Source organism: Pinus tabuliformis, chromosome 4_1 (genome assembly GCF_031772625.1).
Source record: "Pinus tabuliformis cultivar Carrire ecotype Pingquan chromosome 4_1, CPIR1, whole genome shotgun sequence".
NCBI classification, from domain to species: Eukaryota; Viridiplantae; Streptophyta; class Pinopsida; order Pinales; family Pinaceae; genus Pinus; species Pinus tabuliformis.
In genome coordinates this window covers 61,879,540-61,951,628 of record NC_142303.1, presented here as the reverse complement: position 1 = coordinate 61,951,628, position 72,089 = coordinate 61,879,540, and positions in this window count along the sequence as shown.

Here is a 72,089-nt window from a genome sequence, read left to right as displayed (position 1 = left end):
AATGGTGCAGTTAGGATCAAAACTATTGATGAAGAAAGGACCACTTTTCTTGTGAATGGTCATTGACTGAGAATCTATCATAAGCCATTGACCAAGGAAGAATTTATCAAATATTTGCAAGATAATACTAATTTAAAGTTGGTGAAGAAGGATTTTCCTTCTTCCCCAACTTGATCTCCAAAATTCTTTTTCTTTCTAAGAATTTTTTTATTTTATATATATATATATATATATATATATATATATATAAACTTGAAAACCAACAATGGTTGGCATGTTTATATAGAAAATCTAAGGTGAAAATCAATTTTTGACACCTTAAATTTTCCTCATACCTATTCTAAACCCATTTTCTTTATATCCCACTCTTTTCTTTTCAAAAATAAAATAGCTACAGAATAACAAGAAATCTGCAACTTTTACAGAATTATGCAATTGATGTTTAGCAAGAACCACCAATTGGGAAATTGAAGCAGTGATCAAATTCATTATTGAAAGCACCTAAAGAAAATGAAGAAAGGAGAGAAAAAAGGTAAAAAATATCAATGTAAAGGTATTCAAAGGTATGCAAACATTTAATTTAGTAATAAGGATAAAAAACATTTAGTAAATGAATTTTATGATGAGTGTACCACCGGTTAAAACCATCATTGCCTAAGGTTGAAGAATATTTTTTTCATATTACCATAACATCGCCATTATCTCAAATAATTTCACAACACCCCCAACTCAATTTTGAATTCATTGAAGATATCGCTGAAATCGACAACTCACATTCATTAAATTCTCCAGAATGGTCATTTCATTCATTCCTCTCTCCTCCTCATTTTCGTTTATACCCTTGTTGAAACTGCTCATTTTGAAACCATGATCCATTTTCTGTCAAGAAGAAAGTCAGAGGAAAAACTTTCTGATCATGGGGATCATTGTGAGGTCTGAGCCGAATGGAAGAAAGTTCATGGAAGGTTACCCGCAAGTAAAAGAGATGTTGCAGAAAGTGTAGTGGCTACATTTCGTGGATAAATTTGATGGTTTCAATAAATATGTGACCAAATCCTTTGCCGGAGCTTTTGATGGAGTAGAATTTGAGATTGGAGATATCAAATTTGTAGTGATAAAGTCCCTTATTGATGAAGCTCTGGGCCTATCTAGAGGAGGAGAAGGATGGTTTAAAAATAGAGACATAGAAAATGAAGATTGGAGAATTTTCTTAAAGAATCCAGGTATGGATGTATCCATTTTCAAGAAAGGAATCCTAAGCACTTCACTTAAAAGTAAATGGAGAAATCTATTATTGGTTTTCAAAAATTTATTTCTTGTGAAGTAAGGTTTGGCTGCATGTTCTTTTATCACATTCACCTAATGACACATTTTCTGGAAGGGAATAATATCAATATCCCATACTTTTTATTGAATAACTTAAGAAAAATGTCAGGAAATGTACATAAAAAGATTCAATTTATAGAAACCACTAGATATCATCATGGCCTCATCAAAATGCTTATTGAATTCCACCTTAAGGGTTTAGGAGATAACTGGGAAAGATTCTTGCTTAGAAACCATTTTAAGGAAGAAGAAGAGGAACATGCCAATAATAGTAAAGGAAAAAGAGGGAGAAAAATAGTATCTGAAAGCCATATTCAAAAGTTACCTCAACAACAGTCCCAAGAACAATCAGAGGATGAAATCCCTATTGCAGAAATTTTAGGAAGCATAAAAAAGAAAACTTTATGAAGAAAGAAAGTCAGTAAATAAGAAGAGAAGACATCCAAGGAGATAGAAGAGGTCAAAATAGGAAAGAAACGAATTCAAATCAAAATCCATCCTCCATCCTCTGTGAAAGGAAGTTTCAGGCTTAATCCATCACTGGAAGAACCATCTCTAAAAGACATGGAATATGATTCAGAGGAAACAGAGAAATAGAGGACTCCCTCACCCACTGTCATTTCACCCATTCAAAGCCTAGGCCGAAAAATGCCGAAGATAGATCTAGTACAATAAGAGATAGAAGATTATATCGAATCTCTAGAAAATAAAGCTGCAAAAAAGACATCTGATTCAAGAGTGCATGAAAAAGAAGATCAATCTAGTAGCCCACAAGAACCTCCTGTCATAAAAATTTTAAAACAAGAAATCTTTAAACTCGAGATGCTAAATAGACATATACAAAGGGAACATGAAGCCTTGAAGATGCATAACGAAATCCAAAGGACTTAAAACGACAATATTCTCTTACATTTGAGTCTGTGGTATAAGAAAAATAAGAAGTTGAAATAAAAGAATAAGGTCCTTAAAAGAAAAGTGATAAATCTGAAATACAAAATTTTGATGAAGAAGCCAAGGATGGTAGTGGCAAGGAAAAAGGTGAAAAAGACAAATTTGGACGTGCTAGCTCGAGTTTCAAAGGGAATGCAATAACTAACAAGGGTACTAATTTTTGCATTTTTGCATGAGGACATGCAATGACCTCCGTGTGGGGGAATGTAGAACCTCGTGAATGCTTCATCTTAATACTCTTCTTCACTCATTTTCCTTCTCCTTGACCATTTATTTTAACTTGATATACATAAAATTGTAGGTTTTTGACATAGGTAAGGTAATAATTATCCTATTTTTCATATTTTCTAAATGTTCCTTATTATTAATTTAGATTCTGCATTGGCTACCAGATTTGTGCAATTCTGCAGCCAACTCCATTGTTGAACAGGGTCCGAGGCACCATTCTAGGAAAGAGAGATATGGGCAGAAAGAGCTTGATCCCCTCAACAATCTCCTCCTATTCACCTGCACCAAATCATTAGAAGAAAGCTTGAATCATGTGGTCAAAGGCAACGATCAACACATAGCTGGAGCAAGCAAGCGAGAGTCCGAGATGAAACCGCCTCACAATTTGCTTTGCTGAATAGAAAACCATGAGAAAATCGTTATCTACTTCATAGTTTAATAGTTAAATTAGAACTTTGTTTGCTGAAAGTAGGCATGAAAGCGTCAAACAATTATTAAATGGATTTTATAAATACTGTAAGGCAGGAAAAAATAGGGGACAATGTGAATGAATTTCTGGTGACTGTAATCATTTTAAAACTCTGAGTTTTTATTTAATGGAAGCACCTTTGAAGACTTGATGCACAGTTATTTGTTTAATAGGAGCTTGTGACCCCTTGTTTGTGGAGGGCCCCTGCAAACAATGAGGTTTTTAACTTATAGATTTCCTTGTTTATTAATTGCTATAGTATTTTCGTACATGTTTTATTTGATAATTCTTAGTTTGATTTCAGAATTGGATAGCAATATTGATATTTCCTTTGGCTAGAAAAGCGGTAGCGGAGTTCTTCATTAGCAATTTTTTTATCATCGAATACTAATCATGGCCATTCATAGTTTCAATTTTCTTATGATAACATTACAACCCTTTTTACAGTTTATACAGTTGATTTGACTCATTAAAATACCAGTGGTTTCCTTATGATTTCTTTGGAATTTCATCGAAAAACATTTCAAGTTAATAGCATAATATGTTTCTCTCTATAGACTTAGGTATATAGATTCCTCTTAGCTTTATATTTAGAGCATTTAATTCAAAAGTTTTCTTAGTTTAATTTCAAAAAGAAGTGTGGTTTGATTGTAGTTACTTTATTGAACTTTAAATTTTGAAGCAAGTGTGAGTTAGTTTAGTTTTCATTCAGCAAGTGTGAGTTAATATAGTTTTCATTTAGCAAAGTGTGAGTTAGTTTAGTTTTCATTCAGCAAGTGTGAGTTAATATAGTTTTCATTCAGCAAGTGTGAGTTAATATAGTTTTCATTCAACAAGTGTGAGTTAATCTAGTTTTCATTATGCAAGTGTGAGTTCTTTATAGTTTCATTTTTCAAGAAAGGAATATTGATTTAGATTCATAATCATTTTATTTTCACTAGATAGCAATGTTAATTTCATTTTTAAAATAAGAATACAAAACTTAAAAACACATTTCCAATAACTCAATCAATTAATAAATCCAACTTAATAGATAGGCTTCTAGCATATATTGTGCACTTGCACTTCACAAGTTTACCAACTCCGGTCGATAATTTATGTAATCAATTTAAGAAAATTAAATTGACAAACACCATATATTCCATCCCTTCCACTAGATTATGAGATCTCACTCGCACGATATACCTAGTTGATGAGAAATGTTAAAATATCAAGATGGTTAATCCGCTCATAGCGTGTGTATGCAAGTGCATTCCAACTTATGATTCTAGTTCATGGACCAGAAACTGCTGCTTGTCCAGATGCTTTAGGCATTGGGTTGGTCCCCCCACTTGAGGGAGGAAGAGGCAAGCCCGAGCCCAGGTCCACTTGTTATATGATGGTGGACAAGCCACTTCTAATTTTTTTTTACATTAACATCTTGTTTTAGTCACATAAACTATTGCAACATAATGGGACTTTAACTGGGAAACTCCTTTCATTATCTCAAAATGGGTAAAGTATTTTAGATTTGATCTTGATATTTTACTCTCCTCCATAAGATAATAGATTGGAGACAATAGGTTCCCTTCCCAATGCAAATGGATTTTTTCAATGTCTTCATTGAATTGGTGGAGAGGTGCTCTGGGCAGGGGCGATAAGGGATTCAAAAGCGGGTTAATTCCATCTTCCGTAACTAATAACAAGCTCAATTTCTATGAATAAGGAAACCACCCACTGATCTGCTTGCCCCTTAAACACTTAAACCCCCTTTTCCCATGAGTCTTGTTACCAATCACCACCTTCTAAGTTATCTTCCTTTGCAGCGCTCATGTTGGGGATATGCCCTTCTCAAGTATACAATTTAGATAAAGGGACAGGTGGAGATTGAATAGTTGAAGATTCATTCTCAGAGGCGTGGTTCATTGGTTCCTTTTGACTTGACCCACTTGTGTGGGGTGTCATGTGAGCACTTTATCAATGAATCAGAGCACACAAAGTTACCTCCTCGGTCCCATATGTCACTCTCATAAATTGATCAATGTGGCTCTGCAAGGCTCTTCTTCTACCCATCTATGTAGACTTGGTTTTCAACACCCATTTAAGCAGAAGCATGAGGATCTCTCTTCACAAGTTTATCCAATCACTAATATCAAAGAATTCCAATATCTCATTAATCGTCTAGAAAGGTTCGATAAACTAATATATTGTTCAGACTAAATGAAATAATTTCCATTCGCATTACTCTATGGAGGAGAGAATCAATGCAGAGGAGAGCTATGGGGAGGAGAATAATGCAGAGGAGATATCTCGTTCGAGTTCTCCTTTTCACTTCGAGATCAAATGAAACATATTGATTTTGAAAATGGACCTCCTACTACAGATCTAATGTTTTTATCTTATCTAAATATAATATTTAATTAATCATTAACTCTTCAAACTAGTTATGTTGGCTGTGAAATGACGAAAATGTCTATCGATACCACGATCTCTTTGGCGAGAACAAAATTTGGTGTTGGTCACAAGCCCTATTATACCTTTAAAAAGAAAAACTCAGTCACAAAGGGATGCAATTACTCACCAGCCCTGTGATAGCTCAATGACTTTGGCCCTTGCACAAAAATATTGAGTTCTATGGAGTGCAAAGAATGGTGATTTCTCTGCACTTCTTCACACTCCCACACTCGGTCAACAAATTGAAGTATTTCACAGGTACCCTTTTCTAAAAAAGGGCATAGTTTTTCTTACTATTTTAATAAATTTTAATAGATTTTAAACCTATTATTAGATTCTACTTTATGGAAAGGATATTTGCACTAAAACTATACCATCATGTGAAAGAAAACTTGGTTTGAAAGAGAAATTTATTTGTCATTCCAAGGGTTGAGATAAAGTTATTATAATAAATAAACAACCATCATGATGTTTTCCTAATGGAATGCATATTGTAAATAATCTAAAAGGACTTGGTCGATGAGGTCATGAGTTGCATTGACCTGAAACGGGTTGTAGTTGCTTCATCTCTCCTCTTTTTTTTCATATTTTAATTCCTTGACTTTTTATACTCAACTGGAGACAAGGGACTTGGGTCCATATTTGGCAAGGAATTGAAATTTGCTTCTATATGTGACGATGAGAGCAACCATTAAACGCCAGTGTTTGAAGCTTCACATATTTATATACACAAAGCCTATTCAACAACCTCAAGTTTTCAAAACCTTGTAATTCTTCCAAGTCAGAACAATAAAAAAATATTATTCAAATCTTCGTAAGCTCCATCGATCCTCATATGTTCTTCAGTTTCACACAATTTTCTACTAATTTTCTACTAGGAATAACTCCAATAATGCCAATGTTTCAAAACCTATCAACTCCTCCACTTCTATGCAACTATTAATGTCCATCGCATGAATTTTTGTAAGCCCTTCTATTTTCCTCAATTGGTTACAATTAGTCAATTACAATATTACCAATGGATGAAATTATCCAAAACTTATTTGAAAAACCATAATCCAAGCTTTGAAAACAATAAATTGTTAAGAAAAAAATCTATCAAACTTTGAGAATTAATAAATTTTTGAACATGGCAGTGGCAATTAAAAAATCAAATAATTCGTTGTGGTAATGAAGAGTTTAATCTGTTTTCACACATCATATGATGTCATATCTCGTGTTGAAATGATATTGTTTGAGGCATAGAAGCATGTTTGGTTGATGAGTTCATGGTGGTTTATTACCATCAGTACAATTTTTTATTTTATTATCCATTTAATTCCTTCATACAATTATAAATCTAGTAATACCAAATAGCGTTCGAGTATAGTTTATTGTATATGACAAGTGTGCACTTCAATGCGTGATTATCAATTATAAATCTAGTAATACCAAAGAACTCTCAAGGATAAACTATAGTTTATTGTATATGACAAGTATGCAATTCAATGCATGATTATCATTTTATTTATATCAATTTTTCCATGGTCACATGTGGTTCATATCGGGGCTTGTGAAATGGCTAATGTAGAGAATGGTTATGAAATGGTAATGCAAAGTTCAACCAATGCACATGAGAGAAATGCGGAGCCATCCTCCGCAAGCTCTCCTCTGCATTGCTCTCCTCCGCAATGTAGAGGAGAGCACTCCTCCGCAGGATCTTCTTTGCATTGCAATTTCGTAAGCATTCTATTTGAATATTAAGAAAGGATACCTCTCCTCTTGTTTTTGTTGAGAAAAAATTGCAGGTTTATCATGAATTTCAATGATTAATAAGAGTAATGCTCATAGGAAATTTCATTGAGTATGATTAAGTGAGAGAAATGTGGAGGAGAGAAATCTTCCACAAGCTCTCCTCCGCATTACAATTTCGTAATCATTCTATTTGAATATTAAGAAAGATTGTCTCTCCTCTTGTTTTTGCTAGGAAGAAATTGCAGGTTTATCTTGGATTTCATTATTAATCAGAGTAATGCTCATATGCAATTGAATTAAGTATGATTAAGTTTTATCACTCAATCATCTAGCACAACTAGTTTACCTACTTTCAATAGGCGTTTAAACAATTAAACGCCTATTGAAACTCATCTTAAACTTGCTCCATCGTTCCATTAACAATGTCTTTGTATAATCTTCATTGCAGCTATTAATAGTGTGTTTATTCAACTTTCCCCCTCTAATTGTTATTGTTAGAAACACATCACAGACGACTACCGCACATTAATAAGAGGGTTCACAGACCATTGATGCTCAAAGTTTTGAACAACCAATGAATGTGCTGACATGGAAGCCATTCTCTTGTCATTTCTGCATGCATGGATAGATTCCTATTAGAGAAAAGAAAAATAATAGTATGAAGAGGAGGAGAAGGTATTATTGAATTTCAGTGGCTTGGCCAATCCAATACAGTGCGGAGATGCGAAGCCTAACTTTGTGAGTTCGGAGGTGTGAAGCTATGTTTAACCATAAAAGCTACCTCTCATCCGCACAATTGTTGTAACACATAAATTGAAGTCCTTGATTGGTAGTTCTTATCCAAGGTTTCAAGAATATTGAGGTTGCGACTATGACCGGGTGGAAGGCACACATGTTTCTTTACACAATGCACAACGCAGAGGTGTGGAGAAGTGCGATTATCAATACCTTTGCGGATGGGTTTCATTGTGTGGAGGAAACGTGTGTGGAGGTGGGAATAATGAGAGATTGCAGAAAGAGAGCATTCTCGAATGATAACAAAACGCAAACCTCACACAGTCTTAATCAATTAATTAGTGGTAGAAGCAAAAACTACACTGTGTTGCAACTATTAATTTTATCTTAATATACCATCTTCCTTACTACTATAATATTATGCTAATTTGACTTGACTCGGAAAATATAAGAAATCTAAATACTAATGTATGTAATTGGTTCTAGTTTTCAAAAATGTTGCAAAGAGGTTATAAGAAAGTTTAAGTAAAAATATAAAGAATACCTGGTGCTTATACCCAAGTATTAAGTATATATTAAATTTTATTAAAATATATTTATTATAATAAAAAACTTCAGAAATATATAAATTTAATTTTTTAGTTATTGATATAAAATTTTAAAATAAAATAATAAAACTTCACCAACACGTTAATAATAATTAAGAATCTATGTACCATTAAAACATTCTAAACATAAAATTATATCATAAAAGTTTAAAAATTTATAAAAATAAAAAATACTCCTTTTAAAAATATTTTTTTATTAAGTGACCCGTAAAGGAAACAAAAGCGTACTCCTCCTGGGATTTTTATTCATATAAAGGTGAGTCATCCTCCATTACGCTGAATATCCTTTGATTGGCCAAGCTAGTAAAGTGCCATAAAACTCAGTTTGGATATTAGTTTCTTTACAAGCTACTTAATTTGGTTTATTTCCTTACATTAAAAATTAGTTGTCCTACCAGTTTAATTACATTGTTTTATTTTTTCTTTCCTTTTCACGTTTTTGTTTGCCGTATATTTTTCACACAAAGCATGCTATGAATTTTTTAAATGATATCGATAGATTTAAAAAAAATTGTGATGTATATGAGCTTGAATAGATTTTGGTCAAATCTCATATATATATATATATATTTATTACTTATTTTGTATTTTTGATCATTTTGTCGTAATATAAAAATATCTATTTAAAAACTTATAAAAATATAATATAAATTAGTAAAAAATACTAATTTAAATTATATAACTTATTTATAAAAATAAAATTTACTAAAAATATTTTTAGTTTTAATTTATTTAAATTTGAATTAGATTAGGGTTTTCTATTCTAAATATAAATTTATTATTAAATATATTTTCACTCATATAAAGAACCATTGCTTTTTGAGTTATAGAATTAATTTTTACAAAATGGGAAGTAGGATTAAGTGCCTTACCTAGAAGGCTTGTGTTACATATCTTTTATAAAAAATATAATCAATATAACTACAAGTTTGTTATTGAATATATTGTTTCTCTGTATGGGGTGAATAGGGATGCATCATATTATGAGGGTGGTGAGTATGTCGCCACCTCATTCGATGAATGAAGCTTGCCACCCCTGTCATGATGTGTAAACATAGTTTCAAATCTATGAGGGGATTTAAGTTATGCATGATATTACTACCTTCTCTATGTTGGGCCATATCCCTTCTAGGATCTCCACATGCTTTGGGAACACATTCAATGGGTTTCAGTGAAAAATCATAATGTTGTATGGTTCCTCAAGTATGGATCTATTCATTTTCATTATTTGAGTTTGTTTTAAGTTATTCTATGTGGTTTTTTTGGTGCATTATTTTATTGTTTTTTCCTTCTTTTTTGTGTCTCCTTGCAAGCCTTGCTACAACACTCCTCTAGCACTCTTGTGATTTCAGGTTCTTTGCATGCATGCCCTTTATCAACTTTTGACTCCTTGTTGTGTATCTCTCTCTTGTTATTTGTTCTACTCCCCTTCTCTTTGGTTGTAGTAGTGATGCATCAACATGCCTGATGTAGGAGGGGAAGTTGTACCAGAGGCTTCCCTAGGGGCATTTGGGCTTGGCTATGGGCCAAGTCTTCATTTCAATCACGTTAGGAACAAATTTTGTAAGACAAAGGATGAGATGCAAGAGGTGGAATATGATGTGGCGGGTGAAAGAAATTGTTTGTCATACTTGGGGGTCACTGTGGCAGTTACAACTTGGGTGCAAGACACGAGGCATACCCATGGCCAAAAAAACCAATGTTTATATGCTATTGATCTATATTGGCTTATGAAGTCACTCCTTGGTTAGGTTATGCTATATAGGAATGCTGCTAAATATGATATTTTTTTTATACTTATATGATAATGTGTTGCAATTGAAGGAGATGAACAACAAGTTTGTGTGGATTGAAGCAAGTTTGGCTCCATGCCTAAGGCTAAGCAACCATTGCCCAGTGGAACTTGTGCCTGTTGAGGTGGATGCCTCAAATTCCTTTTTTCTTTTAGTTTATGTTATGTTTGCACGCTCTCTATTAATTTTGTCTACAATCTTCAATAAACCCACTAAGGCTTTGACGAGATATATAGGTAGTTACTTTCTAGTAACATGGTATAGGCAACATACTTCGGTCAAGTTTGTTATTTTTTTAAGATATATTTTCATGGAATTATAGTCTCTTGTTCTGTCAATGGTTTGGTTTCCCAAAAGTGGTAGATTATTGATAGGAAAATACCAAGGATATATCTCACTTGCAATTGATAATAGAAGTTTTTAGCTTAAAAAATAGAGATTGTCCTAATTAAAGCACAAAATGGAATTACTTCTAAAATGGGAATTATTTAAAGATCCCAAGTGTATTATTATTGCTTCTATGCAAAGTTTCTTTCTCTTATAATATTAGTAAGCATCAAGCAAACTCTATATAATCAAGGGTTTATTTTGTTTTGTTTTTTTTTTTCTTTATACTCTGAGTTGGATTTTCTTCCACTTAATAATGGGGGTGAATTGTAGAGTTCTAATCTCTTCTTTCTCACTATTTTAGCATATGGGATGTTGGGAGGAATGGGCGTTCTTTCATTTTTGAGTGCTTCTATTGTTTTGAACTACATGAGGCTCTTAGGGTTCCCTCCATCTTTTGAGCTAGGCTTTGAATATGTTCTTTACTTCACCAATCTATGGGGCTTTGAGAATTTTTTCCTCTACTAGAACAACCTATTATTATCTTTTTTTCCTTTCTGGATGGGGTTCAAATCCATACCTAAGATCTTCCTGTGTTAATGTCTCATTTCCTCCTTTTCCTCTTAAAGTACTTCTAAATTTAATAAATCCTCATAGAAATTGTTATTTTCTCTAAAAACTCCCTCTATTTCATATTTATTTGTTGAGGAAACTTATTCAACTTTTATCTACACTTATTTCTTGTTGTCTTAAATAGGTTTTGTTCCTCCTAACTAGGGGGTGTGGACTCTTTAAGGAGAGGTATCTCCTACTATCCTTTTTAATATATTTAAGAAATATGTTCATACTCATGAGAAGAGATTCATTTGATGGGAATATATTCATAATATGGAATTCTTGCAAGTGATTCTAGCCATCCATATTTATTTGTAACACCTCAATGAATCCCTTGTCTAAAATCATTTTTATATATATTCTTACAAAGACAAAAATACTACCTTTTGGTTTAACTCTGTATTGTATCTACCAAACTTCTCCTTGAATATTAATGGCAGATGGGGCATCTTAACACATATAAGTAATATTGTGATATTCTCTTTAGGGTTAAAGTCTAAGGACCATAAAATTCAAAACATGCTCTAGGATTCCATGAAGTAAGATTTAGAGTTCAAATTCAGGTTTCTATCCTCATTTCAGAATTAAGAAGTGAAATACCCTCTTATCATAGGTAAATTAAGTTATCTATGAGTATTGAGCTTGGGAAAAATTTGATTATATATCAACATCTTTGTAACATAACCGACATCGTATTTATCATTGAGATTGGTCAAAATATCAAAGATAACATTTGAAGGTTTCACCCTTGTTTTTATAGGGGTTGCACTCCTCTTAATAAAGAAAAATATAATTAAATGTGAACAATAAATGCCTAATAGAGGACTAGGATTTCATATGAAATGATTATTCTCAATAATATGATACAACAACTACTTTACCGTGAATAAAACTAAATATTCTTTGACATCAATTTCTAGCATAGTAGAAATTAAAGAGCCACACATTCTGATAGACAAAATAAAATGGAATACACTTGCAAATAAATTTAAAGAATTAATTGCAGTTAAAATCATATGGATGAAAGGAATTAGGTGCTTGCATTGTTAAGATTAAAACACAAAACCAAATTATCACACTAGCTATGAATTCCTACAAGTTATTTATGGAACATATTTAAAAAATATATAAATTTTTAAATACATCTTGTAAGATCCCATAAATTAAAATGAATTTTCCATTTAAGGATAGGGATGGGGCTCCTACAAACCATATAAATAAGATAAATATCTAGAACAAAAATGAAATTGTGATTAGGAATTGAACTTGGTATTCATAGTAATGTAACTTCCCCTAACTGGTTTTCCATGTAAATAAAATAAGACCAAGTTCACGGGACATGTATTCCAAGCTAAATGTTGGGAAAAAATCATAATGGGAATCACTTATGGTTTATTAATGGCTATGGAAATTGGCAAAGGCATTGACAATGGAAAAGAGGCAATAATTAGCATTTAATTATGAAAATAAAGAATAATAGGAGAAAACGGAGGTGAAAAGACACAAATTTGCATGCAAGGGAAACTAGAGGAAAAATTAAGGAAAATGAATAAAAATGAGACATCAATGATAAAAAAGCATTAAAGAAACAATTCACAAGTTTTTGGTTAGATTTTTGTGATTACAACTTTTGTTAGTTCAGTTTTGGTTCTCTCCTTCCCCACTCTCATTCTCTCATACTATTGCACGCTTAAGTATTCTCGGAGCACTCTAGTAATCACTTGGAATTGGAAGAAGACAAACAAGAAAATAGAGGGAAAGCAAAGGAAACCAAGGGAGTTCAAGGAGACAACTGGATCAAGAACTACAACAAACTTACTTTACAGGTAATAACTTGCATGTTTGATCTCCTTGCTAATTTTTGGAAGCATGGTATATGCATGTGGTTACTTAGTTATGTATTGTCATTGGCATGGAGATTTGATTAGATTAACAATGGTTTTAGTGTTTCCTTGCCATTTCTTGGATAGCCATGATGTAATTTTTTTTCTCATTTGGTTCCTTGGTTGGTTCTCAAGTTCCTTATGGTGATGGGTTGGAAGAAATTATCTAGAGCCTTGAAACAATTTGGTTTTCCTGGAGGCTGTGGTTTGAGTTACTAGTTCCTAGAGCTTGTAGGTTGAGACAAATTCTTTGGAGCTCTGAAACAACTCAGGTTCCCTCGAGGATGTGGGTTGAGTTACTAGTTCCTAGAGCCCTAAACAACTTGGGTAGAGATAGATCTGGTTGATGTTAGTGATTTATGGATCGTATAGGTGAGATCATTATGCTTGAGGGTTGAGGTAGTTTTGCCTATGGAAGACCTGTTGGGTTCTATTTTAGTTTAACCCTTATGATTCCACATTCATGCTTATAATATGGCATGAGGGTGAATGGGTGAAAGAGAGATTTGGTTTAGCCCAATCTATGGTCGGGTGGTATGTGGAAGTCCTTGACTTGGTTGACATTTTCATATGTTAATACAAGATATTTTTTTATTGTGATTTATGAGCACTTGCACTGGTTATCATGGTGATCATATGGTTGATTTGTCATAGTTTCTATTCTCGTAATATGTTGGTTATATGGTTGGTTTTAAGATGTGCTCTAGCTATGGCTCTTGTTCATGATTTGATAAGTTACTAGATGGTTGATGAATGCATGGGCTAACAAGTGTTGTTGTAGTTGAATTGAGAGGAAATTGAGCCTTCTTGGTGATTTCCAGATGAAGTTCAGAAGTTTATGATCAGATATGCATTCATGACCTGTAGCTTATATATTTAATATATGTTTGACGAAATATATATATGGTATTAGGCATGTCTAGGTCAATGTCTTGCTCAAACCTTGACTTTTTAGTATTATCATCATTGCCATGATTCTGGAAAGTTATAGGCAGTTTTGGGTAGTGTTCTGGAGGCTAGCCTGAAAAATTGACATAGATCTCACAACCACATGCACACAACATAAGAAATTGGGTCATAACTGCATGTAATCAGGCTTATGGGTGTGGTTGGAGCTTCATAACTACATTCACAATGTCAAGGGTAAGGTTGGGGTGTAAACCTAGTGAAATTGAGTTCCAACTTAGGGATTGACCACCTGGGGTGGCTATCAGGCTCTTGAGTGGTCTGTAGTCTCTGAGGGATGTCAATATGTGTTCCATATTGTAGGCCCCACTTCCATAATTGGAACTTGGAGGCCAGGTGATATCATAGTGACACTCAACTCATGTTTATCGTGGAGAGTTTATAAAAGTGGGTAAATGTGGGAGGAGGCATTATAGGGTGGTATCAAAGCAAGGTTGCAACACTGTACCTCAAGCTAAAAGAAGATCATAATACATGTTTATAGGCTTGGAATGCATGTATGATGGTTAATGGTTATTATATGCATAATGGTTATATGCATACCATCATTTTATTCTTGTTATGGTTACGTGTGTAATGCCCCACCTCACATTTACCCAATTTCATTAGCCTGCTAGGGTATACATGAGATGAAGAGTTACTATGACATGAATTGACCTCCTAGATCTAGTTGAGGAAGTGGGGTATACAAATGAGACTTACTGACCACAAATTGACATTGTACGGGAACTATAGATCACCCAGGAGCTGAAGAAACAACCCAAGTGGTCAACCCATGAATTGAAACTTTGTTTCAGTGACCTAGACTCCCAACCACACCCATGAAACTGTCTTCATGTAGTTTAAGGCCTCCAACTACACTCACAAGCCTTGCTCAATGCGGTTGTGACCTAAATTGCTTAGTTTAGTGTCCGTGGTCCCCAAATTTGAGCCACAATTCCAGGACAACCTCCAGACCCCTACCCAAACTGTCTAAGACTTCTCAGATTGATAAATGATATAATGATAATGTTAAACATACAAAACTTGAACAATAACTTGGTCTAACCAAGCCTAACCATGACAATCATTTCGTCAAACATATGGTGAACATGTAAACTGCATATTATCAATGCAGATTTGAACATAGGAGTCTAAAACATATCTGAAAATCACCAAGAAGGTCTAATGCCCTCTCATAATAGCTGCAATAACACTTCTTGCCACATGCATTCATCAACCATCAAATACTTATCAAATATTGAACAAGACATAGCTAGAATGCATTACAAATCCATGCTTATAACCAACATATAATCAGATTATTAACCATGAAATAGAAACCATCAAACCATCATAATAACAAGTACAAGTGCTCATAGATTACAATAATAAAATAAATCTTATCAACTAATGAGAAATCCAACCAAGTTAGGGACTTCCACGTACCACCCGACCATAGATTGGGCTAAACCATGTTTTTCTTTCAGCTAATCACCCCTATGCCATATTCCAAGCATGAATGTGGGATCACAAGACATAAACAACCAATGATTCTCAGAGATTAAACCACATCCACCCTAAGGCTACCATGATCTCGCCAAAATCGTTTAAGAGATCACATAAGCTAACCAAGACATAAATAACTAGAGCTTCCCAGGTATTAAACCACCTCCACTCTCAGCCTATTGTAATCTCGCTAAAACCGATCAAGAGATAACTAAGCCCAAAAAAAACTTGGATGCCTCAGAGTTTCTTCACCATTACGTTGAGGAATTTTCCTATCTCCACCCACTTGTCGAAGGCTTCCAGGAGATTAAACCACCTCCACCCCCAATCCTTGGGAATTTTCCTGAGACTACCTCACTTGGTTCCAAAACCTTCCGGCAAGCCAAAACTCAACTAGAAAAGAATCCCATCACACCATGGCTATCCAGAAATGGTAAGGCAATGCTAAATCCACTCTAAACCCATGCCAAACCCACGCCAATGACAACAAATGAACCAAATACACAAGTGCATGTACCATGCATTCACAAACCAACTAGGAAATCAGACATGCAAACTGATACGTGCAAATCCTCCTCCTAAAGTTACTTGATGAAACCTTTGTTGCTTTTCCTTTTATTTCCTTATCCTTCCTTTACCTTCTTTTTCTTTCTTTCTTTCTTTCTCCTCTTGGTGATAGTCTCTCTCTGAAACTAATTCCAAAACCAAACTCACAAAAGTTGTGAACTGATCCTTAGAAGCTTTTTTATCATTGAGGCCTTATTGTAGCAGCTACAACCACCCTCCAAAATTTTTCCTATGCTTCATTTTGGAGTCTCCCTTCTAAATCACAATAGCTCATCTTGCACTGATCCAAGTAATTGTGCTTTCATTGAGCCTCATCCTTTTCATCATGGCTTGTGTTTTCTTACTTTATTTATTGTTTAATCTACAAGTCGATCTCTTGACTTGGTTTCCATCCTCTTTGGGCTTTCCTTAGGGAGCTGTGCAATCCTGGAGTGCAACTAGCCTTGCTCTTGAGAATTTAGCAATCCAAGCTGACAGTGAGCCTTCAACTCTAAAATTGCGCAGAGCTAGTTGACAACTAGCCTTTGGTTGGGAAATTGCGTAGAGCATGAGAGGCAACCTAGAGCCACTTAGCCCATAAATTGCATAGAATCCTCTTGCGCAGAGGCTGCTTAGTGCATGAGCCAATGAGATGCCTAGTCCTTCCCAGAACTACGCAATCTCTCTAGGTAATGCATGTACAAATTTCCTGAAAAATTAAAAAGAAAAAAGTGAAAAAACACCCCTAGAAAATAGGGATCTATTTTTAGCAGTCCGAGGGAGGCACTTGAGTTATTTTGGAAACTGCCACCAAGTGTCGCTTTTTCCTTGATTTTTTTCCTTCACATCATAAACCCTAAATCAACCCAAACTATTTAATTGACACTACAAGAGCTCATTTTCACATTCGATCTTGGAGCTCTGGAATTCCTGAGGAGATCAAGGAACATTCGGTGTGATCGTCATCGCTTTTCCAAGTAAGTTTTTCTTTTCTAGTCTTTTTCTGCTTTTTCTGTCGCTTTTGCTTGTTTAGCTTGTGAGAATGTTGTTTCACTAATTTTGTTGAACAAATTCTAGTTTTTTAACTTGTTTTATCTTTTAGAAGTGTTGTTTCAAGTTTCTCATTGCCTTTCCCATGTGTCGCATCCATTACCCCCTTTTTGCACTAAAGGTCATCGTTGCGGCGACTCTCCCCACATGCTTTATTTTCCTTCAGTTTGATTGACTCCTGCAATTATTTTACTTGCATGCATCATCACTGAGTCATATATGCACTCATCATCACACTATCCTTCAGATTTGCTCGATCTCACACTCCCCTTGGCTATATCTGGGTTCCCCTTGCCCAGATCTCGCTTTCCCTTGTATGCACTACACATTATGGGAGCTCAAGTCCTCTACCTTGTCTTCTGGAACTATGCAAAGGTTTCCCTATCCTGGCTCCAACTACGCATTGCATAGTTCCAGGAGCCAACTTGCCAGTCCTAGCCACTGATACTATGCAAAGCATAGTCTCTCTTGGCCTGTGCCCAGGCTAAATTGCACATTGCACAATTCCAGTCAGAAAGCATCCCTCACTGACTAAACAGTAGGCATCCAGTCACCTTTGTGAACTAAAATTGCTCAATATATCCCAACATTAGCCTGGATTGTTTCTTGATCTTGTCTTGAAGTGCTTTTGGTTTTAAGCTAACATTTGCATGCCATGAGAGTCCTCTCTGTCTCCAGGTATAGTAGTTGTTGAGCATCTCTCTAGCAATTACATTTAACATGGCCTCCCAGACAGATGCATCAAAGGAAACTATCGAGAGTAGTAATGGGGAAGTAGTTGAGAATATGCTAGTTAACTTACCAGTTTATGCAGCCACGTAGTTGTTCATTGAGAAGGGCGCAAAGTTGACATGACAAAAAATCAAGGATACTTTTGTAGAGGACTTCAAGGAATACTTAGAGGACCAACATGTTTATATCAGTATCTAATGGTCATGATTGTACAAGATTACATGCAGGTACCCCGCCTTCCCATGTGCGGACATTATTAGCTGGATTGTCTCACGCACAAATCCAGAGACTATGACGTTGATCAGTGCCAATGGGATAGATATTGCCACCTTCAAGACATATAACTTTCATCAGATGTATCATTTACCTCAGTCAGTGAGGTGCATGGACACAATTTTCTATGCCACCCATAACCAGGTGAACACGAGAGATATAGTCAAGTGTTGGGTGAAAGAGCCATAAAAAGTTCATACAAACACCCAATAATGTTTACAAGACAAAGTCTATCAAGAAGGCCTACCAGTTCTTGATTATCTTTTCATGCCGAATACACAGTTAAGAGAGCACAGAGACCTTTCCTAAAGGTTGGGTAGTTGTATTGTACTAGTTGGTGAGTGATGGTAGGCCATTTAATAGGTCAGACTTGTTGGCTCATAAGTTGAAAATCCGTGTGACTAACGCTTGGAATCCGCCCAAGGATGAGCAAGTGATATTCTACATGTATGCATACTTACTGGATGCAATATGTGTTAGGATATTCCGACACATAGGAAATAGTTAAGTACAACTTGGTCTAGTATAGAGTTAGGTATAGAGTTAGGTAAGTGTGTTTCTTTACTATGTACATTTTGTAACTTACAATCCGACGGTCACGATATGTAGTGATCCGACGGTTCATTCTCTCCTTGGTATTACCGACACTTGATCCGTGGCTTAACACCCGATTGGTCCATGATTTCTATTTAAAGCGCATGGAGGGTCATTTGTAGGGTAATCCGTCTATGAGAGAAGCATATGTAAATTTTCATTCTTTTATTAATAAATTGCCTGAAGTGGCCGCGTTGGCTCAGGCCGTGGACTGTTTCCCTCTTTGAGGGTTTTACCCACGTCAAAATACTGGTGTATTGATCTGTGATCTGTTTGTGAGCGGTGTCCTTTGGTGTTCTGTCTGAGGAACTTACCCTGTAAATTCCTACATGGTATCAGAGCTATTTGAGGGCCGCGTCCGTTGTTGATCCAAATCTGAAGCCGGTAGAACTGCATCCGACTACTGTTTCCTAGATCTACTGTTTCTGACTGCTTTCGGGCCGAGAGGACTGCTCTGCTATGTTGGGAGCATCTGTTCTAGTGAGGAACCCCTTTCGTTTCACGCGAAAAGGTTTCCGGTAGCCCTAGCTGCGTCATTTTTAAGATCTCGAGGTATACAATGTTTATTTGCACTTTACAGTTATTTTCTCTCTGTTTATTTCAGTTTTGGATTATTTAGCTTTTTTTATTACCTGATCTATACCTTTCATTTATGCGTATGCTTTTTGCCCTGCGACTCTGTGCAATATGGGCAAATCAGAAACAAAAAGGAAGAATTTTTCTCATGCGTATGCTCTTTTCCGCTGCGCCTTAGTGTGATCTCGGAAAATCAGAAACATTGAAGAAAATATTTAGTTTCCGGATAAAGCTAACTTCGAGCTGCAAGGTTCGTTTTTGAAAATATTTAGTTTCCGGCTAAAGCTAACTTCAAGCTGCAAGGTTCATTTTTTTTGTATGTCTGTGTTGGGTTTTGTGTTTTTTGTTTTGTAGGGAAAAGGAGCTTTCTCAAAGCAAGCACGCAACCCAAAGCATCAACACCCCCCCCCCTCTCTCTCTCAAACTTTTTGTATAGCTCACTTGGTGCAAAGCTAATTTATAAGGGTAGAGGTCTTGGGTTCAAGTCTCCATTTTGTGGGGGCGGATTTTTTCATTTCCGCACATTCCCGCACTTCGTCGGCGACTTCGTCAATTTGTTTTAAAAAGCTATAACTTCTTCATCCGGAAGCCATTTTCAGAACCGTTTTTTTTGAAACGGCCTAATTTTTCGAGATCTTTCCATTGGTACACTTAGTTTCAGCATATACAGCTTTAGTTTCTGTTAAAAATGGAAAGTCCATGCCAAGTCATTCCTGATAGCACTAACTACTTCCAATGGTGGTCCTACATTGTGGATTTACTTAGAAGTAAAGGTCTTTACAGAATAGCCACAGACCAAGAGACCAAACCAAAAGATGAAGATAAGGCAGCTAAATGGGAAAATAGCCAAGACCAAGCATGTGGGTTGATAGGGATGTCTATTTCTCCAGATCTTAGATTCCATATTGAAGAACTTGATACTCCTGATGAAGCACTGCAACAGATTACTAAAGTCTTTGGAATTAAAAATGAACTTAAAGCCCATCAACTTGAAAATGAATTGCTTACATTGGACCCCAATAATTTTTCTTGCATTGAAGATTTTTTGTCCAAATTCAAGACCCTTAGACTTCTCTTGGAAGGTGTTAAGGTTAAGAAGAAGATAGTAGCCTTATCTACTCCATTCTTACTAAGTTGGGACTAGCCTATTCTGTGTTTGTTTCCACCTTCCATTCTACAAGAGAAGCCTTCATTTCTCAAGACAAACCTACAAGTCCCCTTCCTTTGATTCCTTTTGTGATTCTTTAATAAGAGAACAAGAAAAACTCTTACACCTTGGTCTTCTTCATCTTGGAAACTCTTCTAAGAAAGCATTAGTTGCCTAGTAGCAACGAAATCCAAAGAATCCTAAGAAGTTGTATCCCAAAAGGAATGGTCCTAAACCAAACAAGGGTCCTAAGCAATTTCAACCTCAAAATGAAAAATCATTTCAACAAAATGATAAGACAAATAAAAACAAAGGGAAGAAGACTGATAGACATTGCAATTTTTGTAATCGAGATGGCCACTTAGAACCCAAATGCTTTAAGAAGATGGAAGCCTTGGAAGCAGCAATGAAGAAGCATAACATCCATTTGGAGAAATCTTCAACTTCAACTTCATCTTCAGGAATGGCACTTTCTGCATGTGGTTGTCAAGCATCTCGATCTGGCCATGCACTAAATGTATCTTCTTCTTCTCATTCTCATGAGTGGCTCATTGATTCTGGAGCTTCTTATCGCATGGCCAAAAACAAAGCCATGTTTTCTTCTTTAAATGATTGTAACACCAAAAATATATATGTTGGTGATGATAGATCTCTTAGTGTTGTAGGGACTGGAACTGTTCATCTAGACAATGGTCAATTTAATGATGTATTATGTGTTCCAACCTTATCCTGCAACCTTCTATCTGTATATCAGATAACCCATTCAGGTGAAGGTAAAATCGTTGAATTTTCACCTCACGATGTTGTAATTAAGGACCTAAGAGATCCTAGACAGATTTTAGCTACTGGCATTGCTGATGATTCTACAAGGTTGTATAAGTTTCACAACTTTGGGTCATCAAATATTCCCTCAGTATTTGTTGCTCATAATGATGAAGTGAGCAAACTTTGGCATGAGCGATTTGGTCACTTAAACTATCACTCTCTTCAGAATCTATGTAAAGAAAATATGGTCACAGGTCTTCCAATGGTATCTTGCAGAGATGGTGTTTGTTCCGGATGTGTACTCGGAAAACATCATCGGGACAGTTTTGAAAAACGTGCCTCTTGGCACGCCTCAGCCCCTTTACAGCTCGTGCATAGTGATTTATGTGGTCCACTTCCAGTTGCTTCATTCTCTGGCTACAAGTATTTCTTAACTTTCATTGATGATTTCTCCAGACGCACTTGGGTATACTTCTTAAAACTCAAGAGTGAAGTATTTAACATGTTCTTGGCCTTTAAGGCCTTTGTTGAAAAACAATCTGGACATCAAATTCTTAAGCTAAGATCTGATAATGGCGGAGAATATGTTAAAAACACATTCATCAACTTTTTCACTGAGAATGGAATTCAAATGCAACATACTGTTCCATATACTCCACAACAAAATGGTGTAGCTAAAAGGAAGAATCACACCTTAAAGGAAATGGCTAGTTGTATGCTTCAATCTAAAGGACTTAGTCTTAATTATTTGGCAGAAGCAATTAACTGTGCAAATTACATAATAAATCGCACTCCTACTAAGGTCTTAAATAATATCACTCTAGAAAAAGCATGGAGCTCAATCAAACCAGATGTAAGTCACTTTCATGTTTTTGGAAGTGAAGCATGGGCCCATATTCCAGATGAGAAACATAAAGCTTTAGAACCAAAGAGTGAAAAATGTATTTTTGTTGGATATTCTGAAGATGTCAAAGGATATAGACTTATTCCACTTAAGTCCAAAAATGTTATCATTAGAAAAGATGTAAATTTTGATGAAAATATATCGGCCTGCGAGCCTAGTTCGGCGGATGTGCCACCTCTCCCTATCTCTTCTACCTTTGAAAATATTTCTTCTTCAGATGATGAAAGCGAGGATGAAACTCCTCCCCCCACCTTCTCAGGATCCTCCTTCAGCTCCTTAGCTTCCAAAATGGGTCCGTGCTACTCGAGATGCAGCAGGTGATCTTGTCGGTGATCCTACAGATCATCGACGTACAAGTTCTCAGTTCGAGAGAGCCTCTTCTTTACTGGCTCAAGCTTCAGTGAATTATGATCTTGACACCTTTGCAAAAGCGTCAGGCCATCCAGATTGGGAAGCAACTATGAATGAAGAATATCATTCATTATTGGCAAATGATACATGGAATCTTGTTCCTCTACCAAAGGGACGAAAACTTGTTAGATGCAAATGGGTTTATAGAACCAAGTATGGACCAGATGGGAAAGTTGATAAACATAAAGATCGTCTTGTTGCTAAGGGTTTTTCACAAGTTGAAGGCATTGACTATACTGAAACCTTCTCCCATGTTGCCAAAATGAACTCTATCCGCCTTGTTCTTTCCCTTGCTGCTTCTTTCAAATGGGAAGTCCATCAGATGGATGTTAAATCCACCTTCTTGCATGGGGACTTGCATGAAGAAATCTATATGGAACAACCTATTGGCTTTATACAAAAAGACTCCAGCCTTGTATGTCAGCTTAAGAAATCCCTTTATGGTCTCAAGCAAGCTCCTCGAGCTTGGTATGCCAAAATGGATAACTTTCTTTTAGAAAATGGCTTTTCTAGGTGTCATTCTGACAATACTGTCTACACCAAGAAAGTGGGCGAGTCTCTTATCATTCTTGTTCTTTATGTTGATGATCTTATCCTGACTGGTAGTGATCCCAACCTTATAAACCATGTGAAGTCTAGCCTTAAAAAGAAGTTTGAAATGACAGACTTAGGACACTTACATTATTTTCTCGGTCTTCAAGTCTTGCAATCCAAGGAAGGTATTTCCCTTTCTCAGTCCAAGTATGCCTGTGATATTCTATGCCATTTTCACATGGAAGACTGTAAGCCAGCCCCTTCTCCCTTTCAGTCTGGAGTCAAACTTTCAGTCACTTGTACTTCTCCTGAAGTTGATGCTACCTTATACCGTCAACTTGTATGAAAACTTTTGTATCTAACCCATACTCGTCCCGACCTTTCCTTTGCCATTGGCCTTGTTGCTCGGTTTATGCAAAACCCACATGAAAGTCATTGGAAAGCAGCTAAAAGAATACTCCGTTATGTTCGAGGTACAGTTCAGTTTGGGATTCATTATAGTGCCGAAGCAGCTCCTCTATTGGTTGGTTTCACTGATTCTGATTGGGCTGGTGACCCTGATGATCAGAAGTCTACTGCAGGTTATGTGTTCACTCTTGGTTCAAGACCTATTACATGGGCTTGTAAGAAACAAGGTGCCATTTCTCTTTCTTCAGCAGAAGCAGAGTATCGTGGTGCCGTAGAAGCTAGTGAGGAAGCCTTGTGGCTTAGTCAGATCCTGTCAGAGTTTGGCTTTGAGCAGCAGCATCCGACTACACTTTGGTGTGATAATCAAAGTGCCATTCAGCTATGCAAAGATCCAGTCCAACATCAGTGCAAAAAACACATTGAACTGCACATGCACTTCATAGCTCATTCACGACCATGTTCTTGAAGTGCAATATTGTTCAACAGATGATCAAGTTGTAGACATCTTTACAAAGGCTCTCACAGAGGCGAAGTTCACTAAACTTTGATTTATGGTTGGAGTTTAGGAAGTTGTCACTAAGGGGGGATAGGCTCTAGTGCCTCCTTCCTTCTCCTATTGTGTCATATTTGTAAATCCTTCAATCCTATCCCAAGTTTTTCTTAAGGGGGGATGTTAGGATATTCCGACACATAGGAAATAGTTAAGTACAACTTGGTCTAGTATAGAGTTAGGTAAAGTGTGTTTCTTTACTATGTACATTTTGTAACTTACAATCCGACGGTCACGATATGTAGTGATCCGACGGTTCATTCTCTCCTCGGTATTACCGACACTTGATCTGTGGCTTAACACCCGATTGGTCCATGATTTCTATTTAAAGCGCATGGAGGGTCATTTGTAGGGTAATCCGTCTATGAGAGAAGCATATGTAAATTTTCATTCTTTTATTAATAAATTGCCTGAAGTGGCCGCGTTGGCTCAGGCCATGGACTATTTCCCTCTTTGAGAGTTTTAACCACGTCAAAATACTGGTGTATTGATCTGTGATCTGTTTGTGAGCGGTGTCCTTTGGTGTTCTGTCTGAGGAACTTACCCTGTAAATTCCTACAATATGTGTTGGAAATAATACTGAGAGGGGGGGTGAATCAGTATTATCTAATTCTTTTAATAAATCTTCTTTATCTGTTCTTTGAATTATTTTTGCATGTCAGTACCATAAAATAATGAGCATGAACAAAAGAAAACAGATAGTCACACCAAAGAACACAAGATGTAAGGTGGAAAGCCAATGTGGGTGAAAACCACCTGCTGCAATATGTCTCTATCTTCTTTCAAATTAGAAACTCCTTTTACAATGGTTTTGTACTGGTGCAGTCCTTTACCAGTACGCAGGCTGCAACCTGCAGAGAGCTACAACTCTCTCTCTCGTTTTCCAGTCTCTCCTGGAAGGGAGCTACAACCCCCTACTTCTTTTCTTACAAGGACCACTTTTCATAAATTTTCAAACTGGATCCATAAGCATCAAATGATCATCAAGTATAAGAGAATCACCCAGTCAACTGTAGTAACCAAATCAACAATAATAGGACCAAACCCAGAACACAACAATGATAAACAAAGATTTTAAGAGAAGTAAGCACCCTGCTCAACTGCTCGCCTGCTTACGTAAGCACCCTGCTCAATTGCTTGCCTGCTTACAGTACTCACCCTGCTCAACTGCTTGCCTGCTTACAGTACGCACCCTGCTCAACTGCTCGCTTGCTTACGTACGCACCCTGCTCAACTGCTAGCCTACGTACCTCGCTCTGAGTCCATTGAACTGCCTGCGGACCTCCGCACCTGCAACCCTTCTATGCCTGCGTACCGGCGCACCTGCAACCCTTCTGTGCCTGCGTACCGGTGCACCTGAAACCCTTCTGTGCCTGCGTACCGGCGCACCTGAAACGCTTAGTTTCTGCGTATGTACGTACTTTTCTTCTCACTGTACCTGCGTACCTTCGGGCATAGATGATTTCAAGACTTCAGAAATAACCCAGACAGTCAGATCTACAGATCTGAACATGCGCCAAAGAGATCTCGGTCCATCAGTAGATTCGCCTTATTTAGATCTAGACCAGATCTAGCCCTCATAAGATATTGAACCAAAAACATGCTCAAGCCAAATGATCTCCTTTGCTTTATATAGGAAAGCTCTTCCTTAAATCATGGATCAATACCAGGAGCCGACACCATAATAACACAATACCGTTGGCTAAATACCAAGAGTAAAACATAAGAAAACCCCACATGTGAATTTCTTTGCCTTGAAATGTGTGCACTGGGGGTACGCACCTCCTGAACGGGATAACTGCGGGTATGTACGCACTTTATGTAACACTGACCTGCGTGTACGCACCTTATGTAAGGTGTACCTGCGTACCCCTTATTTTCTTCAATATTTGATAGCTGATCATCAATTTCTGCTGCTGACTTGAAGTACTGTGATCTATCACCTGAATGGGTTGCCATCAAGGACAACACTTTAGCCATAATGCCAACAATCTCCCCCTTTGGACTTGATGGCAACCTCAAAACTTCAGCTTCATTCTCCCCCTTTGACATCAAGGGCAAAGGGTTATGCTCCCCCTAAGAACATGCTCCCCCCTGAATATGAACCAGATTTGCAACGAAGAACCATAATCCACCATGAAAGAGATAGAGACATATTGCAGCTACTTCCAAGATCTCCTTCTGCACATCCTCCATAATGCCAACAATGCATTATATGCTCCCCCTGAACCTGTACCATCAATCAGAAAAGGTTCAGCAATAAGATGATGCATCAACAACCCCCAGCTTTTGCCTGAGGTATTCAAAAGTGTCCCTGGGCAATGGTTTGGTGAGAATATCAGCAACTTGTTCCTTAGAAGGAACATACTCCAACTTGACCTTCTGTTCAAGCACTTGTTCCCAGAGAAAATGATAATTGATTGGTATGTGCTTGGTTTTTGAATGCATAACAGGATTCTTTGAGATGCTGATTGCACTTGTGTTATCACATAAGATGGGGATTGGTGGTGTACAAGTGATTTGAAATTCTTGCAAAGTCTGCATCATCCAAAGGAGTTGGGTGCAACAAGATGCAGCAGCAACATATTCCGCTTCAGCTGTAGACAAGGCAATCGAACTCTGTTTCTTGCTGAACCAAGATACCAGTCTGGAATCCATAAAGAACGCACCACCACTTGTGCTTTTCCTGTCATCCACGCTTCCGGCCCAATCTGCATCTGTATAAGCATGAAGTGTAATATTTGTATCTCTAGGATACCATAAGCCATAATTTTGAGTCCCTTGAAGATATTTGAAAATTCTCTTCACTGCCTGAAGATGAGTCTCCTTCGGATTTGCCTGAAATCTTCCAACTATTCCAACTGCATGCATGATGTCTGGTCGGGTACCTGTCAAATAAAGTAAACTTCCAATCATAGATCTGTAGGTTGGTTGATGTACTGCTGCAGATTCATCATTTGCACTGAGGCTACATCCTGTGACCATGGGTGTACATACTGGTTTTGCATCTTCCATACCATATTTCTTCAAAATCTGTTTGAGATACTTGGTTTGAGATAAAAAGATACCTCCTTCTTTTTGTTGGATTTGCAAACCAAGGAAATATGTCAGTTCTCCTAGCAAGGACATTTCAAATTCTTTCTGCATGACCAAGGCAAATTTTTGACTCATAGCTTCTTCATTGCTCCCAAAAATAATGTCATCTACATACACAACAAGTATTAGCAATTTGTCATTTTCAACTTTTATATAAAGATTGCTATCTGCCGATCCTTTTGAAAAGCCTTGTTGATGAAGATATTTGTCCAAACGGTAGTACCAAGCCCTTGGAGCTTGTTTGAGACCATAGAGAGCCTTTTTCAATCTGCATACAAGATTTGGATCATTTCCAAGAATGAACCCATCTGGCTGTTCAATGTACACTTCTTCTTCCAAGTCTCCATTCAGAAAGGCTGATTTCACGTCCATTTGAAATACTTTGAAGTTTTGAAAACTTGAGAGAGCAAGGAACATTCGGATGGCCTCAAGTCTTGCAACAGGAGCAAAGGTTTCTTCAAAGTCTATTCCTTCTTGCTGCGCATACCCTTTACAAACAAGTCTGGCTTTGTTTCTAATTACTTCTCCATTTTCATTCAATTTGTTTTTGAAGACCCATTTTGTCCCGATAACATTCTTATCTTTTGGTCTAGGAACCAGCTCCCAAGTGTTGTTCTTTCGATCTGCTCAAGTTCTTCATCCATTGCTTTCACCCAACATTCATCTTTGCATGCCTCTTTCACATTTTGTGGTTCAGTAGAGGAGAGTAATGCCAAATAGCTTGAAGCTTCTTCAACTGTTCTTCTTGTTTGTACACCTGTTTCTTTCTGCCCCATAATCTGAGATTCTGGATGGTTCTTCTGAACATATCTGGATGGAGTCTTTTCTTCTATTCTTGTTTGCTCCTCTGGTTCTTCTTGAGGTTCTTCTTCTTCATCATTCTGTCGTTGGGGGTAGCCTTCATCTTCTTCGATGTCTTCATGATGTACTTGCCTAGGAATGTATCCCTTCTCATCAACCACTACATCAATGCTGTCAACAATTCTGCCAAGTCTTTTATTGTAGCATTTGTATGCTTTGCTATGTGGAGAGTAACCAAGAAGAATGCCTTCATCTGCTCTAGGTTCAAGTTTGCCAAGCTGCTCATCAGTATTCTTGATATAGCATTTGCTCCCAAAGATTTTGAAGTGCTTTACTGAAGGAGTCCTACCACTCCAGAGCTCATGAGGAGTTTGAGTGCTGTTCACCCGGACATTTTTTTTGTTGAGAATAACAACTGCAGCATGTGCAGCTTCACCCCAGAAAGTTGTGGGAGTTCCTGACTCATCAAGCATAGCACGAGCCATTTGTTGGACTGTTCTGTTCATTCTTTCCACAACTCCATTTTGCTGAGGAGTTCTTACTGTAGAGAATTCTCTTCTTATCCCATGTTCTTCACAGAAATCGAAAAATTCATTTGAAGTAAATTCCCCACCTCTGTCAGATCTGAGGCACTTAATTTTGTGACCTGATTCATTTTCAACCAAGGCTTTGAAGGATTTGAATTTTTCGAATGCTTCATCTTTGTGCTTCATAAGTCCTAACCAGACAAATCTGGAGAAATCGTCAATGAATAATATCAAGTATTCTTCTCCTCGAGGTGTTCTTTTCCTGAAAGGACCGCATGTATCTATATGTACTAGCTCAAGAGGCATGCTAGCTGATCCTTCTTTCTCTGGAAAGTTAGTTCTGGTTTGTTTTCCAAACTGACATGATTTGCATATGGTGTTGTCAGGAATTTTGATATCTGGAAGATCGCGAACTGCCTGATATTTGCATGCTTTCCTTATTTGTGAAAAGCTTAGATGTCCCAACCTCCGATGCCATAACCAGTGCTCATCATCCTTGCTCAGATAGCATTGTTGTTGTCCTTCTTCAAATATGTACAGATTATTTGGAGTTCTTTTGCCTTTGATCACTGTTTTACCTGTATCAAGATCACGAACAAGACATCCATTTGATCTGAATATAACCTCGGTTCTTTGATCACACATCTGGCTGACACTTAGAAGATTATGCTTCAATCCATCAACATACAAAACATTTCCAGCCTTGACCTTTTCTTTTAACTGAGCAATGCCTTTTCCTTTTATAGTTGCAGGAGTATCATTTCCAAAAGAGACTTTCTTTCCTTTTTCTAGAGTAGAATAAGACTCAAGTTTTTCTTTATCACCTGTCATATGCTTTGAACATCCACTGTCAATGTACCATAGATTTTCCTGTCCCTCTGCATAAAATGATATCCCACATCTTTCTGTTTGAGGTTCCTTTATTCTCCATGTTTTGGTGCTTGAGGCTTGTTCCTTTTTCTGCTGAAACCTGCTCCTGCATTCAGAGTCTTCATGACCAAAGTTATTGCAAATAGAACATTCAACTTCATTTTCAAGAACCGAAAAGTTGTTATAGGTCCTTTTTGTAATCCCCGTCATACTTCTTTGTTTTTGAGCTTCCCTAGTCATGATCGTTTTATATGCAACACATTGAGCTGCTTTGTGACCAAAGTTATGGCAAGAAAAGCATTGTCCATTGAAGAAACTTCTGCGGTTATCGAATCTACCAGCCAATTGATTGTAATTTCTATTGTCATCTATTCTTGAACCAAATTGAGAAGATTTTACCTGTGGCTGGTTGTAGCTTTTGGATTGCCCCTGATAGTTTCTGTTTGTAATTCGTCCCTGCTTTACCTGATGATCTTCATTGTGCTTTTGCTCATTTCTTCTTGCTGCATCAAGATAACTTTTTGAGGTGGATGCTTGAGAAGTTTCTCCATTATAGCCCAGACCTGTCTTGTTTAGTGGAGACCGCTGCACATTGATAATCTCATCCAAAGTTTCAGATCCTTTGACAAACTTGAGATTAATAGCTTTTGTTTTCTCAATCTCTTTTCTAAGACCAACAATTTCACCTTCTAATTTTTCAAGATGTTTTTCCTTTTCATCAATTTGAAATTGTAGAGTATCAATGATCATGTTCTTTTCTTCTATACATCTCTTGAGTCTAGTAATTTCATCATAAAGGTTATCCACATCTATAGCATCCATATAATCATCATCTTCAAATGCCATTAATAACTTATATTCATTACCTTGTTCATCTTCATCACTGTTTGATAGACCATCACTATCTTCATGAGTGTAGTAGCTTTTCTTATTTGCATTCTGTTTCTTGTTCCATCTAGCAGGTTCCTTTCCTTTATCCTTATAAGGACATTTTGCAGCATAATGACCTACTCTTCCACAAGCAAAGCATTTAAAAGGTAACTTACCTCTGAACCTTCCAGAACCCCTTTGAAGATTTCTGACAAAATTTGATTCTTCTTCCTCTTCTTCTGGGACGTGGCTCGCTTCATAATAATCTCCTTTGCCTGATGCCTTGAAAGCAACTTCTCTTCTGTCTGATGGACCTCCCTTTCTCATTTCATAAGCAGTTAGAATTCCATGTAGCTGAGACATAGTAAGAATTCGTAGATTTTCCTTTTCTTCTATTGCAGATACTTTAGATTCAAACTTGGGGGACAATGATCTTAGAACCTTTTCAACCACAATAGCCTCTTTTATTTCTTCACCCAAATTTTTCATACAGTTAACAACCTCATCTACCCAAAGAAAATAGTTAGCCACACTTTCATCATTATACATTTTGAGAGTCTCATACTGAATTCTGAGAGTTTGAAGTTTAGCACGCTTTACCTGTTCATCTCCTTCATAGCTCGTGACAATTTTGTCCCATATCTCTTTTGCGGATTTATAGTGCATTACCTTCATGAATTCTGATTGAGATATACATCCTAATAGAGTACTGACTGCTTTCGCATTTGTTTCATACTTCTTTTTCTCAGCTGCATCTGTAGGAGTAGCTGAAGGAAAAGCGTAGCCTGTCTCTACGATTTCCCAAACTTCTGTACCAAGAGATTGAAGATAGGCAATAACTCTTACCTTCCAATAATTGAAGTTTGTCCCATCAAAAACCGGTGGCCTGATTGATGCTTCTCTCTCGTAGTTGCTCATGATGAACGATCTACCTTCAAGCGATCAAGCTTCTCTGAAGGACCTGCTCTGATACCAATTGTTGGAAATAATACTGAGAGGGGGGGTGAATCAGTATTATCTAATTCTTTTAATAAATCTTCTTTATTTGTTCTTTGAATTATTTTTGCATGTCAGTACCATAAAATAATGAGCATGAACAAAAGAAAACAGATAGTCACACCAAAGAACACAAGATGTAAGGTGGAAACCCAATGTGGGTGAAAACCACCTGCTGCAATATGTCTCTATCTTCTTTCAAATTAGAAACTCCTTTTACAATGGTTTTGTACTGGTGCAGTCCTTTACCAGTACGCAGGCTGCAACCTGCAGAGAGCTACAACTCTCTCTCTCGTTTTCCAGTCTCTCCTGGAAGGGAGCTACAACCCCCTACTTCTTTTCTTACAAGGACCACTTTTCATAAATTTTCAAACTGGATCCATAAGCATCAAATGATCATCAAGTATAAGAGAATCACCCAGTCAACTGTAGTAACCAGATCAACAATAATAGGACCAAACCCAGAACACAACAATGATAAACAAAGATTTTAAGAGAAGTAAGCACCCTGCTCAACTGCTCGCCTGCTTACGTAAGCACCCTGCTCAACTGCTTGCCTGCTTACAGTACTCACCCTGCTCAACTGCTTGCCTGCTTACAGTACGCACCCTGCTCAACTGCTCGCCTGCTTACGTACGCACCCTGCTCAACTGCTAGCCTGCGTACCTCGCTCTGAGTCCATTGAACTGCCTGCGGACCTCCGCACCTGCAACCCTTCTGTGCCTGCGTACCGGTGCACCTGCAACCCTTCTGTGCCTGCGTACCGGTGCACCTGAAACCCTTCTGTGCCTGCGTACCGGCACACCTGAAACGCTTAGTTCCTGCGTATGTACGCACTTTTCTTCTCACTGTACCTACGTACCTTCGGGCATAGATGATTTCAAGACTTCAGAAATAACCCAGACAGTCAGATCTACAGATTTGAACATGCGCCGAAGAGATCTCGGTCCATCAGTAGATTCGCCTTATTTAGATCTAGACCAGATCTAGCCCTCATAAGATATTCAACCAAAAACATGCTCAAGCCAAATGATCTCCTTTGCTTTATATAGGAAAGCTCTTCCTTAAATCATGGATCAATACCACGACCCGACACCATAATAACACAATACCGTCAGCTAAATACCAAGAGTAAAACATAAGAAAACCCCACATGTGAATTTCTTTTCCTTGAAATGTGTGCACTGGGGGTACGCACCTCCTGAACGGGATAACTGCGGGTATGTACGCACTTTATGTAACACTGACCTGCGTGTACGCACCTTATGTAAGGTGTACCTGCGTACCCCTTATTTTCTTCAATATTTGATAGCTGATCATCAATTTCTGCTGCTGACTTGAAGCACTGTGATCTATCACCTGAATGGGTTGCCATCAAGGACAACACTTTAGCCATAATGCCAACAATATGTGCCCAAAAACAGTTTCCTCGCATGAGCTGGACAAGGACACCGAAAGAGACTTCCATCAACATTTATTGCAAGTTGCTTTCTGATTGCAGCTACCGAGGCGTAATGGAAAGGCTAGCTAACCATTTCATCATCCCATCGTATAAGATTATATTTGAGTAGGATCCACCTTGCATGTCCCGAGAAGTGATGGAGGAAATAATTAACATTGCAGATTGGTATGCCTCACCCAGTGTCACATTTATCAAGTGTTTGGTGTAGAGAAGCATTCACATGTTCTACCAAGGTATGCCACAAACAAGATGGTCATACAAGAGGTATCATATCACCTCTCCATAGGGTTATCAGCAGGATTGCACAGGAAGGAGAAAGCACCATGGCCTGCTCTTCCTTTTGCGGATAGGGTTATATGAGATTAAGAACCATTGTGTGAAGGTGTGTTATCCATGGATCGACGAGAAATTTCACTAGAACAAGGAGGGCCCTTGGAGGTACTGTTACAATGACTCCAAGCTCCATGAGCAGGTCAATATAGCCACATCTTGGAAGGATGCTCTGTAGGTAGTAGCAACGCAGGAAGCAATAAAAACAACACCAATAAGAAACAATCTAGCATAGGACAAGGGCAAGAGGAATATCATTAAGAACCTAGAGGTAGAGCAAAGCTACAAGATGAGAGAAGATCCTATCATTGAGAAAGAAACTTTGGCAGTGGAGGCAAAGAGGGAGCAATGGATAAAGAGGGTAGAGTGAAGGAAGAAAGAAAAGCAAAGGCTATAGGAAGTAGAACTAAAATTGTAGGAAATAGAGAAGAAGTTGAAGGAAGAGAAAAATCTGAGAAGGAGAGAGAGGGAAGATAAGCAAAAACATGTGGAAGAATAAAGGTAAGGTGTGTTGACAGAGAAAACAATGGCCATACAGGTTGAAGAGTCAGAATCGCCGACAATTGAAGAAGAGAGTGAAAAAATGCAGGATCAGGAGCTAGCTCAGCAGATTGAGCATATGATGGAAGTGGTAGACAAGGATTTGGGGCAGGAGCCACAGAATGAAGAAACTGCCCTTATTCTGAGAGCACTCAAGGTAACCTCTTAGAATCCACCATCTACAATGTCAAAACAAGTCTCGAGTGAGAAAGGAGAAGTTGTTCTCCTTGATGGCGATCCATTTATGGATGTGTACAATCTATCATTTGATGATTTGCAGAAGAATATTTTACATGCATGGAGGAATGATTTTCCGGATGATCACCCCTCACCTGCATTCATAAAAGAAAGGGTGATAGTGTCAGATGTCAAAAAACATCCAACTTCCCTTGTTGATGCCACCTTGGCCTATGTAGGAGAAATGAGCTCAAATGTTAAGTTCCAGTTGGGCGAGAATGAAAAAATGGCAAAGAACTTGAAAGATTCTAGGCAAGAGACAAAACAACTCAGAGAGCAGAGCACAATTTCGACAATGGCAGAGATGAGGAAAGCGATACTAGATGAAGTATCAACACTTGAGACTAACATGTAGAAGATCTATGATAGATTCATCACCATGAATAAAGAAGTTGTCCGTGTCCATGGCTCACAATAGTGAAGCAAAGAGTTTGTTAAAATTCTCAGGAACATACATGTTACCATCACTCATGTTCAATAGTGGAAAATGTGGTACAAAGGGACCTTGCTTCACTTTCCAAAGATGATGAAGCCTCAGGCAGAGCTGGAGAAAGCAAAGGTATGGATGTTGATCTAGAACTATGAGAAACCCACTCCATTCATCAGCAACATACAAGACTCATATGCACGACTGTACAAGAGTTTGGATTTCATGGTGAGAATGCACAGGATCCCGTCAATCTGTTCCCTCACTAAAGCTAAAGACAAGAACCAAGTCTGGCTAGAGATTGAAATGTACATGGAGCAAATAAGGAGAGAGGCCACTAGGGATGACTTGGAGCTGAGCACACAAAACATGCAGAAGTACATTGGAGCTATTAGCTAGGCTTAGTCTTAGAAAAGTCTTAGGAGTATTTTGACGAGCCTTGACTTCTCCATAATGTAGAGAAAGTATACTTCTTTGGAGGAGTAGGTGTTCTTGACTGTAATGTTCCACTATTGGGGCTAGTGGATTTCAATGGTGTATGAATGGATGAAAATTTCTCTTATAATAATAATATCAGAGCCAACACACTTTCATGCATATGCGTTATTGTAGTTGGATTATTCTGGTTGCTTTAGTAATGTATGTTGTTTAACTTACACATTTTCTTATGAACTATTTTGTATGAAATTGTACGAATCTTGTTGAATGTGTGTTGTTGGATTAACCCATCACTTTAATTTGTGGACTATTATGCATTTTAGCTTGTGATGTGTTGGGTCCCTATAATACTAGTGATTACCCCATTACTATTGTAGTTATACCCCTTATTTATATTGTTGTGCCCCTATTACCCCCATATTGTTATTTTTGTGCCCCATAGAATCCCTCTATTGTTATTTTTGTGGCTTTATATTATTATTGTTAGGTCGGCTGGATTATATTGTGACTCCCTAGACTCCTATATATAGAAAGGAGGTTTTGTCATTTGTATCATCAAAGAATTGTTCATTTATGTAATGTAAAGGAGGTTGCCCCCTCGAAGAGGCTGAATTCTAAGGCGTTGATCTATCTTTTCTATCTTTTCTTGAGCTGGTTTCATAACATTTGGTATCAGAGCTTTGGATTCTAGGGTTTCGCTGTTCCAAACAGGTCATCGTGGAATTTTTGCTATAACGTTTTTTCTGTGACGCTTCAGAAGTCGCAAAAAAAACCCATTTGAGAAGAAATCGCGTTGAACCTTGGGTCCGAATTTAAGAGCTTTTCGCGCGATATTTGCGGAGATATGATCTGAGGAAGTTGGCCTTTTTGAAGACTCCTGAATTACATTCAAAACAGGTGACTTGGGGAAAATCGTCATAACTTTCTCTCTAGGGATCAGATTGAAATTTCATAAGAAGGTACAGAAAGAGGACAGACTTTAGTTTCTTGTGTGTGTGTTTTAGATTCAAAGGTTGAAACAGTGACTCGTGGCACGTCGTACAAGTTCACTCTACTGAACCAGTCTAAAAGCAAGTCACTGTGGGAGATTTCACATAACGCTTCCTTGGAGAATCCAATTTGGCTCAAACTTGTGGCATTAGAAAGAGGACACAGAAGGCTACTACAGGTAGAAATTTTAGAATTGGATGATCCGAATTTACAGAGATACATCAGATTCAATATCAGGCTTCTATAAAGTGAAAAAAGGTGTGTAGTTTTTTTTAAATTTTTGTGTAAGCTTGGTTTAACGGAATTCAAAGGGCATAGTAAAGCATTATTATCGGTAACTGATGCCCCGAGGAAAGAAAATGCAAACACCTAGTAAGGAACCTGAAAGCTCTAGCATGACTCATGAAGAAGAGGAAGAAATGCTACATGATATATCAAAATTACAAGAACAAGTGCAACAAATGTCACGCTCACAAAAGCTAACATAAGCTAAGATAAGTGGCGTGGAATCTAAGATAAATGGCGTGGAATCTAAGATAAAGGGCATGGAAGCTAAGATGGATGATTCGAAGACAGATTTGAAGAGAGACATGGCAGATTTGAAGATAGATATGAAGTTAGACATGGAAGAATTGAAGAAGTTGCTACAAGAAAGGGTCACTAATGGTGAAAAGGTAGTAAAGGAAACTCATGATGAGAACAAAAGAAATGTTAATCATGATTCCATAGACGCTAATGTTTGATCGAAGAATCACCATATTCCAAAAATCGATATGAGGAAGTTTGATGGCAAGGATCCCGCCACATGGATATTACAGATGGAGCAATTCTTCGATCTCAATAATGTGCAAAACGCACAAAAGGTACGTATGGCAACTGTTTATTTGGAACCAAATCAGTTTGTATGGTATCAATGGCTTTGCTCTCGTAAACAATTTATCACTTGGGCAATTTTTACGGAAGAATTGATAGCACATTATGAAGATACAAAAAGCAACACTTTTTTTAGCCAATTGATAAGTCTCAAACAAAAGGGTTCAGTAATGGAGCACATTGAGGAGTTCCAAAAATTGAACATAAGGGTAAAAGATATTCCAGAGGAGCATAGGATTGATGTGTTCATAGGGTCTTTAAAGGATAATATCCAACATGATGTTCGCCTTTGGGAACCTGATTCATTAGAGAAGGCATTCAGGTTAGCAAAAAAAATGGAAAGCAAAATTATGGCAACCAGGAAGCATACCACTCACAACTATAAAGACGGAAGTGTTGTTGCCCCTAGTCTTCCACAACCTATAAGGTTGACACCACAACAATTGGAAGAAAAAAGAGCAAAAGGGCTTTGTTACAGTTGTGATAGCAAATACACAAAAGGTCATAAGTGTGCTGAGAAGAAATTATTCTACATAGATTGTGAAGAGGAAGAAGAAAAGGAGCAAGAAAGGTCAAAAGAAGAAGATATACTTCAGGAACAAAGCCTAGATGAAGAAAAAATAAATCCGACCATATCTTGTAATGCATTGGCGGGAATTACCACTCCTCAAACCATCAAGATAGAAGGACAAATCAAGAAGAAAAAGGTAATAGTGTTGATTGATTCAGGAAGCACCCACAATTTTATTCATTGTAGGGTAGCAAAAGAATTGAATTGCTTCCTATATCCAGCACCAGAGTGTCAAGTGATGATTGCAAATGGAGGAACAATAAATTTCTCTGGAAAGTGCCATAATATCAAGCTATCCATGGGAGAATATGTATTGACTAGCCCAATGCTTTCCATTCCAATGGGAGGTGCTGATGTTGTACTAGGAGTCCAATGGCTACAATCCTTGGGTACAATAGCTTTTAATTTTCAAGAAATTTTCATCAAATTTTCTACGGAAGGAAAGGAAGTTGAATTAAGGGGTATTGCAGGGAAACCAGGAAAGATAATCAGCATGACAAAGCTTTAAAAAAGGAGCAAAGAGGTGTAATTGCACAATTATGTTCGCTAGATGTTTCCACATTGGAATCATCTATTTCTCCAGATCTCCAAAAAGTACTGGACAATCATTCCAAGGTATTTGAGACTCCCAAGGTCTCCCACCTATGCGTGATCATGATCATGCTATTCATCTGATTCCAGGAAGTGTTCCTCCAAACATCAGGCCGTACAGATATCCCTATGTCCAAAAAAGTGAAATTGAACGTATGGTTGCAGAAATGCTAGAGGCTGGTATAATTCAACCGAGTCAAAGTTCTTTCTCAGCTCCAGTAGTATTGGTGCACAAGAAGGATGGATCATGGCGCATGTGTCCGGATTATAGGGAGCTCAACAAGCTCACTATTAAAGATAAGTTCCCCATTCCTGTTATTGATGAATTACTGGATGAATTGCATGGATCAATTTACTTCACCAAGTTGGATCTTCGTTCGGGATATCATCAAATCAGAATGAAGATTGAAGACATTTCGAAAATGGCATTTAGAACTCATGAGGGTCATTATGAATTTTTGGTCATGCCTTTTGGCCTTACCAATGCACCTTCAACATTTCAAGGTTTGATGAATTCAATTTTCAAACCATTCCTTAGAAAATTTGTGTTAGTATTTTTTGATGATATACTAATCTACAACAAGTCTTGGAAGGATCATGTTGAACATGTTGACAGGGTGCTACAACTATTGGAGGAGAAACAATTATATGCAAAAAGATCCAAATGTTTCTTTGGAGTCCAGGAGGTGGAATATTTGGGTCATATTGTATCTCATGAAGGAGTTAAGGTAGACCCTAGCAAAATTAAAGCCATTAAGGAATGGAAAATCCCCACATCCATAAAGCATCTGCGAGGATTTCTTGGGTTGACAGGGTATTATCGCAAGTTTGTTAAGAATTATGGGAGAATAGCAGCACCTCTAACAACATTATTGAAGAAAGATTCATTTTCATGGACTCCGGAAGCAACAAAGGCCTTTGAACATCTTAAAGAGGCAATGTGCCAAGCACCGGTCTTAGCTACACCGGACTTCACAAAAACCTTTATTGTGGAATGTGATGCTTCAGGAAATGGAATTGGTGCTGTTCTAATGCAAGATGAAAGACCCATTGCTTTTGAAAGTCGTCCAATCAAGGGAAAGTTTTTAAGCAAAGCTATTTATGAGAAGGAAATGTTGGCAATACTCCATGCACTTAAGAAATGGCGACCCTACCTAATGGGAAGACACTTCAAGGTAAAAACGGATCATGATAGCCTTAAATACTTTTTAGAACAAAGATTATCCTCTGAAGAGCAACAAAAGTGGGTCACAAAGATGTTGGGTTATGACTTTGAAATCATCTACAAAAAAGGGAAGCAAAATGTGGTGGCAGATGCACTCTCAAGAAAGGATGAGGATGTGGAAGCATTGTTGTGTGCCATTTCTATTATCCAACCAGATTGGATAAACGAAGCAAGGGAGGAATGGAAGAATGATGAAGAAGTGTGGGCACTTATTCGAAAGCTACAACAAGATTCCAGTACTTCTGATACATTTAGCTGGAAAAATGATTCGTTATGGTACAAAGATCGCTTATACCTCTGTAAGAATTCCCAGCTAAAACAAAAGATTCTTATGGAATTGCACACTTCTCCCTTAGGAGGGCACTCAGGATTTTTAAAAACTTACCACAGGGTTAAGAAGGAATTTTTTTGGGATGGCCTTAAATCAGATATTCAAAAGTTTGTGGCGGAATGTTTGGTTTGCCAGCAAAATAAAGTTGAAACAATTAAGACACCGGGTCTATTACAACCTTTATCCATTCCAAGCCAACGTTGGGAGGAGGTTTCAATGGATTTTATCACAGGTTTACCCAAGTCTGAGGGAAAGAGTGTCATCATGGTGGTAGTTGACAGACTTACCAAGTATGCACACTTTTGTGCATTATCACATCCATTTAAAGCCAGTACAGTTTCTACTGCATTTATGGAAACAGTTCAAAAGCTACATGGAAACCCAAAGATTATTGTAAGTGACAGAGATCCCATTTTCACTGGAAATTTTTGGACAGAATTATTTTCTTGTCTTGGTACTCAGTTAGCTCATAGCTCATCTTATCATCCTCAATCTGATGGGCAAACTGAGATAGTAAACAAATGTTTGGAAGGATATCTTCGTTGCTTTGTATCTGATAAACAGACACAATGGGTCAAATGGTTGCCTCTGGCTGAATGGTGGTATAACACTTCCTTCCATACAGCAACAAAAATGACCCCATTTATGGCACTTTATGGGTATCAACCACCATCCATCACATCATATTTAAGAGAAAATTCTAAGGTTCAGGCAGTGGAACATCACATCGAACATCAACAACAAGTCCTCCAACTCTTAAAGGATAACCTCGTGTTGGCACAAAATAGAATGAAACAACAGGCAGATCAACATCGCAGTGAAAGAAGTTTTGATGTAGGTGATTGGGTATTCCTACGGCTACAAAAATATAAGAAAATGTCCCTAAAGCAAGCTAAGAAGGATAATAAATTATCACCAAAGTATTATGGTCCGTACAAGGTGTTGCAAAAGATTGGTACTATGGCATACAAATTGGAGCTTCCTGCAGCTTCTCGATTGCACCCAGTTTTCCATGTTTCATGTTTAAAGAAGGTTATAGGTGACAAGCTCCCAATTCAAACAATATTGCCAGAACTTGACGAGGAAGGAAAAATTATATTGGAACCGGAAGCAGTCACAGAAACAAGAACTCGACAGCTACGAAATCGATCAATTTCAGAGTATCTTATCAAGTGGAAGAACTTATCCGCTGAAGATTCCACATGGGAGGATGAGAATTTTATGCAGAAGTATCCAGAACTACTCAAGCGTTGAGGACAACACTTTTTTGAAGGAGAGGGGCATGTTGGGTCCCTATAATACTAGTGATTACCCCATTACTATTGTAGTTATACCCCTTATTTATATTGTTGTGCCCCTATTACCCCCATATTGTTATTTCTGTGCCCCATAGAATCCCTCTATTGTTATTTTTGTGGCTTTATATTATTATTGTTAGGTCGGCTGGATTATATTGTGACTCCCTAGACTCCTATATATAGAAAGGAGGTTTTGTCATTTGTATCATCAAAGAATTGTTCATTTATGTAATGTAAAGGAGGTTGCCCCCTCGAAGAGGCTGAATTCTAAGGCGTTGATCTATCTTTTCTATCTTTTCTTGAGATGGTTTCATAACATGATGTCATTCTGCTCGTGTGTTCATTTCAATTTGCATACTATTGCAGGCTTCTAAGAGGCACACTTCCTTTTCCCCTCCATGTGTTAGAACCGCCATGCATCGCACTTGATTTTCCGCATGGTGACACAGTTGCTTCAACCCAAATTTATCATACTTATCTTTGTGCGCTACTGCAGTCAAGGCATTACATTACCACCCACTGTTGGGATGGCGACCCCCAGGTCTAATTTTGGTCTAAGTTTTGGGTCAACTTCGATCTAATATTGTAAAGTCCCCGCATTTTGAAGAGTGGAGCACTCAGAATGTTAAGAGTCAAAGGGGCTTTTAGGAAGGTGAAAGCCCCTTATTTTGTAAAGGGATGCATTGTTTTAAGTAAACAATGAACTTCGCTCATGGTTCACGGACCATGCTAATGTAATGTAAAAGAAATAAAAGGGAGTCATCTAGGAGTCATTAGTGTTATAGCACCATTTACCACTCTCGGTAGATATGATGCTCTGGTTATGGCCTAGGGCAACCCTTCCTTCCAGACTTGGTCCAAAATATAAAAAAAAAGTGTTTTATTTCCTATACGCTACTTTTCCCCGTGATAAACGTGTGTACAGGCGGGTCAGCATATACCCAACCTATGTACATGTGTTAAAGCACTTAAAAATAATAAATTTCCTTAATTTCAGGCAGAGTTCACGAGTTTTACCTATTACTCACCTCCTATAGCCCGTGGCCCAACTATTTCCCAACTGAAAAAACTAATTTGGAGAGGTATAAATAAACCTCCTTGGGAAGGCGTTAAGGGAGAAAAAATGAGATATTGATATTATAGTTGATTTATCCCTGATTGAGTTTGACAAAATCCCTGTGCCTCCTACACTCACAAAGATTTAGAAACCCTTGTTTCCTCTTTTGAGATATCCTTCATCCTTCTTGAGATATCCTTGTGTATGATGATGTAGGAAGATTGCTGAGGCCGGGAAAGGACGGATTCAAAGGACGATACTGCTTGGAGTTGGAGGAAGACTCAAGTTGTATTTTTCCACCTTTCTTGTAGCTTACATAAATAAAGAAATGTTGTTTTGTTCCTGATATTAAAACGTGTTTATGCATTGAATTATATTCTGACTTGTTTATGAATCTTATATTGATGCATAATTGTTCATTCATTTATATGATCTAACGTATATATCATGAATATTCCTTATGTTTCTACTGATGTATATGATTTGTTTGAGTAATTTAAAAGTTTCAAAGGCATCAGGAGAAGCAGAGGGTTTGCACCCTACGGGATCTACCCAAACATAGGACCTTCGTGTAAGGACACTTCTTTCTAGTTCAATAGAATAAGCATTTAGATTGTTTGTCTGAGCATTTCTTGTTGTTGTTTGTCCTCCACTCTGTTGGGGTTTTCAACCCAAGACCCTAGGGTATTCTCACCCACAATAGAATTGGAGACTCCATTGGGGATAACATTCTTGTTATTCCTGGTTTGGGTTGTTTGTTCTCGATCAGGGTTTTTTTTCTTGATTGCTTCCTTTTACAATGTTATTTGACTCATTAGCTTCCAAGGCATCAAGTCTGATCTTCTAGATCAGGCCTTGATTTTTGTTTTTTCTTAATTGAGCCTTGTATATGATTTTTTCTTGGGTTACAGTCACATATACATGCAAGTGTTCTCAAACAGACTCGCGTATACATGAGTTTCTTGTGTTAGAAACGCTTGTGTACACTTCTGAGTCTTTACACAGACGCGTATATAATTTTTTGAATTGTTTTTTCAAATCTTTTTGCCTAGTTAGGTCTACTGCATGGTGATTTTTGTTATTTTATGGTCATCCACTGTCTGAAGAACTGAGTTCTCCTGCAAGTTTTATTTTTCAAATCTCCTTCTTGCTGAAAAGCCTAGTTGGCATAGAATTACTTGTTAAGAAAGTTTTTTGTTTGTGTCTTGGGTTCAAGGCTTTTGTCTAAAGTTCTAGGATGACCTGGTTTTATAGAACAAGAAATTGAATTCAATTTCATTTGCAACCCAGATTTCAAGTTGCCTTGCTTTTCTTTTCCTTTTTTATTGGCCTTGTTGCTTTTCGTGCTTTTTTGAGTATCTTTTTGGCAATTTTGAAAGTTTTTCTTTCTTGACATTTTGTCGGTTTGCTGAAATCTTTTATTGCTGTTCGGATCAGTTTGTGTGAGTTTGTAGTCTTTCTTGTTTCAAGTTTCATTTATTAATGAGTTTTATAACTTGCAAGATATAAAGACTCCTTGTGATTCTTTCTTGATCTTTCGAATTTAGTAGTTATTTTTGTGACCTCAAAAGTTGCTTTAATTTCCTTAAAAGAAAAAACACAAAAACATTGCTTTTGCTTTTCTTTTTCCAAGATTTTGGTTTTTTGGTTTCTTTTGTTTTGTTGTTGTTGAGCAATTGTAATCTTTTTCAATTTTCTTTTCTTGATTTGGAGGGAAATTTGTTGTTAAATTTTTTCCCTCTTCATTATCAAGTTGGTTTATTGACTTTATAAAGAAGCACATTTGCTTATAATATAAGTGTTTTTTAGGATCTTGCATTGTCATTTAAATTTGCATTAGTTTAGTTTGAATCTTAAGCATTCTTAGTATTTTTATATTTTGAGTGTGTGTGGAGTGTTTTAGAAAAGAGAAGAAAAATATTTTTCTTATATAAGTTTTTCGTAGAACCCAAGTAGAAATCACTCTTCATTGAAAGAAAATAACTGCATGCATATAAACATGTTTCTATTGGTTTCTTTTGCATCATAAACATCATCAATTTCACTCTCATAATACCCTTGACTTAAAGAACAACTCTATAAAATCAAGCGATTTAATAAAATGAACTAGAACTTTTTATTTTTGTCATTAACAAACACCAACAAGTTTAGGTTCATTAGGGCCTTGGAATAGGTGAGTGGAGAGTTAACTCTCCAAGGCCACTCAAATTATCAAACATAGAAGTTGAATAATGAGCGAAATCCAATATCATTAGAAAGACTAGGAAAGCTCTGTGACTGGGAGTTAAGCATGAGGGAGAGTGAAGACAAGGAAGAGAGATACCCCCTCTCCTACTTGTTGATCCCGCCTCACAATTGTTTCGCTTGGGTTTTGATATGAGTTGGTGCCCATAGTTGCCTTTCCTAGGGATCTTATAGGGGGTTGTGAAGGGGAATCCTGTGGCACTTGAGGCAGACATTGCATCAAATTATTCAGTACTTCTAGAGGGTACCCTTGTAAATCTTGAGTGCTTGCACCGGGAAAGGTTGTTGTCTAGAGGTCAGCGTAACTGCTTCTGATACCTTCACTAGTAGGCTTGGGCCGTCATTACCCCAGACTATTTGTGGAAGGTCCTTGATTTTTGCTTTCTTGTATTTTGGTGTCCGATCCTTATCACTCGGAGCAGAAATAATCGAAAATAGTTTGATTGACTGCATATTTAGTGATTTATAGAGAGTGCTCTTTGCTCCTATTTGGCCTAGCTTTACAAATTTTTTTGAGTCTTTAATTATATTTCTTAAAAGTAATTCGAAATGGCTAATTGACTGGTTCGTCAGTCTAGGAGACTTCGTGGGCTTTCACCTACGAGTCCTAAGCCTTCTCCTCCAAGGTGTAGGATCAATTCTTCCAGTGATTTTCAATTAGTGGCAGTAGACGCATCAGAGATTGATCCTCTGGTTGGAGTTATTGATTCACAAGATAGACCTAGTACAAGTAGAGAGTTGGAGAGGAACACTCCAGTTCTTTCTAGGTTCCTCTTCTAGTCAGAAGATGTTATTGAGGTCAAAGAGATTCAAGAGCGTCTTTTGGCTCCTAATTCTCCTCTTGCTCCCAATCACCCAGACGTTTTATTATACGTCAGGACTCCGACCAACAGGCCTTCAAGCCCAGGTTTCTTTCAATCTTTTCCTTTGATGACCACTTCTAGAAGCATGGAATCCACCATGAGTGCTGCTGGTATGTAAACTCCTGTATTCGTATAAGGAGGAGGAACAATTTCCATGCCTTCCGTTACTCCTAGCACTACTATATTTGACTCTACTTCCATCCTATCCTTGAGTGGAAGTACTCAATATTTTTCCCCTAGCATTGGCTTTTTCCCTTTTTGAATGCCGACTAGCACGATTCCTTCGGTTCCACTAATTATTCCATTAGTTGTCTCCAAATCCATGACTTCCATGGCAAGTGGGTCATCTTCTTTTCAGGGTTTCCCTTTTGGGAGTGGTCATATACCAAATTCCAACCCATCTACGGGTCAAAGTTATAATCTGTTTCAAGGTTGGACAAACCTTGCGGTTAGTGGGTTAGGAGTCGGGAATCAATATTATTTCGGCCAACAGGGGAATATGCCATATTATTCTATAATTTCATTCCAGAACTTTTCTCCCTATGCTAATGCATGGAACCCTTACCAAGGGCTCTCTGCTCCTTTTAACACCTCCCTAGGGGGCAATTTTACTAGCTATGGAAAATTTTCGGCAGGATTTGGTCAAAATTCGGTCTTTTCTAGACCATAAGGAGCTCCTTATGGTTCATTTGGGTCTACAAGTTACTTTAGGCAAACTGGTGCCTTCACAAATCCAGGGCATTCTTTTTAGAACGTTGGGAATTCCACCCACATTGGGTGGAATCCTCAGGATCCTCTGCGACTATCTTTCCTGGAAATTTTAAACTTGCCAGATCTTTCTAAATTGACTAATGATTTGATTAGGTTTTACTTAGTTTGGCCTCCGGTCCCAACCAAACTTCCCTCAGATATACCCAAATTTTAAGGGAAGACTGGTGAAGATCTGGGTGACCACGTAACCAATTTTCACTTATGGTGTTTGTCAAACTCCCTGATAGATGATTCAATCAGGTTGAGATTATTCCAACGTACCCGAACAGGAAACACAACCAAGTGGTACATTGAACTTCCACAGGGCACCTTCACTTCTTTTAATGATTTGGATACTATATTTTTAAACCATTTTCAGTTGCTTGTCTGCTATGATGCTGGAACTGAGCTTTTGGATAATTTTCACCAGGATCAGGTAACCCACATTTAAGATCATATCCAGCAATGGAGGACAAGGAAGAGTGTCATTAAAGCTGATATTCTACAAGAATTCCTTCTTGAATGGTTTCTTAAATCCTTACAACTCGAGATCTCTAAGGACTTGTCACTCTCTGATATGTTCACCAAAAAGCAGGCTATTTTTCGAGCCCAGTAGTTAGAACTTATATACTCTAAATCTGGGGTTCTTCAAAAAATTCTATTGGATGCTCCTAGGTCCAAGGTTGATTTAGCCAAGCCAAAGCCAGGTCCCCATGCCGATGGGCTAGTCAGATCGATTGATGCTAACACGACTAACCTGCTGAATCAATTGCAACAATTGTCTTTACAAACTTCTTCTTCTATTTAGGCATCACCGTCTGTAACTACACCTTCTAAACCTACATCTATAAATGTTGTCCAAACTTCTAACCCCAAAGGAAACCAACAATCTGATGGGAAGAAGAAAGGATGAGGTAGGAAAAAGAACCAGGATGGGAAGGGCAATGCAAACAAACCCGACAATGATGCCGGTGGTGGTGGAAAAGAGTCTAAGAAAAAAGTAAAATTTCCATGGAAGTTATGCAATGGAGATGATTTGATTGATCTCTGCCCTAAGATCCAAGATGCTCAGCGCTTATTAGTTCAGCAGGGGTCCTCTAGCTCCTAGGCTACCCTCACTAACCCTTTTCCCCAAGGGCAACAATTACTTGCTGGCGCGAACTCTAGTACTAGTACCCCCACAGGGGGCAACCATGAAGGGGATAATACATCAAATGTCTACATGATGAGTTCACATATCAATTTCGCTACGCGATTGTGTGATTACGGTGAATCAAAGTCATCTAAGGCTAAGTCTACTTCCGATGCTTTAGAGTCGCTCCATATAGAGAGGCCCTCTGTTGAGTCTATACTTTGGATGCCGAAAGGCTCCGCAAAACGCTCTACCATTAACCCTAATGCTAGGGTATCCCAGAACTACTCGATTGTAGAAGATTTGGCTTAGAGTCCTTGTGCTATGTTGGCATTATAGGTACTCCAATCATGCCCCACTCAGAGGAGTGCATTATTATCTGTAATTGGAGCAGTTGATCCAAAAAATTCTCTTGTGCTTACATTTGATATGTCAAACGTCAAAAAGAGACTCCCGCATCATATGGATTTCTAGATAAAGTCTATATATCGAAAGAATAATATCTTTTGATCTGTTATCAATGAGGGAGCTTCCACATGCGTGATGTCCATGTCATGTTGGAAGGCCATTGGATCGCCTCAAGCTATTCCTTCACCTACTCTATTAACTGCATTTGATGGTCATTCTCATAGGCCGTACGATATTATTCCAGCCTTTCCCATCTCTGTTGGGGGAAAGGTGGTAAATATTGAAGTAGAAATAGTCGATGCGAATATGGATTACAACCTCCTTTTAGGCAAGAATTGGATTTATGAGATGGATGCCATTGTATAATCATTATTTCACATCCTTTTCTTTCCTCATGAAGGGAGAATTGTAAATGTTGATCAAATGGATTATTCTCTGGGTGACTCCCACGCATCTTCTGAGTCTACTGTTCCATTAGTGGACAATCCCAAACAACCTATAAAGAATTTAGGAGTTGGAATGCACTCTTCCTTAATGGGTACTTTTTATTTTCCTTCTCCTATACGTAGAATTAATGCTATTTCATCCTCCAAGGGACCTTCTTGAACAGAGTTCTTTAGAACTCACTATTTTTTAGACCCTTGGAATTTTCCCTCATCTACCACCACATTATATGAAGGGCAGGTAGGTGGAATGGCATGTCCTATGTCTGTAGTAGAAATTTCTTATCAGTCTATTATTAACTCTACAAACTCCGATCCTACTCCTTTCTCACTAGAGGAGCTGGATGGAGATGTGGCTTCGGTCTGAACCCTCGATTCAACTTCGTCTCAAGATTGCTTAGATACTATCTTTCCATTTGAAGAAGTAATTCTAGAAGCAATGGTCAGTGTTGATAGACCATGGGATTATTTGCATCATCGTTTGTATTTCCTCCCTCATTTGTGGGAAGTTGAGTCAAGTTTGTCCAATTCTTCTACTAGTGATTTTCATGCAGTTTTAAACCCTTTTACCCTAGTAAAGTTTTCTGCTGAAGGTTACATGTCTGTTATCTCACAAACTATACTACTGAACATCTTTAAGAATCCTAACATTATTGAAAATGTCTTCATTGGAGCTGACTGTTCCCCTTAAGAAATTCAAACTTTTACAGATCTCTTCAAAGAGTTTCGTGTCCTATGAGGAAATGCTTGGAATAGATCCATCTATAGTCTAGCATGAGATCAAGACGTACAAAAATTATAGACCTATTCGTCAAAAACTTTGACTGATCAACCCTAGAAAAGTAACAGATATCAAAGCTAAAGTCGATAATATTCTTAAGGTAGGTTTCATATACCCCGTTCCTTTAATTGAATGGGTTTCTAATCCATTCCTTGTATAAAAAAAGCAAGTAACGATTCGAGTATGCATTGAACTTAGGGACCTAAATAAGGCTTGTCCTAAGGACAATTACCCCACACCCTTTATAGATCAAATTATTGATGAATGTGGGGGTAATGAAATTTTTTCATTTATGGATGGATTCTCTGGTTATAACCAAATTACTATCCGTCCAGAAGATCAACACAAGACAACTATTATTTTTTCCTGGGGTACATTTGCATACAATAAGATGCCTTTCGGCCTCAAAACTGTTGGAGCTACTTTTCAGCAGGCCATGTCTTACGCTTTTCATGACATCAAGCACATTATCGAAGCATATATGGATGATTTAGCTACTCGTTATCGAAAGAGAATTGATCGTCCTAAACATCTTCAGTTGATTTTTGAGCGGTGTCGTTTTTATAAAATCCGGTTGAATCCGAATAAGTGCATTTTCGCTGTCACATCTGGTAGGCTGTTGGGATTCATCATGTCAACAAAGGGGATTCGTGTAGATCCCTTCAAGGTTAAGGCAATACTTCAGTTGCCTCCCCCGTATTCCATACGTCAACTCCAAAGTCTCCAAGGAAAAGCACATTTCTTGAGGAGATTTATAGCCAATTATTCCGATATCATAAAAGGATTTATGCATTTGCTTAAGAAGGGGGTCCCATTTTTATGGGAATATTTCGCGCAATGATATTTTGATGCTTTGAAAAAAGCATTAACCTCTGTTCCATTATTGAGTACACCTGATTATAGCAGAGATTTCCTCTTGTATCTCGCTGCAGGAGAATCAACCATTGGTATGGTTTTGGTTTAGGAAGATGATGCCTTATGTGAGCATGTAATTTACTATCTAAGCCGAGGTTTGGTAAGTCCTGAACTGTGCTGTTCTCCAAACGAGAAATTAGCTTTGGAAGATGTCCATGCTGTCCAATGGCTTCGTCATTATATTCTGATTCGAAAAATGTTCATCTTAGCCACCGTAAATCCATTTCAGTTTGTCCTCAGTAGGTGAGTGATTGGGGGAAAATATAATAGATGGATTGTCATCTTGCAAGAATTCAACCTCAAATTCATGTCAGCTAAATCTAAGAAATATTTAGTATTTGCAGAGTTGATATCATAGCTGCCTTATGAGGAAGAAATTATTCACGAGGAAAATTTACCTAATAAAGATCTATTTCTTATTTCCTCACAAGATCCTTGGTACGGGGATATCATTAGATATCTCCAGACTATGAAGTTTCTGCCCGCTTTTTCCAAGGACGAGAGTAGAAATTTGGGTCACCTCGCTAAGAATTATGTTATTATAGGTGACACATTATATCATCACGGGATTGATTCAATCCTTAGGCATTGTTTAACCTTGGAAGAGGCTGAGTTAGTACTTAATGATTTCCACAGTGGAGCTTGTGGCGGTCATCTATCTGGGCTTTCTACAACCCAAATTTTTTTGCGAGCAAGCTACTTTTGGCCTTTGATCTTCAAAGATTGTATTGAGGCAGTCAAAAGATGCCATCCTTTTCAAGTCTATACTTGGAAAATGCACGCACATCTAGCTCCGTTTTTCCCTGTTATCACCGTCAGTCCTTTCACAAAGTGGGGCATTGATTTTACTACTTGTAATCTACCTTCGACAAGAAATCACAAGTATATCATTTTGGCTGTCGACTACTTTACTAAGTGGGCTGAGGCCATTCCTACTTTTAAGAATGACAATGAAATAATAACCTTGTTTCTCTTCAATCAAGTTATTTCCCAGTTCGTTATTCCTAAAGAGATTTTCACTGACCATGGTAGTCATTTCCAGAATCAACTGATGTCTTAATTGACTCTCAAGTTGGGTTTCCTACAGGAGCATTCATCTTCGTATTATCCTTAGGTCAATGTGTAGGTTGAAGCCATGAACAAATCCATTAAAATCATCCTGCAAAGGATGACTGGCAAATCTAGATCCAATTGGAAAATCATGTTGTATCCGACACTTTGGGCATACCGAACGTCAGTTAAGACTGCCACTGGTTTTGCTCCCTTTCAACTGGTTTACGAGTTGGAATCTATTTTTCTTTTTGAATATGAAATTCCTTCCATTAAACTAGTTGTTGAACTTCTTCATGAGACTTCTAGTCTTGAAGAGTGCCTCGTTCATTTGGAGCATCTTGATGAGCATCATCGAGATGCTGCCACGATAAATGAAGCCCATAAAAAGAGGGTAAAAACTCAATACGATAAAGCTGTCCGTCCTAGAAATTTTTCTAAAGGCGACTTTGTCTTGGTCTACGATCAAGACAAAGATGCCTTGGGGGCAGGCAAGTTTAAGTCTATGTGGTATGGTCCCTTTATTGTCAAGTGAGTTTTAAAAAAGGGAGCTTATGAATTGATTGAATTTGAAGGAAACAAGTTGGTGGAGCCCAGAAATGGGCTCTACCTTAAGAAGTACTTTGCTTAGGCTTTGGCTGAGCATTTACTTGTTTGTATATATTGTATGATTGTACATATCTATCTATTAGTTTTAGTGATGTCGATATTTTTGATCTTCTTTGGCAGGTATTGATGGATGATTTGATATATCTAGGGTTCGCCGATGGTGCCAGTAGACACACCCAGAACCTTGCTTCCGCAGCTTGGGTGATTTATTATCCATCTGGCTAGTTGATGGTTTCGAGAGGAGTATGTATCGGTCTTGCTTCGAATAATATTGCTGAATATACTACTGTTATTAATTTTCTATCTAAAGCGATATCTCTTGATATTGATTCATTAGTGGTTTATTTAGACTCACAACTGGTGGTATCTCAATTGAATAACATCTATCGGGTATGAGATCACTATTTGTATCTCTAATTTCTGAGAGTGCAGTTGTTGCAACGATCATTTGTTTACATTATATTTGTTCACATTCCACATTAGAAAATTCCTTATCAGATTCTATTACTAATCAAGCATTGGATTGGCATATAAATCATTCATCAAATTAAGAAACATAAAAAATAATTGAAGTATCATCTGTATATATGATCATCAAGAGTGTTTGTGTCCAAAATAATATATAAAAATCAGGACAAAATGCCCTACAAAATTTGGGCTTATGCCCATCATCATGTCTAAATCACAAAAAGATCTGATCATCTATCTAACGATCCTGCTCAGGATGAGCAACTAGAAAGTAAACGACAACATTGGCCACATGCCGAAATAGTCGTACCCAGTCCTGTGGTACTACTACCATGCACCACTGCATCTCCTCTGGTAAGTCCTCTATGGCCACCATGGGTACTTGGTGAGTTAGTCTCACCAGGTTCCTCTGGACTGCATGGAGAACTATCTCAGTCTCAGCTGCAGTCCCTTTGGCATATCTTCCACAATGCCTATGTTGAGGAAATCCGTCAGGTCTCATTGGACCCACATCTGCAACATGATCAATAAAATTTTGTAAGTGTCTTGTCTCATAAAAAATATTTTTAATTCATTTATATTAAAAATCCAAAAAAATATTAAAATTAAAAAATTAAAAAATCATTTATACCTATGGCACCCCATGCTGCATCTGGTGGCAATACTAGATCCGAATCTCCTCAGAAATCCATTCCGACATAGGGGTAGTCATTGACTGCAATGACTTGTTGATCCCACCGAAGGAAAAATTCATCATCAAAAGTCATCCTAGGGACCTCACCACCCCATAGGAATTTCATCAAGTCAACCCATCTGCCCATCCGCGAATCTCTAGGGCTATTGATGGTAGATAATACCTTGGGACAGAGCCCAGGTACTTTCTCAAAAAATAACGAGCATAAGATAGTGTCGTATCTGAAATTCTTTGTCTGACCCTTCTGAATGGAAGTGAGTTGGTTCTTCATGTTGGTTAGCAGAGGTGTACACCAGTAAAAGAAAGTAGTGAGACAATCCATTGCTAGGCTCATGGACACACGTGAAGGCTAATGTAGAGCAGCAGAATTGTTTACCCTGGCTATGGTAAATAGTAGGATTTTCAATGATAAACTCTCTACGTGCTTGATTGGAATCTGACTTCCAACCTTTTCAGGGTGGCCAGGACAGTATATGTGGACGTAGTCTTCTACACTGAGACTACCTCTCATCCTGCCAGTAGAATGCACTCTCTCTCCCCATCGAGAAAGACCTGTAATGAAATAAATATCTTCTATCTCAATCCTCAGGGGCATCTGATCAATCATGAATGCATCATCTTCTACACTCCAGTAATGAATCAACAACTCAAGCAATCGAGTATTCGCCTTCATGTTTGGCATTTTAAAGAATTTTAGCAAACCACAACCTCTCAAAGCATCTAAGGCATTTTGATCCTCCATCACTTGGTTATCAATGACACTGTGCTCCCTTTCATACCAGGTAATTGTCATCCTGCCAAAAAGATGTTTCAAATCATTAAATCAATGTTTAGTTTTTTTCACTCGCACACACGTGGGTTCACTTTTTACATATTCGCGTGTAGAGCCCTTGTACACGCGAGTTACCTGTATCCAAGCCGCGTGTATACAGAGTTGAAATTTTTAAGATAATTTCCTACGATCAAAATTATGAAAAAACATATAAAAGCATAAAAAATGATAAAAACCATGATTAAAGGGTTAGCTGGACAAGGATAATTTTAGGGGCGAATGTTCGCCCTTTGGCGAAATTAAGGGGTTTTAAATTTTTAGTGGGCGAACATTTTGTATCTTAGTACATTTTTACAAATCACCTCAAATAGCCCACCTTATTTTAAGGGAGAGGGTAAAAAAGGTAAATTTAGCCCTTGAAATTAGGACTTACAACCTTCCATTCGCCCATTCTCAAGAATAGGTTTTATTTAAGTGAATCCATTCGCCCATTTTCAAGAATAGGTTTTATTTAAGTGAATCTTATGGGCCAAATACCATATTTATAAAAGAGGTATGGTAAATTAATAAAAATATAAATAAATGAGAGGTATAGTAAATAAATAAAACATTTTTTATATTTACTCCATAAGTCACCTTATATACATGTAAGGGTGTAAACAAATAAAAATATAAGTAAAGTGGAGGTATGGTAAATAAATAAAACGTCTTTTTATACTTACTCAAAAGGTATGGTAAATAAATAAAAATATAAATAAACTAGACATATCGTAAATAAATAAAACCTCTTTTTATATTTAGTCCATAACCCTCGTTCTATTTATGAAGGCTCAAGAAAGAGGTTTTATTTAAGTGAATCCTATGGGCCAAATACCATATTTGTAAAAGAGGTATGGTAAATTAATAAAAATATAAATAAACGGGAGGTATGGTAAACAAACAAAACATTTTTTTATATTTACTCCATAAGTCACCTTATATTTACGAACACTAAAAAAATTGGTTATGTTTAGGTGAAACCTATGACCAAAATACTATGGGACAAATACCATGGACTAGATTGTTATTAATACCATGCAAAAAACCATTATTAACCCTAATATTAGAATTAATAAAAATAAAAATGGCACATGGTATTGACCCATGGTATTCACCAAAATGGCACATGGTATTGACCCATGGTATTCACCTCGAATGTAGCCTATTTAAATGGGGGAATTAAACCAGCATGTAGCCTATGCTAAGATTCACTAGGACTTTACAAAGTTTTATTATTTAGTGAAAGACTCGCCAAGATCTTACAAGATTTTATAATTGAGTAAAATATTCGCCATGCCTGGTGAGAGATTCGCCAAAAACTTATATATACATATTATATTATTGATAAAATCGCCTTCCATTTTTCCTATATACCATGGAGATTCGCCCATTTATTATATTTATAAATTTTAGGGGGGTTCTTAAAATTTTCCCTGTACCTGGAAGATTTGAAGCAATTTGAATGGTTGAATTCGACGTAGGAAGTTTGTTTGAGTTTTTCTCCATAGCTCCTTGCTCAAAACAGAAATGAAAAAATGTGAGTCCAAAAGTCCTTATATAGGTTAAAAAATGAAAATTATTTTTTCTAAAGTTGATTTTTATCTTGTGGACTTTTTGACCTTTTGGCTTGGAGCGTCGGGAATGGGTTGTCTTTATAGGATATTTTGGAGATTTTTTTGAGAAATTGCTTTGATTCCATGACTGTAGACCCATCATGGAAGGTATCGCTTTCTTACTGGCATATAGGTTAGGGAATATCACTTTCTGCTACATTTTGCATACTAGCTTCCATACTGTGATATTTTTTCCATAGGATCGACCCCATCATGTCTTGATTCACAAACCATTTTCACTTGCCGACTTTTAAAATCATGACGTGATGGTAGAGCGATCCTTTACATGGGCATCTTAGTTAGATCCTAACTGGCATATGTTGCCCATGCTGCTATATTGAGTAGGCTCGAGAGTCCTCTTTAGTCCCACCATGACTTGTGTGTTGGAGACTCATTCTCATTCTTCTTTGCTAATTTCTAGCTTTATACTCTAGAGGCTCCTTTGTGTTAAGTTATACTGCTGCATTGCATATTGACTGTTTGCACCTTTTGGCTTGGAGCTGGCTTCACTTGGACTCATGTTTAAGCCATTTTTTGACCATGTCTTCTACAAAATCAATCTTGCAATCACTTAGCCTTTGCAACTTGACACACCCTTTTACCCGTGGAAAGAATATTCCTTTGAATGTCATTGACCAGTTTTTCCACCTTGCATCTGAGCATAGGAATGTTCCCCTCCCAGGAACTAGAGCATCTGATTTTTCAACACTCGTTATTTCCACTGTACTATAGCATTATTTTATTCTTTTTCAGGCTTCATATAAGTGAAAAAGAAAAAAAGGTTATATATCCCAAAAAGAGCGGGAACAGGACATTATTTATGTGTTTGATGGCAGCTAGAGTCAGTTGTGTCGCCCTTGAACAAACAACTCAAAAGATAAGTCTTTCCTACATTGGTATGGGATTTAGTTTGACTTAGGAGAGCCTTAACCTTGTTATTGAGTTAGTACTCCTCTGATTGGTTATCTCTTCCAATCATATGGAGAGTTTTCTTATGCCTCCTGCACGACAAAATTATAAAAAGTTATCATATGCTGCCATGTAGTCACAATAGGGTCTTGCTTTTGTTCAAGGGAAGTAAACCTGAGTCGGCCTCTCTGTGGTGTCTCTTGACCTATTTTTCTGTTGGCCATTGCTAGCTTTCAATGTCATGTTCATTATCACATCAACTATGTTGGTCCTTTTCTCGTGCTGGTTTGAGAAGGTCTCCACGGACTTCTTAATGGCGGGTATTGCTCTTATTGACTATGATAAATTTCTCTAAAGGAAGATCTAGAGCCACACACTGGCCCTATTTTCATTATTGATAGGTCACCTTGTTCTCAAAATTGATCAATATCATGGGTCTTTGACTTAGAGGTTTCCCTTGTGTTCAACATTAGCTTTCATTATCACACATTGGGATTCATGTAGTGCCTTGGTTTCCATTTGACCCTATTGGTGGATTCCTTGCCTATGTGTCAACTTTCATTATTGGTTGGTTCAGAGGGTTTCTATCGTGAGCTAGCTACATCTTTTGTACACCGAAAACGTGCTTCGGTTGGGTTACTACATCTTTATTCATCTGATTCCTTCCACATTATTGGCCTATAGGTTACACTCGCACTAGATTGATTAAGGATGCCTTAATGCCTTCCTTCTAGCAGATCGTTTCCCATCAAATTCAGCTCATTGCTCTGGGAAAGAGATCTAGAGTCCATTCAGCAATACCTTAGGGTTTGCAGTCATCAGTGGCAGATTCCTTCGCTATCGATAGTGGGAAAACATAATTGTCTCCAGATTGATAGATTCTTCCAAGTGTTCAAATACAGTTCATATATTCACACTTGTTAGAATGTACTGGGTACCTTGGCTCTCATCATCATTATTGGTGAGAAGTCTTGCTTTTGTTAATGGTATACATCAATGACCGGTAATCAAACTATTTCTCACATGGTCGACTTCAGATTATTTATTCCCACTGTGTAGAAATGTACCACAACAGTCAGTGAAGACCGTGGGTTTGCATCAACATTTCTTGGTTCATTTGTCAGTTGCTCCTATTTCTGTTAATTGACACCATCCACCTTATATGTTGTAGTTCCTTACAACGACATCCTATATGTTGGCACTCGATTTGCAGTGTAGTACCATTTATTCAACCATTTGACTTGCTACTTCTTGGATCAGCTTTATGGCTTCAGTGATCAGCTTCATACTTCAACATCATTGATCAGTTCTTTATATGTGATATTCAGACATGTACTTATTTGGATATGATTGGATGATCCATTATGTATCTTCAGTTCCTTTGTACTTGTATGCATATTGGATCCACTTTTGTACTCGACATGCGAAAATGCTTTACTATCTCTGAGCATGGGTATGCCCGCCTCAGACAACAATTTCTTTCTGATCTCTTTCACTGGCTTGGTAGGCTGAATTTTGGTGAACTCCTCCTCAGTCTCGACATGATTCCTTCTATACACTTAATACATTTCAGCCATCATGTACCCCTTCTAACCTCATATATTAGGGGGCATATGTTATAGCATCATTTACCACTCTTAGTAGATCTGATGCTCTGGTTATGGCCTAGGGAAACCCTTCCTTCTAGAATTGGTCTAAAATCTAGAAAATAATGTTTTATTTCCTATACACTACTTTTCCCCATGATAAAAGCATGTACACGTGGGTCAGCATATACCCAATCCGCATACATGTGTTAAAGCACTTAAAAATAATAATTTTCCTTAATTTTGGGTAGAGTTCACGGGTTTTACCTGTTACTCACCTCCTATACCCCATGGCCCAACTGTTTCCCAACTGAAAAAACTAATTTGGATAGGTATAAATAAACCTCCTTGGGAAGGCCTTAAGGGAGAAAAAAGGAGATATTGATATTATAGTTGATTTATCCCTGATGAAGTCTGACGAAATCCCTGTGCCTCCTGCACTCCCCAAAGCTTTAGGAAACCCTTGTTTCCTCTTTTGAGATATCCTTCATCCTTCTTGAGATATCCTTGTGTATGATGATGGAGGAAGATTGCTGACACCAGAAAAGGACAGATTCAGAGGACGGTTCCACTTAGAGCTCGAGGAAGACTCAGGTTGTAGTTTTCCACCTTTCTTGTAACTTACATCAATAAAGAAATGTTGTTATGTTCTTGATATTAAAACGTGTTTATGCATTGATCTATATTGTGAATTCTTTATGAATCTTATATCGATGCGTAATTGTTCATTCATTAATATGATCTAACGTATATATTATGAATATGCTTTACATTTCTACTACTGTATATTCTTTGTTTGAATAATTTAAAGATTTCAAAGGCATCAGGAGAAGCAAAGGGTTTGCACCCTGTGGGATCTACCTGAACATAGGACCTTTGAGTAAGGACATTTCTTTCCAGTTCAATAGAATAAGCATTTATATTGTTTGTCTGAGCATTTCTTGCTACTATTTTCCCTCCGCTTTGTTGGGGTTTTCAACCCAAGACCCTAGGGTGTTCTCACCCGCAACAATTAGGGAACTCTAAGAAAATGGATAGTTTCTAAGTAAGAGTTTGATCTTGTAATTATGTATTATGACGAAGGGGAAGGCTCCTGCAACTGAGTGCATAGAGACCTTGATAAGTCTGCAGCTGAGTGTGCGGGCCCTTGCAGATGTGTGCACAAGGTCAAAAGAAGTGTATTCATGGAAGATCTAAAGTAATAAAGCATATTTGAAGCACCTCTATGCATTCTAGATGTATTTATATGTTTATGTGTTTTATGTTCAGTTATGATTCAACTCTCTGTAATATTGTCTTAAGTGCATCGTGAAGGTTCAGATCTACTCTTTTATGTGATAACTTATGCATGTTAGAACACTTGGGCGAAGTTCATAGGCCTAATTAAGTAGAAATTGCTTTAAGTTTGTGATTATGAAGATAAGGGTTCACGAAGGTCGAATCGGGCCCTAGATTAAGGAAACGCCTCACTACTACATTACATAGCCTTATTGATGTAGAAACCTAGTTCTTGCATTCCCTAATACTGCCTCGGGTGAGACTATAGTCTGCACTAAGCGGACTGTTGCCAAAAGGTTCGGTAGTATAGGTTTTTGCTGGTTAGCACAACTAACTCTAAACCTAGGTCCAAGCCCCATCAAGCCAATAAATGGTTATGTTTCTAGGACTAGGATCTATCTAAGGGATGTGTGATGTGGCATCCATGGATACCGACTAAGGGAGAACTCGAGAAGTGTATAGATTGGAAGTGGCACGAGTTTGCATCTTAGGAAAATTGGAACCCGTGTTGGTCAAAAGAGAGGTGGTTATAGAGATACATCTATACAGAAGAGTGTGAGATATTTTTTGCATCATTCCCTAACGAATTACGCGAGTGGTTGTTTAAGTTGGCTGACATCGAACCTACTTGGAAACATGATGATCCTATTGTGTGCACTCCTGAACTGGTCAAGCATCTTGAAGAGTCTGATTATAATGTTGCAAGGGATGTCAACTATTGGGTCGATAGTATTTTGGGTGGTTTCATCACTGAAATTTCAATTGACACCTTTGTATATTATAACGAATTTGAACGCTAATTCTTTAAGGGTCCGAGAGGTAAGTACCCGAGATCACTAAAAAATTGGATTAAAATGTTGTTGTGCAAAAAGGGTGTTATGCCTTTGAATTGATGTTTAAAATAGGTCAGACCAGATCTACACAAAGCGGAAAAATATTCAGATCTGATTTAGACAAATATACTAAGGGCACGTACAGTCCATTGTTGGGAGAATCAGACAGTGAAGGAGAAAGGACCAACCCTAACTCACTTGGAGGTACACCACAGGCAGAAGGTCAGGGAAATCTTGGGATTTTGCATCCATCCACCCTATCTCCACCTTCATCACCACCTCACACATGTATGCCTCCACCTCCACCTTCATTTTCCAGTAAGGAAAATACAGGGAAAATCCCTGTATTCAAGGGTCAGGGATCAAAGGATCCTAATAATTTTGGTTCACAGCAGAAGTTATGTGGAAGGCATAGAAGATAAATGATAATGACATGAAGAAAGCGCAGCTGGTTATAACACTACATGATAGAGCATTTACATGGTATATCAAATATAGTACAACCAATCAGAATTCCACGTTAGTTGAGACAAAGACTATGCTGAATGCATAATTTATAAAGTTGAAATAAGAAGCTTAGTGTGTTACTGAAATAGAGGAGATCAAGTAGACAACTAACGAGTCTACATGGGATATGGATCATAGGTTGAAGTTCTTACTGAGATAAGCTAATATTTAGATTTCAGACAAACAACATAAGGAATGGGACATAGCTTTGCTATTGCCATATTTAATATTTCCGTTGTCTCAACAGAAGATCGGATCTCAGGCCAAAGCATTAGAGATCGCGATGAAGCTGGAGGCTTCACCAATCCAGGATACAAATATAGGATTCCAACTGATCGAGTCACAGTTAGCAAGCTTGCATATGGAGTTTTAGGATTTGAAAAAGGGAAAGGAGGTTTAGTCAAGACTACGCTCTGAAGTTTGGTGCACGAAGTGCAAGGCTGTAGGCCGCTATAAGGAATAGTGCCCTGTTTACTGAGACTATATAGTTGTGAGAGGTCCCAAACTGCTGAAACCAGAGTCTTCCACTAGATCAAGCACTGATTGAAGTGTTTGGTGTAGTATCTTCCAAGTGTCGGGCATGCACATGACAAACAATTGTTATATGTTGCAAAATTTTGTACAGTCACCAAAGAAACTATTTTTAAAATTCTCTAAATTGGTTGGTCACGATGAAAGATATTCCTGAATATGTGACTTGATGATAGATATAACCCCAATTTATAAGATGCAGGCTGACACCCACACACAGAGTGATCAAGGCTCACCTACGGCTTGTGGAGGATTCTAATAATGGGGAAGGGGATGAAGAAGAGGTGCTGGAAGAGGTCGGACCAAATCATCTGCTACAACTATGGAGAACCATGAAATTTTGCACATGACTGTCAGAATCCAATTCATTCATCTTGCCAATACTATAAGTAATTTGATCATGTTATAAAAGAGTGTCCTATATTAATAGCAAATATGCATGAAAAGAAGAACCAACAACCAACATAGAACATTCAGATGATGAGGTCTAGGTTGTGTGAAGAAAACCCTAATGTCAATAGAGTCACGTCAAGCGATATAGCCATTGGTGAAGACAAGGTAGAAGGCAAGCAACAGGTATCATATACATGGGTTCATAGGGCTAGCGAGAAGAGAATTGGATTTGAATTACAAAGAGAAAATGGGACGTTTATGTAGGCAGGATTTTTTTTTATGGATCCAGGTTCTTCTACGTCTAAAACTCAGATACCAATAGTTCCAGAACAAGGGAAATATGAAGAAAGTACTGCGACGGAGAACTATGATCCCACGGTGCTGAAATCATTTTTACAGACATGCATGAAGCAGTTGAGGAATCAGAAGGTAGTTGAAGGAATATAAGAACTGATAGATAATTGCGATAGCAAGGACAAGCCACTACTAAAATAATGCGCAATGAATAAGGTGAACCGAAGCAAGAGGAGGATTGTTAGGGAAATGCGGTTGACAACAATTTTGGTGATTTTGACACGGACCAAATAATTCTAGACTTAGGATCTGATGCTAATGTACAACCAAAAAATTCTTGGGAACGTATGGGGAAAACTAAGTTGCGGTGGTCGCCAATCTAGCTGTGCATGGCTAACCAACAAAAGATAATTCCGATGGGTCGACTGCATGGAGTGACTATAGATATTGAGGGAGCTAGTGTGCTCACAGATTTTGAAGTTATTGAAATAGTCGATGACAGTAATCCATACCCAGCCTTGCTCAAGAGCGATTGGGATTTCGACATGAATGCTATTATTAATTTGAAGAAGTGAAGCATGGTGTTTGAGAAGAATGGCCTTAGAGTGGTTGTTCCATTAGACCTAGCTAAAGTTGTGCGATACATAGAGCCAGTCCGTGATGACTGTGATTATGAAGACATTGATCACACATATAAGCTCACTGCATGAGACAAAGATTGGATTAATCCCACTGCAAATGGATGGATCAATTGGGAGAAGGATAGTTCATGCCAATCAGACTCAAATGAAGAATTAAAAATTTGGCAAAATAGGTTGCTACACTATGATGCAATAGGACTATAAAGTCTTTACGCTGTATATCAACTAAGATATATAAATTACCTTATTATGATGGGCTAGATGATGTTAATATTTTTCTTGAACATTTTTAAAGAGACATACCAGAGGAGCACAGGTTCTGGGCTCTAGATTTGGCTTTAAGAGCTATGCCTGCAAGATGTTGGGGAACCCACAAGGATAATATTGTTGATTGGAAGGAATATTATAAAGTGATGAGATTACGATTTGGCTTTGCAACAACATGAATTAGTGAAAAGTACACAGGTAAGAATGACCTGCATGAACATCTGGCTCGATGGACTAAGTCTTGGGGTGAGGTACCTCAACTGGGGTAGGTACATATATTTATTCATACATTAGATGTTATACCGATGAAATGGTATTTGGAGAAGGAGATGCTACACGAGACTGCTAATTGGGATGAAATGAAGGAGAGTTTTCTGCTGAATTCAACTTTGAAGATGGGTTTGAATGCATTGGTGTGGTGCTTCAGGTGATTAAGGCAACAATCTTCTGAACACCAGTTGAACCTATAACTTGGACGCAACCTAACTGGAGCACACAACTACAAAATTCTTTGGAATGCTACAGTGTTACTATGGAAGAAGGCAATGAGGATCCATGAAATATCAATATTCCAGAGTCAGAGGGATTGTACGAAGTTATAGGACCCGATGCAAATATCCTTGATATATCACAGCTAGTAAAGACAAAATAAGTAAATATTGGCTCAGAAGAAGAACCAAAGTTAACACATATTGGAAACTATTGGGATGAAGACACGGTAGGCAAGGATGCTAAATTATTGCACGAATATCAAGATTTATTTCCGCCAAAGTTCTCTGAATTAAAGGGTATAGTAGGTGATATGGGTATGATGAAGATTAATTTAAAGCCAAATATGAAGCTGGTTAAGCAACACCCACATTGACTGAACCCCAAGTACAAGGAAAAGGTAAGAGAAGAGATGGATAAGATGCTCACAACAGGTATAATTGAGCCAGTAGAAGAGTCAGAATGGGTCAGTCCGATGGTGGTCCTAAAAAGGAAAACAAAGGATGATATAAGGATCTACGTAGATTTTTAGAAGTTAAATGATGCATGCATGCATGACCCCTTTCCTAAACCTTTTACAAAACAAGTTATAGAAGGAATACTCATTCACAGATGGATTTTGAGGATATCACCAAATTAAGATTGTGCAGGAGGATAGGAGCAAGACTACCTTCACTACGGAGTGGGGTTCATTCCAATATACAGTTATTCCCTTTGGACTAAAAAATGATCCTGCAATATTTTCAAGGGTGGTAGCTGCAACATTCAAGTAATTTATTCATAAGTTTCTAGAGGTCTACTTCGATGATTGGACAATATTTGGGCTTGTTAAGAAACATGTTTCCAGTTTGCGGCTAATGATGGATACATATAAGAAGTATCAAATTTCCTTGAACTTGAGGAAATGTATTTTCTGTGTACCTTATGGAAGATTGTTGGGACATGTTGTATGCAAGCAAGGATTGATGGTTGACCTTGCGAAGATTGCTATAATTATCAATATGGATCAACACAAGAATGTAAAACATATACACACAACTTTGGGTCATACATTGTATTATAGGAAGTTTATAAAGGCATATGGGCAGATCACTGTCCCAATGGAAAAATTGTTGAAGATGGATGCTACATTCTACTGGGATGATGACTGTCAGAAGATCTTGGATTTTATTAAGGAGAAGATGGTTACTGTGCAAATCCTCATATTCCTGAATTGGAAGAAAGAATTTCATGTGCATGTGGATGCATCTTTTATAGCGTTGGGAGTTGTTTTAACTCAACCAATTAAAGGAGATAATGACCATTTGATTGCCTTTGGAAGAAGGAAACTATCTAAGGAAGAGAGAAACTATTCAACCACAAAATGATAAGGATTAGCCATGGTATATGCATTAAAAAAATTCAGGCATTGTCTAATAGGTGCACACTTTAAAATGTACATCGATCATTCTTCATTGAAATACCTGGTCAATAAGCCTATGTTGGGGTGGAAGATCTGTAGATGGTTGCTTCTCTTCCAAGAGTATGATTTTGAAGTGATAGTTAAGCCAGGAAGGTTGAATGTTGGATATGATCACCTCTCTAGGATCGAGAATGATGAAGACCCCACTAATATTGTTGATGGGTTACCTGACGCACAACTCTTCGCTGTCAGATTTGTTGATGCACATTTTGCAGATATTATTTATTTTCTATCTACTGGCGTAGCTCTTGAAGGATACACAACACAACAAAAGAAGGAATTAGTAGTCAGGGCCGCAGATTTTTTAGTGATTGCATGACACTTATATAAGATGGGACCAGATGAAGTTCTGTGCCGATATGTACTTGAGTGTGAATGGCATAGTATTCTGGCTGAAGCACATGGTGGTGTCACAGGAGGACACTATGCAAGTAAGGTAACTGTGTAGAAGCTTTTGTGAGCAAGATTATGGTGGCCTACGATACATAAATGTTCTAAAGAGTATTGCAGTGCGTGTGATGCGTGTCAAAGGACTGGAAGACCGTTGCGAAGGGATGAATCGCCCTTAAATATGTAGGTCATGCTGCAAGCATTTGATAAATGGGAAATTGAATTCATTGGACCAATTAATCCACCAGGGAAGAAGATGGTTACACGTTATATTATCATTGTGACAGATTACTTGACCAGATGGGCCGAGGCTAGGCCCGTGAAGGATTGCAATGCAGAACTGTTGCGAACTTTATATTCGAGTATATTTTGTCACGATTTGGATGTCCAAAGATCCTAATGAGTGACTGAGGTTCGCACTTCCTGAATGAAACAATTAAGGCGTTGGCAAAAGAGTTCCAAATGCACCATCAAAAGAGGATGCCATATCATTCTCAGGCGAATGGAACTATCGAAGATTTTAACAGAATATTGGAGAATTCCTTAACGAAGATTTGTAATGTTAATAGGAATGACTGGGATGTAAGAAATTGACAGGGAAAACACTGTTTAGACTGGTATATGGACACAAAGCAATGATGCCAATGGAGTATATAGTGCCCAACTTAAGGATCACAAGAGTAAATGAGATGGGAGATCACGAATTCGTGGACGAACGTTTAGCATAGCTACTTGCGCTGGAGGAGGATTGCCTTTTGGCTAGCTTTCATCAGCAAGTGAAAAAAGCTAGGGAAAAGGTGTGGCATGATCATAACACTAAGAAATGTACTTTTAAGAATGGAGATTTTTTCTTGGTGTATGAAAACAAGTTCAAAAACTTTCCAGGGAAGTTTCAGATGCATTGGCTGGGACCCTATGTGACAAAGGATATTTTAGAAGGTGGTGTAGTTTAGTTCGGAAAGCTGAACGAGGAGGTTTTTCCTGGAAGGATCAATGGGAGAAGATTGAATATATATAGGGATGATCCCACCCCTATAAGGATGAGATGATTATATGAAAACAATAAAGTCTTAGTGCTTCAGGAAGTTGAAAGGGAACGCAGGACTATAAACTACTTTGCCGAGAAATGGTTCCATTGAAGAAGGAGGGTTGCGCGATTTTTAGGGAACTGGCACAGGTGGAGAAAGATTCATAAACATGGTTATGCCATAAGGGAGGGTCCAATGCAACCTACCCAAAATATGACTGTTGGAAAAGCTATAGTTGATTTTACCTCAATTTTTTCGTTAAAAGGAGTGGGGAAAGTGCATTTAAGGAGCATATCTATGAAAATACCCCACCAAATTCACATTTATAAGGAGGATCTAAAGGAATTCAAGGAATTTAGATTTTATTTTGGTTATAAATATGACATCCCGCTCTACATTTGGACACTTTTCCTCTTGAAGAAATCTGGTGAGCTTTTGCACCTAAGTTTGAGTCGAGAGAAGTGTTTAATGTTTAGTGAGGATTGGTAGGACGTCTACTGGGAATTTCTAGAATAAGGTTTAACAAACATCATGAATGCTACCCCTTCAACACGCACCAAAAATCATAGACTACCAAGAATGAAGGCCACAACTGCAGGAGCGGAAAAAATAATAGTAGAACTAGCCGAAGCAACAACAGTGAAGAAGTAGAAGAAACCGCAGAAGCCACCGTAAGATAGTAACCTAGGAAGATTACTGCTGAGTAGCAGAGAAAGGAAAAGATAGACAAAGAGAAAAAGAATAAACCAATGGAACCAATTGGGTTAGAGGAGGAAGAACTTAGGATAGGAGTTGAGGATGTAAATGTTGACGAGGCCGAGCCAATTTTGTGGTTACCTCCATATATGTTGTCGAGAAAGCTGACTGCTAAGGTGACAAAGGACCTTGATGCAACAAAATTTTCCATTTGTACACCTTTGTTGCCCGAAGATGTGTGCTTTGAAGGAGTGTTTCTGGCGCAGGTACCGTAACTATGCATGGAGGATTGGGATTTGGCAGACATGGACAAATTCCCTCATTTTGAGTTGAGAAAATACCTAAAGATGGTATACTATGAGGAGGTCGGTGTAATACGAGTAGAGCCAATGATGTGGGTGGTTGGGATTTAGCGCGCCAGATTACTGAATATGTTGACTGTGCCTCATTTTGGGTGCAACAACATCAATACAATATGTGTGCACTAGTTGCTGACTTTCATACATGACAGAGCCCTATGGCTTGGGGAGAGGATCCCAATTGATGTTATCCTAATTAGGAGGATCAGTGTGCTGCCATGTGCAGGGCTAGACCCTGCCAACACTTTTGTTGGAAAGTCTGAGGAAAAGAAGCACATAGACCAGGTGAAGAAATATTACAATGTCGTTAAGAAGTCGCGAGGCTATGCTGTTAGCTCGATTTTTTATAAGGTTGTCACCTTTGCCATGTCCATTCTGGCCAGTAAAATTATGAGGAATTGCAAGGTAGATGAAGTGCCAACCCCAATAATTTAGTTGGCTACGTAGTGTAGCCAAGGGGTGCAATTTAATTGGGAAGGACAACTCTACTAGAAGTTTCTAGAGCATTGTCGCGAGGCCCAGAAGATGGGAAACCCTTCCATTGTGCTTGGCTATTGCTTTTGATTGCCTCAATAGCCTGGAGAATCCCCGATGAGTCACATTTCCCTAATGTTGACCCAAACTTATGCAAAGCTGTGAGGTACGCTTCACTGTGGGCATCAAAGGATCCAAGTCGGGTGTGTTGTGGGGAAAAATGCCTATGCAGGATGATCCTATCCACCTAAGGTGTGACAGAGCCTTAGCAACAAACAGATACAACTATTTTGGTTTCTTCCTTTATGAAATGTGAAAGAGGGGAGATCGATAGACTTACCGTTGTCTTCCGTTTGTCCCTCGATCTAGTTCCTCTTCCCTTTGGGTGTTCACAGCTACTTGCCTCCTTGCTTGCTCAAGAGAACAGCTACTTGATTCCCACGAGATCACAAGAGAACAGTTACCTGTGACAAGAGAACAGCTACTTGCGACAAGAGAAGAACACAACACAAAGGCAAATATTCATATTCATAAATGATTCAGGATTAGAAGTAAATCAAATACACTAATGCAATCATACAAATACACCAGTATATAGGAGAAATCCGAGATAGCTTTATTGATTGATAACAAGGTTCAGGAAGAGATACAACCCAAAGGGCTCCAATCCAGCATCTCCTTCCCAGCAGAATGGAATTCCTTCTTCAGCTCCCTTCAAAGCATTAAGCACCCAATGTTTCCAGTCTCAAACCAACAGCAATTCTTTGCAATAACAAAATTCCAGCCTCTAGATCTCATGGAGGTGAGATCCATATATAGATGTTTGGAGAGAGGATGAGTCAGCTTGAGATCTGACTAGTGTCCTCTCCCTCTATCAGTTCTTGAGTCCACTTGGAGGTTCTTGCTTCCACTTGGAGATTTGGAACCTCTTACTCATCACCAGTCGAATTCCCTGATACAAGTGTCATTTTGGAAGCTTCCTGGGCATTGACACATTGAGGAATGAGCCTGCCACTTGTCCAATTACGCTCAGCGCAGGTAGCCTTTGTTGGAGTTGGCATTCAACGCAGGTAGACAGTGGAGCAGTTGATATTCAGCGCAGATGCTCAGTGGAGCAGTTGACATGATCCAGAATTGGCTTGTTTTTGAGTGTTTTCAGGTGGAGAACTTCTGTGAATTGCTGTGGTTAGCTGGCCTTATTCCTCTAGGGGTAGGAACAACATGTTTAGGGACTTTGGATCCCTTGATTATGGACATTTCATGCTCAATGCTGTAAGGCACAAAAATGTCTATAACAGTTGCCCCCTAAAGTATGAGGCCGTTTATCGGGTGAAATGCTTTATCCAGGAGGGTCTGAAGTTCATCCATTTGCCGGGAGGAGACCTGTAATAAGATACAATACAATACATTATGATTCATACTGCTTTCATGATCTAGCTGAGTCGGGCATTCCCACGCTCAGCTTTATAAATTCATTTTTGTACATAGAACAGACGATCGTCTGATGGTAGACTGATAATTTTGGCGAAATTATCATCCTTTGAGTAGGATGATCATCCGCTGCAATGATGTACATGTCAAATGTCTTTATTTTTCCTGAATATATATCGCAACCCGGATGGATGAAACTAGATCCGGGGTCTTCAAACTCATTCGATCTTCACTCTAAGTACAAGTCGATCCATGTGAGAATTGCGCTGAAGTCGAACATGGAAAGACATCGCTTGATTACCGGTCAATGATGTAAACCGTTAACAAGCACGAGAGGAATCACCGATAATGATAATGACCCTCAAGGTACTGCAGTACAATTCACGTGGTGTGAATGAAGGACTTGGCGTAGAACACCACGCAAAATCTTCTGGTCGAAGGTCATTGATGTATACCTGTCGCCGGAAGTGAGAAACTTGCCATTGAGGCATGCAAGCTTCAAAGTACTGAAGGGGTTGTTCCTAGATCAACTTCTTGGATAATGAGCTGATGTCGACAAGAAGCGATCCGTCAAAGGAGGGCCTTGATGAATCCCACATCACTGACACGGAACGGAGCTAATGATTTTAATGGAGGTGAAAACGATCTGTGACATATGATTCAGGGTGGCGGTCATGAATGGATGAAGGATAATGTATGGCAGTGGATGGGACCCGGTTGACGCTTTCTGAACGACTTCTCTTGAACATATGGCGACACTGATGTGATGGATCGGTAGCATTACCCCAAATATGGATGGTATGGCGAGACCATGGTGATGTGACCGGTGAATGAGACAACCCAACCCGATTGTGGTACGGAGGAAAAGTGTCATGTTCAAGAGCGACTTGCTACCATCAAAGTTTTCTTGATTTTCTCCCAATTTTTCCCCAGTCATTGCTGACCAGTACCTCTTTATTCTTGTCAAGCTTGAGGAGGATAACATATGCTTGTTCTATAACCTGCCCTTCGGGCAAGCCCATCGCTATGTTTTAACGAGCTTAGCGATACTGAAACTCGTTCTCGTCTAAAGACAAGTTTGTCGCTATTTAATAATTTTAACGAGTCTAACGACAAGGATAACTCGGTCCTTTCATTTTTAGAGAGTCTGAAAAGGTACATAAAGTCAACTCCAAAATTCCTTTTTCGTCATCTAATCCTTTAAGTCCGAAAAAGTATAAAACAATACAGAAGGGATGAGTTTTCGATAGTTTTAACGAGCCGAACAAAACAAGCGCTCGATCTTTTTGTGCAATAATCCCTCAGGTCCAAAAAGATTAAAATCTAGAGGAGGGATAGCTCTTCCGGTCACTTTAACGAGCTGGAAGGCCAAAACTCGGCAATCTTTTCATATTTTACGAGTCAATTGAAAAGAGCTCAAAGAAGACTCGTCTTTCGAGGAACGAGTGATAAACAGGGTTAGCAGCAGATTCCAGGTACAGGTTGGAATTTTCCAATCACGGCAGTGTCACAAGGACGGCTAGGTGAAATCACTCTTCGCAGCTGTTCCTCAAAATGGGTAAACAATCATATGGAGGTGAACGATCGGCCAAATGAAAAGTGGAGGTGGCAGGTGCAAACACGACCAAGGTTTTTATGGCTGATAAATTTATGATCATAGTGGTTATTTACCGGGATAGGTTCATTTTTTAATGAGCTTGAACTCTGGAGGAAACTCTTGCTCGATATTGCTTTTCTATTTTTTAACGAGCATAAATTCCGCGTTAAAATTGCTCGATTTTGCGTTTATTTTTTAACGAGCATGAACTTTATGCTAAAACTGCTCGATAATATATGGTCAAATATTTTGATTTTTACCATGACTAGCTTTGCCCTTTTCAAAGATAGTACTGTATCTTCAATTGCTGCATCAAACTTAGTTAGAAATGAATAATATTGGCATGAAAATGAGATTTTAACCCTAATATTTCGCTTTGAACTACGTAAAAAGCCATTAAAAGGTGTTTTTACCTCTCATTTTACCATTTCATTTGAACTTGGTTTGTTGAAGCTCTGGAGGTGCCTCTTTCCCCTTGATTTTCACCAGCTGATTCCGGGAGATTCTGCGGATGATTTTCGACGCCGTCTGGACCAGGTAGGAGCTAAACTCTAGCTCTTTCTTTTCATGGTTTCCTTTTTCCATTCTGTGCCTGTTTTCCTGCCCCCATGAGCTTCTCGGGTTTTGTTAGGGCGCTCTGCCATCAGCGCAGGCAGTCCATTCAAAACCTGCGCTGAATGTCAGGCTGCCTTAAGGCAGTTTGACTTTCAACGCAGGTAGGACACTAGCTACTTGCACTGATCATAGAAAAGCAGTTCTATTGCACAATTTTTGATGAAATTTTGCCAAATTTTCACCAAAACCAGGATCTTACTCTTTCTCTTGTTTGTTTTGCAGGGACTCTTGAGAAAAATGTCCCTTACATGGCGAGAACGAGAACATGAAGAGGAGGACATGATTTCCCTCCATGACCCTGTCACGGTGAACGCGTTGCGGAACTGTGGCCTACTGAAGTTTTTCCGTATCTCTAGCATGAGAGCACAGATCTCTTTACTGCAGTATATGCTTGATGCTTGGGATCCCATCAACCAAGTATTCCAGATTAGGGGAAAATCCATCCCCTTGACCATCGTAGACATTTACTTCTTGACTGGGTTGTCAAGGCGGGGTGCCCCCATTTCTTTGTCAGGTTCGGCCCGGGGGAATGACTCCGTGAGAGATTATATCCGCCAGTACTGTAGGGAAGGTTCCCAGCCGAGCAGAGACGGCAAGGTTGTTATCCGTGAGATTACTGACAGGTCCCTCAGGTCCATTCTGTATACTATTGGTAGGATGGCCGGTAGCGCATCTCTTCATGTTGCCAACAGATCTTATGTACAGCACGCCTTAGAGTGTCTCCAACCGAAAGTATTCAATTGGTGTGATGCAGTACTTGTTCAGATGAAAAGTCAATTGACCAAGGTAAAGGACGGGAAGCTGAAGAACTTTGGATTTGGTTCTATTTTGACTGCCTTCGCCTTGGAGAAAATACCACTGATGCAACCTCAGTATATTGCACTCGACTTGCCTTCTCCGACCGAGCCACACATGCAGAGATGGGTCGATCACATGTCTAGGCATGCTGGTCAACCTCATATTACTTTCACTGATACCTTCTTCAGGTGGTTCGAGCGCCAGGAGATGGTCTATTTCGAGTATCCATATGTGGGTATGGATTTCTGAGGTGATCCGGATTTGGTGTTACCAGATGGCGAACAGTGGGGCGCTATTGGTAAAATCTCTGACCATATCACTGTTTACTGCTTTTATTCATAATGTTGCTGTGCTTTATTCTATCAAGACTTTTAATCAAACTCTTGTGTGCATGCAGATGTTGGTCCTGTTCGTCCAGCAGTTCGCCCGAGAGCGCCAGTTGCTGCCCCAGCAGGGGAGACTGCTCGGAGAGTTATTCTCTGCGACCTTGACGTAGCCAAGATCCTTACAGCTGTGCAGGAGCAGGTTGAGAGCCTTACTCTCGGCATTCCCGATGTGAGGATTGATGAGTTACCTTTATAGTTGCAGCGACATACTACTGGCGTGCTAAGACGATGGACTCGTCTCTTGCGCATGATTGCATAGGCCGTGACGTGCTATCATGAGCATCACTAGGCTAGGGTTCCCCCTAGCACTTTTGAGTTTTTGGGTCATATGACCGATTTTTGCCTTGGTTACAGAACATTATGTATGAAAGATAAACAACTTATATATATTTTGATTTTCGAGTTTTATTCTGGTTGAGTTATATGATCCATATGTACAATCATTGATGATGTGTCTTTTTATAAATTTCGCAAATGTCTATCTAACACATAGTTTGCTAATGAGTCGGTTAATGTGTTTAAGTTTCTGGAAATATGCTGTTATTGAATTGAATCAAACTGTCTTTCCAAAATCTTAACCCTTAGGAACATGCGATAAATAGCTGGATTGCGAACGGAATATATACCATTGAGTTGTAGTATTACGAGCTGTGAGTCTAGCCTGACAATTAGTCGGCGTATGCCACGGGTGATGGCATCAGAGAGTAGTTCTATCAACGCGCTGTACTCAGCGATGTTATTCGTTGATTGCCCAATACATACACCTCT